We start from the raw sequence: 72,089 nt of genomic DNA, 5'->3' as shown, positions 1-72,089 counted from the left end.
GGGATTTTATATGTTAACTAAGTATAGTTAGTTTAGCTGTGGAAAAGTAAATTTTGCCATGTTCTGTGTCTCTACGTGTCATCCATCATATGTTATGTGTGCATGACCAATATGCATATGTTATTCCCCATGTCCGATTCAAGACGCAATTACAGTTGTGTCCTCCTCTAGTATGCCAGTTTCCAGTCCTCGTGAATACTACGAATATCAGGCCTATGTAAAGCTACGTTGCCACGTTTCTCAGTGTGCACGTTATTTCATTATAAAGTCCCCGTTTCTAGGCCTCAAAAGGGCCTGGACACCAGATTCAGCTCCTGTCTCCTGAAGCCTTGCTGAGGAGCGATCCAGCCCCCACCTGTATCCTCGACCTTCCACTTACTTCCTGCCTCGCAGTGCCCGGTGCAGCTTGGCTCTGCCTCTGAGTCTGCCAAGACTATGTTATGATTCCAGTTATCAGTTTAGTCCTCCTTCTCTGCATTCCTAAGCTACTGAACTACATCAATAGTTTCCGTCATTGTCTAGCCTATGCGGCTCCATGTTAAGAGAAATACTGTATTTAATGGTCATTTAATATTCTTCATCACGCACTATATGTAGAATAAATGCATGCTCCAGTCTTAGAGTCAGTTAGCTTTTCCCCTCATGACTTCTAGTTTATATCAACATGTTCCCTAAACATCAGATACTAGATAGGGTTTAGGTACATGTCGCTCCGACCCTCCAGACTTTAGTCTCTGCTCCTAGCACAGAGTTCATAGCCCCCAGCTTCTCCTCGTAACAAGTCATTGCCAGTTTGCGCGCACCACCAGGTTAGAGGCCCCGGCTCCTTAGGTAGCCCCCTCCTATGTTTCCGCCCATTCATGACATATTCTGTTACGTTTGCATCACATGTCTGAGTTACACCTTCTTTTTACTCTTATCTTTCGCGACTGCTACGCGTCACGCCTTCTGCTCCACCCACTGCTACGCCTACTGCAATGTAATGCTATGTGTTTGCGTTATGTATATATGCTCATGTATTGTTATTAAAAGTCAGCGCGCTCATCCCAGACCCAGCCCCAGCAGCTGCTGGGCCCTGTCATCCTATTCCTATGCAGGTTGTCCTGTTCCTGTCCTTATGCTGTATTAAACCTGCAAAAACTCCTACTACCTCGAATCTTGACTCTTATTTATTGAGCTATCTGTTATGATATATGTCTAGTCAAAAATAGGGTATTATTTATTTATTTACCACATAATGGCGCCCGAATAGGGACTTGCCCTTTCCCCACGCGTCGGTGAAGCCACGCCGACCCCCTGACCCTCTGCAGTCGTGACGGAACTCTTCTGCGCAGTGGCAGATATTTCTGCTCAAGTATCCCTCAAGCCCACGGAGGAGACGGAGGAGGCGGTCCAGCATCCAGACGAGACGGTGGAGGAACGCGGCGAGTCCCGACCAGAGCCCAAGCCAAGAGTCCAAGGTCCGAGGTATCCGGAGGTCCACCCGTAACTGAAGTCCGAAGTCCGAAGTTCGTCGTCGTAGCAGTCCAGTCCAGTCCGAGGCCTTCCGTTCTTGCTGCCCGGTGAGTACCGTTACTGGGGTGGTATCTAGACAGGGTCAATTTAATTGACTCTGGTCTGTGGGTTGGTGGTACACAGTCCCACAAACGAAGTGTCCACTTCGGTGGATGCGGGTCCTGACGTGTCTCTTTAAGAGACCGGTAAGTTTCGTACTGTTTCAGCAGTGCATCTAGTTTCTGTTCTAGTCAGTTCTGTTCTCGAGAAATTTCAAGTATTTTCAGGTGGTATTCTGTTCGAACTGTTATTCATAATGTTCTTCATGTATTTTAATGTTGTGGTATGAGTGCGACGTGATTTCGTGTTTTCATTGTGTATTGTATTATGTCCAGATTATAGTCCAGTCATGCCGCTCTTCTCAAAATTACGTCAGTTAAAAACTAGAAAGGGTCTGCTGGAAGCAGCAGTTCCCGTCCCGCCCAGGGATAGTCCAGGTCACTTTATGTATCAGAAGCATGGCATAAGCGCCATATTGTATCTAGATTTATGGGTAGAGTATACCAAACAGTTAGAAGAAAAGTATAGATGGCCCGTATCGGGTACATGCAGATTCCTCAGCCACAGAATGCACAACAGACAGTTACAGTACCGCAGCCTATTGCTGCAACACAGCATGTTACATCGCAGATGTACCAGTATGCACAGTCTGAGTATCCAGAGTACCAGCCATATTCATGAAACAGCCTAGAGAGGGAGGTAGGCTTGCCTCTCATCGAGATACCTGTAGATCAAGAAGGTCCCTATGTTCACAGTCAAGTATTAGGGAAAGACAGAAAGTTTTTGATTGATACAGGGGCAAGTAGGACCACAATTAGTCATGCCGAAGTTCCAGGGGCTCCGCTCTCAGGCTCAAGAAATGTTTCCCTTGGATTTTCAGGAAAGCCTATCGTTAATGAGATTTCAAAGCCAGTCACTCTAGAAGTAGGTCCATTGTCCCGCACTACTGATCTGTTACTTACTAAGTCATGTCCAGAAAATCTATTAGGCATTAAAACACTGAAAGAGTTAGGTGCAGTTATATGTTGTTCCCCAGAGGGAATACGATTGTTCCTACGTGACTTTAAGGGTCACTATGTATTACGAGATTTTGATTCCAGACTGTCTAAAGTTCCGCAGCATTTATGGGCGCAAGGTCCAACTGATGTAGGTTACATGCAAATCACACCCCATCGTGTGACTCTCAAACCAGGTGTAGTGTTACCACGAATCAGGCAGTATAGATTGCCACCTGAGGCTGTAGCAGCCTTATCCAAAATTATAGACGAGCTCATGGCTCAAGGAGTAGTTGTAGAAACTGACTCCAATGTATGTAACTCTCCGATCATTCCAGTCATGAAACGTACTGATCCAAATGCACCCCCAGTATATCGATTAGTGATTGATTTACGGGAACTTAATAAATGTATTATTCCGCAGTACCCAGTTGTCCCAGATATCTCTTCCCTGTTAACTGCTATTGATTCCGAAGCCATGTTCTTTACAGTAATCGACCTCAAGAACGCATTTTTTAGTGTTCCCATCCATCCAGACAGCCAGTTTCTTTTCGGATTTTGTTTAAATGGAAGGAGCTATATGTTTACACGAGCTCCTCAAGGTTTCACAGAAAGCCCTGGTATTTACAGTCAAGCACTTAAGAGACAACTAGATAATATTCACATGCCAACTGACACTGCCCTGCTCCAGTATGTCGATGATCTACTGATCACAGCCCGTTCTGAACGTGACTGCGAGCGAGCGTCACTGACGGTTCTGTATTTCCTAGCCGAGATGGGGCACAAGGTGTCCCCTTCGAAGCTTCAATTCTGTGTCCAGCAAGTGGTCTACTTAGGACACTTACTGTCCAAGAGGGGTAGGCAGTTGACACCAGACCGTATCCAGTTAATAGTGAGTCTTCCTCAGCCCAGGACCCAGAAGGAGGTACGTGCCTTTATCGGCCTTACTTCTTATTGTAGACAATGGATTCCCCAGTATGCATTTCTAGCCAAGCCACTGATACAGTTAACGACACAGGAGGCAGCCGTATCGACTGTTCTCCCTTGGACATCTGAACATACACTTAGTTTCAATGAGTTAAAGAAAGCCCTATGCCAAGCTCCAGTTCTAGCTACACCGAACTACAGTAAGCCTTTTACACTTTTCGTTACTGAACGTGAAGGTACAGCATTATCTGTTCTTACACAAGATCAAGCAGGACAATACAAGCCCTGTGCTTATTTTTCGAGCACACTAGATCCAGTCGCCCAGGCTCTGCCTGCTTGCCTCAAGTCAGTTGCAGCCACAGCACTAGCTATCAGACAAAGTGATTCCATAGTCTTAGGACACTCCTTGACAGTACAAGTCCCACACTCCGTGGAAGTTCTTTTAAATCGAACACAAACACAGCACTTGACAATTGCACGTTTAACAGGTTATGAATTGACACTGTTCCAGCCACACATAGATATTAGACGCTGCAACATCCTGAATCCTGCTACACTGTTACCATCAGTTAGTTCAAATCCTGCCGCACACGACTGTGTGGAAGTAGTCAACATTACGACAAAGCCAAGACAAGACCTGACAGACATTCCGTTACCAGACCCTGACCTGACACTTTATGTGGATGGTTCATGTATGAGAACTAGTACAGGAGAACTAGTCGCCGCGTATGCAGTGACTACTGACACCGAAGTTATTGAAACACACCGTATTGATACCCTGTACGCTCAAGCAGCAGAGCTAGTTGCTCTGACACAAGCCTGTATACACGCCAAGAACCTGAAAGTTAATGTTTACACAGATTCACGTTACGCATTTGGAGTTGTACACGACTTTGGAGTGCTCTGGCAGGAGAGAGGTTTCATGACTTCTCATGGAACCAAGATTCAGCATGGTTTCCTTATCCAAGCTCTGTTAGATGCAATACATTTACCGACATCTATCGCTATCATGAAATGCAAAGCACATACGAAAGTCACTGACATTATTTCTCAAGGTAATGATCTAGCAGATCGCACAGCCAAGCTTACAGCACAGACTCTAGACAGTCCAGTTAACATGACACACACTCCAGATCTGACTACATGTATGACAGTTAAGGACCCTACTCAAGATGTCATAGATATCCAGTTACATGCTACTCCCGAAGAAATCAAGAAGTGGTCTGAACAAGGAGGGGTCCAGACAGATCAAGGATGGGTGACGAAGGGTAGGACCGCATGGTTTCTCCCCGACTCTATGGTTCAAGTCCTCATTAATACCGCACATAGTCCAGCACATTTAGGAGAAAAAGCTATGTTAGACAGTATCCAGAACATTTGGTTCAACAAGCATTTACGAGCTGCAGCCAAGCAGAAAGTCCGTACCTGTATGATATGTTGTCAGTTTAATCCAGGTAAAAGTGTCCCGGTGGAACAAGGTGGTTTCCAGCCTCCTGACCACCCTTTTGAGGTCCTCCAGATGGATTATATTCAGATGGAGCGATGTCGAGGTTTCAAGTATGTCCTTGTAGTTGTATGCGCTTTGTCCAGATGGACAGAAGCATATCCAGTCCCAGATTACACAGCCGCGACCACTGCCAAGCAGTTGGTTCGTGAGTTTTTCCCTCGATATGGACTCCCTAGAGTCGTATATTCTGATAACGGTCAGCCATTCTCATCTGAGTTGATGAAGCACGTTTCCCTGTTGTTAGGGTACCAGTGGAAGTTTCATTGTGTACGCCATCCTGAAGCAGCCGGTCTAGTCGAGAGACATAATCAGACTCTGAAAATTCGAATTGCCAAAATATGTAAAGATAAGGGTGTGGACTGGCTAGTAGCTCTGCCAGTCGCTTTGTTTTATATGCGCATGGTCGCACATTCCAGATCAGGTCTGTCCCCGTATGAGGTCGTATTCGGCCGCCCCCCTAACATGTGGGGTACTCCTAGACCCCGAAGTATTACTGATGTTTCATGTAATATGCTGACAGATTACCTAGCTTCCTTGATGTCTGCCCTCAACTCATGTCGTTCACAGGTTGCCGCCACATTTCCAGACAATACCGAGGTGGCACTGCATGAAATCGTTCCAGGTTCGATGGTGCTCGTACGTAACTTCGACAGATCAAGTCCGCTGGAGCCACGTTGGAAGGAGCCCCGTCAGGTCCTCCTCACCACCCGTACAGCTGTGAAATTGGAAGGACGCCGCGGCTGGGTGCACCTTTCGCACGTCAAGAAATTCTACGGATTGAAACCGGTCTCCAAGAACATTTCCCAGGATATCAAGACTTGTCAAAACATTGTTTCTAAGGACTGTCCCGCAAATGACATTGACACAACCCCTCCCCTGTTAGAGAAAACTCCGCAACAGGAGTATAAACAGAAATTAAGGTCTAGTAAAATAAGTCAGCCAGTTTGATTGTCTAAGTCCTCCCCTAGGTGAAACGGTTAGACTGTTTCTGACATGTATAAAATAGACCCCCATAGTGAGAGAGTTAGTCAAAACTCAATCCGATGTATCGTTTTTCTAAGTTTCATATTATTTCTCAGCCTTTTGATTTCCTGCACTAGTTACGCATTTTTCCTGTGTTTTCCAGTTCCTCATGTAAATAAGCCTTCTAATGTTACAGTAGAGCACACGTTTAGTGATCTGCCTCCTCACGAATATTCATACCGCCTCGCTATGCGTAACAATACATTTATCCGCATGTTACATTACTCACATCAAACCAGCAATGCCACTAATTGTTGGGTGTGTGGTCGACTGCCCCCTTTCCAGACGTCAAAGGGAGTTCTGCCACTTTTTCCTTATCCTTTTTCACATAATGGTTCGTGTGGAGCATGGTCCACGTTAACGTCATCCTTAACAGATATGTCTTTTCTTAACAGCACATGTTTCCCAGACAAGCAAGGTTTCCCCCACAGAACAGGTTTAGATCTAGAAAATGAAGTGTATAATTTAGGTAACTATTCTTCGAATTTCATGGTCCTGAATCTTCAGTCTGATACTACTCCAGACTCACCTGCTATTTCAGTATTACCAGTCAAAGGCGAATTATGTGTCCGTAATTATGGTTCTGTACACGTAGGACATAGTGATTGTACTACTATTATCCAGTATAGTGACAGTGGGAAATCTATTTTTAAAGCTTCACGTCATTCTTATTTTGTTTGTGGTCAAACTGCATATGTTCGTCTGCCCCTCGATTGGGAGGGAACCTGTTACATTGCCTTCCTACTGCCACCTGTTTTCCTAGCCCCACCTGACTACCATAGGAATTCCTTCCTAGTACATACTAGACACAAGAGAAACCTCCCGATTGTCGATTATACTGAAACTGCTGCAGAGCAATTCATTGATATTGATAAAGGTGTGTTCCCTTATTTAGGTACAGTTGTAAACAGTAAGCTAATCCGTAGGTTAACAAGAACCCTTGAAGCTGTAGTAGATGAGACTGCCTCCGCTCTAGGTAACTTAACCGAAGAGCAATCCTTTATGAGAATTGTTGTGCTCCAGAATCGTCTCGTCCTTGACGTCATACTGGCCGATAGGGGCGGGGCCTGTAGAGTCATCGGATCCAGTTGTTGCATTTTCATTCCAAATAACGCGCCGTCTGTTTATTCAGCTATAACCAGACTTCATAAAATTGCCCATCTATTACACCAGGATCCAGGCACCTGGACATGGTCCGGTTGGTTCTGGAATATAATTTCCGCCTGGGGATGGAAAGTCCTGTCCTTTCTAGGTATCGCAGTAGCGATCATATTCAGCTGCTGCCTCTGTATACAATGTGGCCCTGCGATTTGCGGCATGTGTGCTACCTCTTGTATTCCTAGTCCCAAGCCCCGTTCTAAATCCCGTTCCAAGACAATTCGAGATGAACAAATGGTACTGTATGAAATGATAGATGGTATCATGAATATTGATGTTTCCTGATGGAAACGTAGTGACAAGGAGGGAATGTGGAAAAGTAAATTTTGCCATGTTCTGTGTCTCTACGTGTCATCCATCATATGTTATGTGTGCATGACCAATATGCATATGTTATTCCCCATGTCCGATTCAAGACGCAATTACAGTTGTGTCCTCCTCTAGTATGCCAGTTTCCAGTCCTCGTGAATACTACGAATATCAGGCCTATGTAAAGCTACGTTGCCACGTTTCTCAGTGTGCACGTTATTTCATTATAAAGTCCCCGTTTCTAGGCCTCAAAAGGGCCTGGACACCAGATTCAGCTCCTGTCTCCTGAAGCCTTGCTGAGGAGCGATCCAGCCCCCACCTGTATCCTCGACCTTCCACTTACTTCCTGCCTCGCAGTGCCCGGTGCAGCTTGGCTCTGCCTCTGAGTCTGCCAAGACTATGTTATGATTCCAGTTATCAGTTTAGTCCTCCTTCTCTGCATTCCTAAGCTACTGAACTACATCAATAGTTTCCGTCATTGTCTAGCCTATGCGGCTCCATGTTAAGAGAAATACTGTATTTAATGGTCATTTAATATTCTTCATCACACACTATATGTAGAATAAATGCATGCTCCAGTCTTAGAGTCAGTTAGCTTTTCCCCTCATGACTTCTAGTTTATATCAACATGTTCCCTAAACATCAGATACTAGATAGGGTTTAGGTACATGTCGCTCCGACCCTCCAGACTTTAGTCTCTGCTCCTAGCACAGAGTTCATAGCCCCCAGCTTCTCCTCGTAACACGTCATTGCCAGTTTGCGCGCACCACCAGGTTAGAGGCCCCGGCTCCTTAGGTAGCCCCCTCCTATGTTTCCGCCCATTCATGACATATTCTGTTACGTTTGCATCACATGTCTGAGTTACACCTTCTTTTTACTCTTATCTTTCGCGACTGCTACGCGTCACGCCTTCTGCTCCACCCACTGCTACGCCTACTGCAATGTAATGCTATGTGTTTGCGTTATGTATATATGCTCATGTATTGTTATTAAAAGTCAGCGCGCTCATCCCAGACCCAGCCCCAGCAGCTGCTGGGCCCTGTCATCCTATTCCTATGCAGGTTGTCCTGTTCCTGTCCTTATGCTGTATTAAACCTGCAAAAACTCCTACTACCTCGAATCTTGACTCTTATTTATTGAGCTATCTGTTATGATATATGTCTAGTCAAAAATAGGGTATTATTTATTTATTTACCACATAGCACGGATTAAATCTGGGGTTCAACAACTAATCAAACTCATTTGTATCCGCAGGATAACTAATATATTCAAAAGTTGTTCAAAAAATACATTCAATGAATCACAAAGCGAAGAGACTAGGAAAAGAGCACACAGCAAACTAATTATATCTGGAAAACTTGTATTTTGAAGAAATCAAAGGATCTGAATCATGGGGTTATACAAGAGTCAACCATACAATAAAAAGTCATGAATAGCTGTACATCCGAATTGACTGGACAATTCATAACATGTCATCAACTCCATTAACAATTAAAGAAGACCCAATTCATGAATGTAAAAAAGTTTCTTTCAGTGCATATATGCTGTGGAGATGATGTATTGGTCGACGTTTCGGTCTTCCTTGTTGGCATCTAAAAGACCATCATCAGGACTAGTATTTTTCGCAAAGAAAGCCCCTTGACAAGACTGACCGTGCTAAACTAACTGTACTTAGTTAACATATAAAATCCCTTGTAGCTACCCTCTACCTCAATCATTCAGGGGCTCAATGGCACTCTCAGGGCCTTTGTTCACGGACTACTACACTCCAGCGTCAAGCGCGTCCACCAGGTCCTGCTCCAACAACTCCAAAGGTCATCATAGTAATAGTCGTCCAGCTCATCATCATAATATTGGGCCATCTTGACTGGTTGTCCAGTCGAAATTCAATCGCCTCAGGAGGTAAAATTAGGACCAATTGCAGTGGAGGATAAAGGCCAACCTACTCATAGGAGCAATCAGGGGGACGTAAATAGAACCAGAAGGCAGGTCATGCTTTTCCACAAGCAGTGGACCTAAAAATACGATTAAAGTGTGGAGGGAGGACCTGCAAATCACTCTAGGCAGGGCCTATGCCTTATTTTCCAACACTGGGGGAGAAAACTAATCCACCAGGGTGTAAAAAGGGAGCTTTATCGAAGGGCTGAGCAGAGACCAAAACACATGTCTCCAGCACTCAAAAACTAGAGCCCACAAGTTGCACCTCATGCATGCGCACTGGCTACCCAGTCGAGAAACAAAAAGAGGACTGCCACAAACGGTCGTGTGCCCTCGCTCCCCTTCTCCCTCTCCACAGAAGGAAGTGAGGGTGGCCATTCGCCCTGCAGGGAGGATAAATGCTCCCAAGAGTCCGCACGGATCGTGAACATGGAAAAGGAGAAACAATGTGATTTACGCATGGTGAAGAACCAGTGTGTACGGCGAGAACGCAATATTCAGAGGCAATGTGAATTCACAAATAACAATAATGGACATTAATGAAATTGAGCGCAATACACAATTACTGCAGACAATAATAAAGTAGTGCACTTAACCTACTGCGAAGCAGCAAAGAAAGAGGAATATTTTTGGCTGTGAGAAGCTAATATAAGGGCTGGGGCTCTATGGTTAGTCATGTGACTGTATGTGGTCATGGGTATGGCCATGCTTTAATAAAGTTTTAATCGATTGGCTGCTGGAAATAAAGCGTAAAGAAAGAGAAGCATAATCGGATCCTCCAGGCCTGTATTAGAATTATGCGCAGATGTGGAAGTTGTGAATTCCAGATTCTGGTTCTGGTTTTTGCTGGTGGCGAAGGAAAGAAGGGAAGCGCAACCAGAATTTGGAATTCACTATCTGGAAACTAAAATTGCTTGCTATGAAGGCTCTATAAATAAATGGGGTCCCATTCAGGGTTTTACGGAGACGCTTCCTGAGTTGCACAATGAAACATTTCCTAGCTAACAAAAAGTAAAGTTTCAATTCTATTAAAGAGAAGGAGGTGAGGATTATGCATAACTTTCTTTACTTTATTAAATCAGCAGCCTTTAAAGAACATATTAAAGAAAAAACAACACAGACTATATGTCCCATGAACCATAGGGGGTTGAGTCTACATAGTAACTGTGATTTGTCATTTGGTAGAGCATACCATTATTGCCGTAGCCTTGGGGGGTGTTGTTGGACCTCCTGATCTTTGCTGTGGTATGTAGTCACGATCGTGATGAAGGGGGCTTTACTGTTGGTAAATAAAAAGGATCGATGAATGCCAGACAGGTGAACAGAGTATCCTACGTGTCCTGGTGTTACTTACTCATGTTACACCAACTGAGCTGTGGACGCAACAGTAACCATAGTCCAATCATACTCCAATTCGGTGTAAATAACTGTATGACGTCCCTTCCTGTTCTTCTTCACTGGTGGAAGTTAACCTTGAACGCTTGTCCCATTTGAACTTCTGATCATTTCCTACAACAGAGAGGTAACTCATGTTATCCTATTCTTTGTAATATTGTAATAAGATTCTTTATTCACACCTAGGGTTTTAACACCTCAATTACTTTACATTTTTAGCCAGAGTTTAGCCACGGCCCTAGAGGCGGCCTACAAACCATGGCAGCTGCGAGGCAGCACGGCTGGCGTGCCAAAGGCAAGCCCGTCTGCGCCCGTCCGCGCCTTGCCGGTGCCAGGGGCCATGAACCCCACCCGTTACTCTGGGGGAGCAGTTTTTTACTCCTCCTGTTAGATTCTAACTTTCAGAGAGGCAGTAGATACAGAATGCCTTCATTCCACAGAAGTAGGTCCTGGAGCTAACATCTTCTGGAGATGCCATTTCTCTTTTAATACTGCAGCAAAGGGAGGGAGGTGCGCGAGGGTCCTAGAGCCCGCAAATGATTCCTTATTTTGCCTGCTTTTAAACTGTGGGTCTCTAAGCAAACATAGTCAGGAAATTTGGGAGCTATTAGCGGATCAGGAGCCAGTAGGGCTGTTTTTAGTTGAAACCTGGCTGCATGGACAGTCAGCGTCGGACATTCTTGAGACATTATCGGAGGGATATGCGGACGCGCTTGATTTACTAGGCGCTGAGGTGCTGTCGGAGAAGTGTGCTTATCGGCTCTACTTGTGTTCTTAAACCAGTGTTTTTAAACAATTGTGAATTGTGTATTTTAAATTTCTGTGCCCCTACCTGCTGATCTTCCGGTTGGCACCTCGTTCCACCGCGGCAAGTGCCGTTTGCAGTGGAGGGCGTTCACGACCTTGGGCCCGCCCCCTGAGGGTGTTCACATCGCCAGAGGCGGGGACGGTGCCTATTTAGGTATCTCCACATTTTCCCGCGCAGCTGATGCGCACGGCGGGTAGCCAAAGGCGAGCCTGTCTGCGCCTGTTCACGCTAGTCCGTCGCCAGGCGCCAGGAGTTCTGCCTGATAGCACAATAATGGCCCCATACACGCGAGGGGAGCTATTGGCCCTTCGCAGAAGGAGCGCCTGCATGCCTCATTTATGGCATCCGGGCACTCTTAGCCTATGGTGCAAGCATTGTGGTTATAAGGCCACTGAGGCCCCTACGACCTCTCTGACTCCCAGTTGCACATTACAAAAAACTGAAAAATGTAAGATCCTTAGCTTAAACTGCAGGTCTATGGTTAAACACCACGAAGATATCTCTGAACTCCTCCTGGATCATAATCCTGACATATTATATCTTACTGAGACGTGGTTGACTGACGAGTCTGGCGCTACCTTAGCCCTAGCTCTACCCCCAGGTTACTCTATTCGGGCCCAGAATAGGATGAAGGGGAGGGGTGGTGGACTGGCTATTATTTTCAAATTGAGTCTTGCCTGCACCCTTTCCCCGGCTAACATAGCTGACTGTGAAAGTGTCCTATTTAAGATCAGGGTTTCGGACATCTTCACCATTACAGGTCTCCTAATATATCGCCCCCCTGGTCCAGCTGGCACTTTTCAAGACTCCCTGGCTGCGGCTATTTCCACTCTAACACTGCAATCAGCCAACTTTAGTGGCCTGGGCGATTTAAATCTTCATCTTGAGTGTCTTGACTCTCCTGCCATATTGAATTTTGTCGGCGACCTGGAGGCCTGCCAACTAATTCAGCTGGTTAGGGGACCCTCGCACTCTGCAGGAAATTTGTTGGATCCCATATTTTCTAATATTCCAAGACATCATTGCACACCCTCCCCTCCCGCTTATCTGGACGGATCACCATCTTATTCATATCTCCATAGGGATACCAGCTGGCCCCAGGTCCAAGCCTCCCCCCCCTCTTGAGACGTACCTGGCACAAACTTGATGGTGCCCTATTTGAATCCAGACTCAAACTCTCACGGCCTAAAGGGTCTAGCAATCTGGAGGAGGCTCATAAAGCCTACAGGAAATGGATCACTGATGCACTGGATCATTTTATCCCCAAGAAACTGTCAAGGCCCTATCACGACCAGGCTCACCCGTGGTATTCGGAAGAACTGGCTATTGGGAAAAACCAATGTAAAACTCTCGAGCGCAAATGGAGAAGCTCCTATGACCCCATAGCAAAAGCCAACTATAGATCTGCTACCAAACTGTATCATAAGCAGATAAAAAAGGCTAAAGCCATCTACTATACTAATTTGATCAACTCGAGTACCAATCGTTCAAAAACCATCTTTTCCTTCATAAAGGATTTGTCTAAAGCTCCTGAGGCCACTGAAAGCGCAATAGGCTCCAATACACAATGTGAAGAGCTAGCTTGCTTTTTCGTAGGAAAGGTTAAAGGTATTTACAACACCTTAAATTCTAATGCCCCCACTACGCCCCTCCCTGAAGCCACAGTCGCAACCGCCTTATCTCACTCCCTTCTAACCTTCCCCCCTTTATCCCTGGCCGAGCTGGAGCTTCTTGCCGCTAAAGTGAAGTCTGGCTGTCCGAGATGTTCCGACTTCATCGCGACTCCATTTTGCTGGAGGGTCGCGAGCTGATTAATCAATCTCTCCAATTAGCCACGGTTCCCAGCTCCTGGAAGCATGCTAAGGTGGTCCCTTTGCTCAAAAAAATCTACTCTGGACCCCTTAAGGCCGGATAGCTACAGGCCTATCTCCTTGCTGCCGTATTTGGCCATGGTCACGGAAGCTTACGTGACTGCTGCCCTGACCAGGTACTTGGAAACAAATTATATTTTGGCTGAGTCTCAAAATGGCTTCAGAGCCAATCATAGTACAGAGTCGGCCCTCCTGGCAGTTACCGAACAGCTGAGGGTGGCACAACATCTGGGCAACACTTCCGCCCTTATTCTGCTGGATTTGAGTGCAGCCTTCGACACGGTCTCCCCCAGGATCCTGCTTAAACGTCTTGGGGAGATCGGAGTCGGGGGCGGCTCCCTGGACTGGTTTGTGTCATTTCTATATGACCGATCCTTCCAGGTGCATGCCGCTCCGTACTCGTCCAGCAGACACCCTCTCAGCTGTGGGGTCCCTCAAGGCTCAGCTCTCAGCCCCACTTTGTTCAATGTGTACGTTAGACCCCTGGCCATACTAGCAAGAGAACGGGATATCAAATTAACTTCTTATGCTGACGACACTCTGCTTATTTTTACTTTCTCCAACAACACTGAGTCTGACCAAGCTAAATTTGGTGAAGATCTTATGGCCATCGCCAACTGGCTTTCTGATAACTGCCTACAACTTAATGCTTCCAAATCAGAGGTGCTCATAGTTGGTCGGAACCCACAGAAGTGGGCCGAGCACTGGTGGCCCTCCACACTAGGCCAGTCCCCGACCCCGAAGCAGGAAGTAAAAAATCTAGGAGTCTTGCTGGACAATGACCTGGCCTTGGACTCCCACGCAAAAAAAGTGGCAGGCACTTGCTATGGGCGCCTTCGCGCCCTTAGACCCATCCTGGGATTTTTTGAACCTCCAACCCGGCAGATAATAGTCCAGTCTATGGTCCTCTCACATCTGGACTATTGCAACGTTCTCTTTCTGGGCTCCAATCTGACTGTCATTAAAAGACTTCAGAGGGCTCAGAATGCTGCAGCCCGCACTCTGCTTACCCTGCCAAAACACTGCTCTGCATCACAGGCTCTCGTTCGGTTGCACTGGCTCGCTGTAAAACAGAGAATCCTATTTACGACCCTATGTGTAGCTCACAAAATTTTACACGGACAGGGTCCTCATATCCTGAAGGGACTTTGCACCTTCTATACCCCAACGCGCGACCTTCGCTCTGCAGATCTCCACCTGGCCTGTACTACGAGGGTACGAAGGAGCAGAGCGGGAGGACGCTCATTTAAGCACAAGGCTCCACTACTTTGGAACTCTATCCCTCTACAAGCACGATCCACTACGCATCATCAGTGTTTCCGCAAGTTAATTAAAACTTGGCTATTTTCGTCAATCTAACCTGTAGTGCTGTGGAGGTCGGTATTACACTCCCTCTCCACACGCAGCCTCGCAGCCGCTCTGTCACGCATGTCTGTAAGCGCTGGGATGCCTCGTTGCTGGGGTAGCCATGCGCTATATAAAACAACTTACCATAACATAACATATGCCATTTTGAGAATAGATAGACCTGAGCATAAAGCTATGTGCATGTTATTTTCAGAACTGCGACTGTCCTAGTCGAGCTCGGACAGTTCTACAAATAACATGCACATTCAAAACCTCATTTAGTCAAGTCTGCACGCTCCTTCATTTCAAACTAATTATGTAGCACAATAAAAGTAACTTTTATTTGCAGGATGAGCAGGAGACGTCGGCTAGATGTGCATTTTAGCCGCAGTGGCTTGTCTTGTTTGAACTCGAAGGGCCCATTACTCTGTAATCTGTGGTAGCTGCAGTGGGTAGTGCGGATCAGGCAGGCACTTCAGTTTGGGGGCTGGCAGGACAGAGAGCATGGTAGGCCCGGACAGCAGTGCAAAATGCTTGATTCAAGGGGAGGCGACTTGCTTGCTGTTCTAGGCCATTAGTAAAATCCTGCTGCTGGGTTCTTTTCTTTGATTCCAAGCACACAAGTAAAACCACACTACACACTGCTGCGACATGGTTGCTCCTTCAGTAGGCCCCAGCCGGCAAATCACAATAACCAACAGTAGTTGCAGAGATCATTGACATGCCCAGTCTTTCATTATCTCCATACACCTACCCCACTCCTAGACATTTTTAGGTCGAGCCTGGGCAGCGCATGTGCTGCTCTGCGAGGCATACTGTATTCGGTATATAGGTATATGGGCTATCAGGGACTTTGGACATGCCCACCAGTTTTGGTTGGTTAGTTGGCATGCTCTTTAAAATTCCTCTTCTCTGGTTGTTTAATTTGTTCATCTATCCCGCCTTTTGCTGCTTGGTACCCTCCCAGCAGACATCACCAATTGATTCTTTTGGTTGTCCAGCTCTGGTCATTTCTTCACTTGTGAGCTCTATGCGCAAAAGCAGCATCCATTCATGTTGTTATCTGCAGGGGGAACATTTAGGCCCTTTTCTTGGTCTTGGGATCCCGAAGGTACTACTTAGCATATAGTTTGTCAGTATTTAATGTTGATCACATATTCAGACCGTTATTTTGTTTACCAGTACTGTGTGTTTTCTTTTTCTCACTGCACACATTCATTATCAATTTTGTCCCTTTATTCGTTGTTGACCGAACCATTTGGAATGGTTTACTATTTTGTATGAATGATACCTGGATAACATTGTTGCTATGACAGATAATCATTGTGTGCCTGGAAAAGAAAGTAAGAACAAGCATTTGCAATGCATTAGGTCTCGCATTACTGAAAGTTTGAGCTATTGACGTTGCATTATTATTTGCAACACCAATATGTCAAACTTTCCTTAATGCAAGACCTTTTGCATTGCAAATGCTTGTCTGTATTGGCACTGCTCCAGACATGCCTGTAGAGAGCCATCCGGGTTCTCCCCAACATTGTAGCAGTGCATGCACTCCTCAGGGTGGGCGCGCCCTGAGGTGTTAAATAAAGGATGGAAGACCTCTTGGGATCTTCCGCCACAGATCCAGTACCAGTGTGTGGTGTCCCTTATTGAGCTCAGCGCTAGGCCTCTGCATGACCCAGGCCACGTTGTGCCACATTGCGGGTGCTGCAACGCCAAATGCGATTCAGCACGCACAACAAAATTTGTTTTATTAATGTATTTGTTTACTTACCTCCGCCAAGCCGAATTCCAAAGTTTACTACCCACTACCCTGCGCCTCCCCCGCTCTGCGTCACTGCCAATCAGCACTCCCTCCAAGAGCCGCTACTGGTTGGATTGGGATTCAAAATCGGCCCGAGCACACTAACAAAAAGTGGCCCTCATTTGCATATTGCCTTTTCACAAAACACTGCTTCAGCGCAGTTTTATAAAAGGAAGGGGGGTCGGTCTCTGACAGAGCAATGTTTTCTTTACTTTACTTAGAAAAAATGCACGGATTAGTTAACGCTTGTGAAACACACCTGAAAACTAGTGAAGCCACTGCTGCTCAGGCACCCTGCCTTCGCTCAATATGCTTCTCCTTTGTCTGTCCACACAGCAATGTTCTATTTGGTCAATGTGCGACATCATGCCAATTGTTTGGTAGATGATTCCGTAAGGTTGATGTGAGTTGTCTTTGTCAGTGGGGGTGACCGGGGTAGGGTACGGGAGAGGGGGTGGTGTCGGGCTGCGGGGGGGGGGGTGTTGTGGACCTCTTGGGTGTCCGAGCTGCATGATCAGTGGCTCCATGGTATCTGTTGTTCTTCTGGTGTGGCTGTGGGCTAGGCTCTAATTTCTGGTGCAGGTTGTCGTCCGACTTAACACCAGGTCAGAGCAATTGTAAATTCCCTGCTGGAAACGCACCTTATCGCCTGTTTTGGCATCTTATCGCTGATCTGGCTGGTCGTGGTGGTCGTGGTTAATGTTGCAAAGTGGTGTAGTTGCGGCTTTTTACACGGGAACGCCTACTCTGCATATCATTGGTGTTTGTCGCTGTTTTATGTCGCAGGAGAACTGGTGATATCGGTTGGTAGCACTGTGCATGGATGGTGTGGGATCTTAGCAGCTAGCTCCCTGGGCTGGAGGTTCGGCCTCCCCTAGAGTGGGCGGGGCTCCAGAGGAGACGTCACAGCTGTCTAATAAGGCAAAGTTCGAAGTTAGCCTGGGAGCAGGGATGACAATGTAAACCCGAGCGTGGCCCTCTGTCGGCAGTCAGTAGAATTGCAGTCTTTAGTCTGAAGGAAATCTCGAAAGAGGCCATAAAGGAGAGATGGCAAATCAGGCATACCCATAATGCATCTGTGTAAGCATAGAACTGTCGCCGCAGCAAAAAACCATTATCGATAATTATTGGACATTGACTTTCAAACCGTTTGGTAATATAAGAGCTGGTTCTTTTGGTTATACTGAAGGTTTCAGGGTGATGCCGCCCTAAATGTATGATGTTAAAAATATATAATATACGTGTAGAATACCCTAAGCAAACTTGTCTCGACATGTTAGTCGTAGCCAGTCTTAGAACAGATGTACTTTGTGTGGCGCTGATAAATCATTAATGAATAAAGATCTGGTGATTTAGTCGAAAAGAGATATTCTTATCAAGAATACAAGGTGTGAATTCATCAGTAGTCGCAGTGCCCCGTGAGTGTGATTGACCTCGCCCCGGCCGCGCAGTGTCTAACTCGTCGGCGGGGGATTGACCGCGCACCAAGTCAGGCTGGCTGCGGCCACTGCCAGCGCCTGACAGAGGCTCTCTGGGCCGCAGGATCACCGCTGAGCTGCCGGCCACACTACAGCACAAGTCGGTCCAGGTCCGCGCCTGACGCTTCTTCACTCACTGAGACGACTCGAGCTCAATCCCTGCTTCTGAGTGCAACACAGGACGGAAGGTCATGAGCGCCGGGCGCGGCCCGCACAGAGCCAGTGAAGGCACGACTTGAGCAGGACCCACCGGGGCATATTACCAACAAGTAGCGATATTTATTTTTATCGCCGCGCATCACCGGTTTTTATCGCTGAGATAACTTGCTATTAGCAAGGTTTATCTCAAAAGCGATAACAATCAGGCGAAATGCGTGAATATCGCTGAGAATACAGCGATATTCACACATTAGCGACAAAATGCCCTTAGCCATGTTATCCAGCTCCCATTGGTTAACACGGCTAAGAACTGGTCTGAGCAGACGTTGGGGCATATTACCAAGCATTAGCGAAAAATATCACTATGCTTGGCTAGCGGCTATATTAATATCGCCGTGCTTCGCCCATTTTTATCGCTTAGGAGCCTTGCTATTATCAAGTTTTATCTCCTAAGCGATAAAAATCGGCCGAAATGAATGAATATCGCTAAAAAGTCAGCGATATTCATGCATTACCGGGGAAATGCTCTTAGCCATGTTATCCACCTACCATTGGATAACATGGCTAAGAACTGCTCTGGCAGGCGTTAGCTTTTGGAGATCATCGCGCTTAGCGTGATTATTTCCAAAAGTTGGTAATAGGAGATAGCGATGTTAGCGACTGTTTCCAGTCGCTAACATCTTGGCACGCCCACTTTGCAGTGGCGTAACGAAACTTGAGGGGGCCCCCCTGCAAAGCACATGGAGGGGGCCCCCCTCCCCCGCGGCGCGGCCCACCATGCCTCCCCGGCGGCGCGGCCCACCATGTTCCACTTTGCCCTGAATATGCAGTGACAGAGATCTGCTGTCCCTTTCAGGCATTCATCCCTGCATTTGCCGCCAGTCACAAGGGTCACTACTGTAACCTGCTTAATTAATCTTCATGACATGATGCAGGTCATTTTGAGACCCCCTATGACTGTACAACCTGCCTGGATGCGACTTATTAGTACATAGGTCACATTGCAAATTGCACGCTTGTTTGCAAACTAATCGGTGTGAAAATTGCACTTCTTCGTTTGAAAATAGTTGCTACCACATCAAGTCCTAGAAAAGGGTTTCTCAAGCTGTGGGTTATGACCCACTAGTGGGTTGCAGACCGATTTTTTGTGGGTCATAAAAGTCCAAGCAATAAATAAAGAACCCTTTAAATTCTGAATTCACCTGGTCACATTTGCTGCGCTTCAAAGATAGAGGTCAAATGTCAGGCCTGGTCTTCTAACAAACTGTTGTTTATATTTTTTTAACATTTCAATCTGAATTTATAAAGCGCATAAAACCAATAAGCATCAACACACTGTCACAGAAAAAGGCACCAGAGGGAAAGGGGATCAGCAGTATAGTTGCAGGAATAACATGGGGATTGGTGTTTACAAACTCCTCTCACTTTGTAGTAAGAGAAAGAAAAGTTAAGTGATTTTTGTGACAGTTTTCAGGAGTACGAGTGTGAAACGAAAGGCTATAGGCAGGATGTAATTTTGTGCAACACGCAGCAAAATGTAAATTGCCTGTAACAGGGCTTTAAGTGGGATGAAAAAACTGGGGGGGGGGGTGCCTCGAAGGTGCGTGGCTAATGTATTTAATGGCGTGGCTTAAAAACACCCAAGCTAAAAACCTGTGCTTAGCATAGTGTGCCGCCCGACTGGTATTTTGCTGTTTCTATCATTGCATCCGGATATATAATACAATACAAGAAGTAACATTTCACATTAAAGGCAGCTTAAGCAGAAATGATCTTTCCTCGCCTCATCTCCTTGGAGTGTTAGTACGCGCTGCGCTGCGCAGCTCTGCTGCCATGCATGATGTGCTTGCTATGTACTGTGAATGAGCAGCGGCCTCTGCCTTGCATCTAGGACAGGGGCACTGGATTTAAGCGGCAGTGGAGCTCCCAATTATTCGGCATGGATGACTAAATTGTGTTGCGAGAAAAGCCAAATTATGCGGCATGATACGGCAGATATTTTGGTAGTATTGCATCATTGTTTTGTAATTTGTAAACATAGTTATACTGTCTGCACCAAGATTTCACTCAATTTGTAACATTTTAACAACCAAATGCAGAAATAAATGAAAGAAGACCAGTTAAGCTTTGTGAATGGCCTTCCTCTGCGCACGAATACGTCGCCAAAGTGCTGTTCATGTAATTAATACAGATAGATTAGAAGACTGAAGATTCTTTCTTTTAACGTCTATATCATGGAATTCAATTCATCCTCAGTTCCAGACCACGTAGGCCGTGGTATGTACCGTAGCCTGCCCAGTGCCCACAACATTCAGTAAACACCAATTGCATTTTGCCTGGGGTTTCTTTCCTATGGACTCTCCCATACTGCATACACGCACGCACCCTAGTTTTCGGAGCCTCGGGGAAAACGGTTCCGTCCAGTCCCTGCCTACAATACATTTGGCTAAAACATGTTTTCCAGTCAAGTTACAGTACAAACATCTTATATTGCCTGCCCTCATCATATCAAAAGTATTAATCATGTTCTTGACTTGTACAGTCAGTGCAATTCGGAGGTGATGGCAAGAGGACCCCTGGAGCCTGGAGGCTGCCTGGCTGCGGCAGCAGCAGCCCCGGTGACGGACTTACTTCGGAGTTCGCCGGTTCGGAGACTGGAGGGTAGTCAGTCACATCACACACACACACTCGAGTGAGTCCTGAGGCTGAGCGTGGGCGGGAGGGCGGGCGGGCCTGGCTTTCCGCTTTTTGTCTTCGAAGTTCGACTTCGTTGTTCAGTTCTCTCTGTCTTCACTTTCACTTATTCACATCACACTATGGCTATGCGACGTGCATGCGCGCCCCCTGCCCCCTGGCCCTGGCCACACCTCAGTCACACCTGACCTTAGTGCTTATTGGGCCGCCCGACAGTGTTGTACCCCTGGGCCTGGGGCCGGATGCCTGGCATTGGGTCACCACACACCAGCAGCCCGCCCCCCACACGGCACGCGCATACGCGGCGGCCGAACCAGGAATGGAAAGTGAAACTGAAGGAAAGTCTACTCTGTCCCTGTCCGCCAGCCGCCATTTCATAGATTCGAGACCAGGCAGTGGAGTGGCGGGTCAACGGTCAAGACTGTGGACAAGTAATAAATGCATTGCATTGGTGCATTGCCACACTCACTCACTCAGACACACTCACACCCCGGCCCCCCCCCACCCCCCGGACTTCAGTTGTTGCTCTCGGGGCCCCACACAGCACCATTTCAGACTCGGGACGGCTCGCCCGCCGGCCGGGGCCCCGCATTTGAAGACTCTGCTGCTCCAGTACCCTGTCCCACACTGTCCCGGCCGGGGCCCCCGCCCCGGCCGCCGCACCATTTCAAACACTCGCAGGGGCGCCCCGGCTGGGGGCCCCGGCCCCCCCCATTTCAAAAGTCACACTTCTGTGTCGCAGGGGCCCCCCGGCCGTCCCGGGGCCCGCGCTGCGCAACATTTTAGCATTGTAGAGCCACACACACTTAGTGTATATTCTATGACCTGAGTGAGGAGGGGGGCCCGGCCGGGGCCCCCAGGAGCGCGGGGCCCCCCCGCACTGCGGGGGTTGCGGGGGCCTGTGTTACGCCACTGCCACTTTGCATGTCATTAGCGATATATATCGCTGACATGCAAAGTGGGCCCCCAGAAGCTCGCTATCTCCTACTAGCTGTCGCTAACTGGTGTTAGCGACAGCTAGGTAATAGGGCGATTAAATTATCGCCGCTTTAGCGGGAAAAATTCCCGCTAAAGCGGCGATAAGGCCCTTGGTAATATGCCCCGTTGGTTTTTGGCGATAGCAGGAATATTTCCATCGCTTTGCCTGCCTTGCTAATAGGCGATAGCGACGTTAGCGACTGCTTTCAGTCGCTAACAGGTTGGGTACGCCCACTTTGCATGTCATTAGCGATAAATATCGCTGACATGCAAAGCGGGCTCCAAACCGCTCGCTATCGCCTAAAAGCTGTCGCTAACATCAGTTAGCGACAGCTTGCTAATAGAGCGATAGAATTATCGCCACTTAGCGGCCAAAAACGGCCGCTAAACAGGCGATAATTGCCTATCGCCACCCTTGGTAATATGCCCCTATGAGAGCAGCATGATGTCAATTACTCTATCTGTCTCCTGGAGTGCTGGCAAGTCTGCGGAGAGCCTAGCTGAGTGCTCTGCAGAGAAGCCTGCGCACCCACAGGTCAGAGGCACCAGGCAGCGTGTGCCGCACGCTAGCACCCTGAGTTATGGTTTAGCCAGTTTCAGCGCAAAATGCGTGACAATGCATTTCAGTGCGGTGATGCGGAACACAACACTGAAATGCGTTAGAGTCACGCCTGATGAGTGATACTTGGCAGGACTGCATAAATCATCTGTGTAAGCATAGAACTGTCGCCGCAGCGAAAGACCGCTATCGATATTATTGGACATTGATTTTGAAACTGCTCTGTAACATAAAAGCTGGTTCTTTTGGTTGTACTCAAGGGCTTAGGGGCAGATTTACAATAACTGGCGCATCCCTGCATATCAACAGCAGAGATGCGCCAGTTATTGTGCGTCACGGCTCCGCCACCAATGCGACGCACCATGGGGCAAAAATGGACAGATGCGTGACGCATCTGTGCCGTAAAGGCAGCGCATTGGTGGAGTTGCGTCGTAAGCGCAAGGCAGCTCCAGCAATGCTCGGGGTGCCCTATCTTTTAAATGCTGCGTCAATCCTTACGCCTGCTTCAAGCAGGCGCAGGGTTTTGACGCAGCATGGGCTTAAAAGTGACTGAGTGAAATCTTGTAGATTTCACTCAGCCACTTTTAGGAGGCGTTCCTGCGCTGGAATGCCCGCCCCTGCGCCTGAACGCCTACTTCTGGTGCAGGGTTTACAACGTGACGCATCTCCCAGATGCATCACGTTGTAAATACCCTGCAGCATGGCGCTTCTTCTGCGCCACCGCTGTGTCACAAAAATGCAGCAACGGCGACGTAAAAGAGGCGCAAGGTGCTTGTAAATCTGCCCCCTTGAGTGATTCCACCCTAACTATATCATGTAAACAAATATATGATCCGTGTAAATGCTCTTAAAGATAAAACATTTTCAATTTCTAATCCTTTTTAAAAAAAAATATTTTTATTGTTTTTTTTTTTACACATACACATAGGGCCCGATTCACAGAATGAACTTAAGACTCAATCCTAAACTTACTACTATGTTGGTATTCACAGAATGCACTTACTACTTTTGGCGTTCACAGAATGAACTTACTACTTTTGGTATTCACAGAAGTTAGGATTTTGTCTTAAGTTTGTCTTAAGACAAACTTAAGACAGACTTAAGACAGGCTTAAGACAACATCCTAACTTAAGTCTATCTTAAGTCTGTCTTAAGACAAACTCAAGACAAAATCCTAACTTCTATGAATACCAAAAGTAGTAAGTTCATTCTGTGAATGCCAAAAGTAGTAAGTGCATTCTGTGAATACCAAAATAGTAGTAAGTTTAGGAATGAGTCTTAAGTTCATTCTGTGAATCGGGCCCTCCTACACAAAGCATATAGATTTCGCAGGTTATTTTTTTTTTTATACAAGGCCCCCAGCCTCCATTAGGTGGCTGCTGGAGGGTCAGTACACAGTTATACATTACATTACAGTTGCTTCCTTGCTCCTATCTGTTGTAACATATAACACTAAACAAATGGAGTGTGGTGGTCATCATAGGAATAGGTAATGCGTCAGGTACCCTCTAATGTGTTTTTTTCCCCCCCTTGATTCGTGGGGGTTCGTAGTGGTCTAGGGATCTATCTAGGTTTGTCCACATCTCTCTGATGGGGTTCTTCCAAGGCGTGTTTCTTAGCGCTTGCATGTCAGCCCCGCTAAGGTAGATCACCCAGTTCATCCAACCCTTGAATGTGGCTTTGGCTGTGTCCTTCCAATTTGAGAGTACCATTTTTGTTGCTACTGTTAGTAGGAAATCAATGAGGTATCTGTCATGTTCTGATTTTACATTTGCTGTTATAATTGCCGTGGTGATTGTGGCAAACTCCTCTTTGAGTGCGCATCCTAGAGCCTTATTAATGAAAGCTAGTACTCTTTTCCAATTTTTTTTAACTTTAGTACACTGGAAGATACGGTGTGCCATGTCCTCTTTCTCTATACCACAGTTCCAACAGCGGTCATTCTCTCTAAGCCCCATCTTTGCTAATCGTGCTGGAGTCCAATATTTCTTGTGCAATAGCCAGAATTTTGTCTGTGCTAGGGTCGGGGATATCATATTTTCTGATGGTGATGTCCATAGGGTGTGCCTTTTCTGTTCAGTGAGTGTGGAGGGAAGTTGTGATTCCCAGTACAAGGTAGCTTTGTGGTTCAGTTTTGAGGATTTGGGTCGTAGAAGTCTGTAGAGGTGGGAGACCATGTGGCCCACTTTGTTTAAGTTCTCCATGTATTGGATAATCAAGGGTTTGTGTCTTGTTATCTTAGATTTTGTTAGGGCTGTTTTAATTTTGAGAAAGTTATAAAGTTCTATGTCCGGAAGGTTGTGTTTTGCTTTTAGAGTATTGAAGGTGTGGGGGTTACCCCCGTCTTCCAGTTAGGCTGGGACCGAAAGTCCTAGTCTTTTCCAGTGGTCTATGTCCAGGGGTTTTCCTCTATATTTTATCTTGGGGTTGCACCATAATGATTCCCAGTTTGAGTTTTTAATACTGTGCTTGAGTTTCCGGTCTACCTTGAGTAGCGCTATTCTAGTGTTTTTGAGTATGGGGCTGTTTGGTTGTGCTCGAATGCTTACAGTGAGGAGAGTTATTGGGTCCGTATAATTTAGCATGGCCCTCTCAAGGTTGAGCCATGTCGGCATGTACGATTGGTTGTTAAGTATCCAGGGCCTCATTTATGCTGTTTTTACGCAGCGATGCGTCACTTTTCACTGCGCACTCCTCGCGACACCTGTGATGCATCATATTTAATGTATGACGCATCATGTCGCAAGGAGTTACAGATACGTCAGTATTTCTGACGTATCTGTAAGCGCAAAAGGGACGCATTGCTGGAGTGTGTTACAAAAGTGACGCAACTCCAGCAATGCTCCCTTTCACATGGGGCAAGCCCCATGTGAAAGGACCTGCGTCAGTCTTACGCCTGCTGTGAGGCAGGCGCAAGATTTTGACGCAACGGGGTCCTAAAAGTGACGCAGTGAAATCTCATAGATTTCACTGCGTCACTTCTATGACCGTTTCCTTGCGTCAATACGCCCCCCTTGCATATATTATACCTGGCGCAGGTATAATGTGGCGCAGGGGTTTACAAAGTGACGCATCTACCTAGATGCGTCACTTTGTAATATGGTGCAACAAGCGTTGGACCAACAATATGGTCCAACGCTGCTGGTGTGTCACAAAAAGTGACGCACCGGCAGCGTAAAAGTGACGCAAGGGCTCATAAATGAGGCCCCCAGTACATACCGTGTCTGGCTATAAAGGCTGTCTGGAATGTCCTAAAGTCTGCCATGTTCAGCCCCCCTAGTTTCTTCTCTAGTTTTAGTTTTTATAGGCTTCTTCTTGGTTTTTTGCCCCGCCACAGGAAGATGTTCATCATTTGTTCTATCTTGCGGTGGAACGCGTCCGATAGGATAAGTGATAACATGCTGGCCAGGTAGTTGACCACCGGGGTGACCATCATTTTTACGGTGTCTATTCTCCCCCACCATGTGATATATTTGGGAGACCAGTTTTCTAGTAGTACTTTGATCTTCGTTAGGGTTAGTTTCTCGTTGTGTTCGAGAGTGGCCTTTAGGCTCTTCCCAAAATGGATCCACAGGTATTTGATGAATCCGGGTTGCCAGGCTAGTCCTGAATCTCCTATTACCTCCTTATGTGTGTTGTGTACATTGAGTGGCATACACTCCGACTTGTCCCTATTCATTTTGTATCCTGAGAGCGCCGAGTATCGCGCTATGGTGTCCATTAGGGCCCTTATAGAGCTTTCTGGGTCTTCTGTGATTATGAGTATGTTGTCTGCATACGCTGCAATTTTTGCTGTCACATTATTGATTGTGATTCCTGCTATCTTCCTGTCTGTTATTACATCTTTAATCAGGGGCTCAAGTGCCAGGAGGAACAGTCCCGGGGATAGAGGGCATCCCTGCCTTGTCCCATGTTGGAGATTGAATTGCTCTGAGGTCGTACCATTGATAGCTAACTGTGCTTTGGGTGCCTTATACATTGTAATTACCTTCCTAATGTAACTTTCTCCTAGGTTATAAGCTCGCATGACCTGTTCTAGGAACTTCCAAGACACCTTATTAAAGCCTTTCTCTGTGTCAAGCGTGATTGCTACTGTTGGGTTGTTAGATTTGGAGGAATGCTCTTGTACATGGCAGAGTAGTCTAGTGTTGATATGGGACATACGTGCTTTCAGGAAGCCTATTTGTGTATTGTTGATCAGCTGAGGTAGAACGGTGTTCAGTCTTGTGGCTAGGATTTTGGCATAGATCTTGCAATCAGTGTTTATAAGTGAGATTGGTCTGTAGTTTTGGGGGCGCTGTGTGTCCTTGCCTTCTTTTGGAATGACTAATATATTTGCTTCCATCATAGATTTTGAGATTGTGTCTTCTTTCTCGCAGTGGATAAAGACCTTTCTCATTGTTGGGAGTAGGTGGGGTCTGAAGGTTTTATAGAAAGTGGCTGTGTAACCGTCTGGTCCTGGGGCTTTGTTGTCCTTAAGGGACTTAACCGCCATTTGTTAGAACCTGGGGTAGCCTGGCCTAGGGCAAGACATACATTTCAGAGGCACAGTGTTAAGGTTGCAGCCCACCCAAGAGTAAAACCACGCAATAGCACACAAAAACAACACCACACCAAAGTATAGGAAAATAAGCACTGCTTTATAAAAATAATATATATATATATATCTTGGCTCTTTTCACTTTTAGAATTCACAGTTAAATTACCATTCAGGTTGTGTGGAATATAGCAGGAATACTTTTCAATTCTAGGACATAAAAACAACCAACATTTGTAAAATAGATAATTCACTTAGACATTTGGCAAATAACTCTTACTCTTTTATAATTCAATTAGGTAATGAGTGTACTCAGCTTACTTTATATCATTTCCAAACACAGCATTACTTTAAGTTTTGGCAAGAACAGCTCCTAAATCCAAGCAGAGCAACACTCTCATTTACATAGGAGACATTTAGATTTTCTACTACTTATTTGAATGCAATTGGGTTAGGCCCACTTAAATCAGCATTTAATTAGGCCCCAAAAGTAGTTGAATGGGATTATTATGGAGTACACTATGCTTGATTTACACAGTACCAGTAACCTCCTTCTTATAGTACATAGTCACTGAGGGTTTCCTCAAGTTCCTCCCCACCGTAGGCTGTACAACTGTGGAATAATGATCATTGACTGAGTTATTTCCTGGTTAAGTTATAGCGTTACTCTCCCCTTCCAAAGCACCTCCTTACTTGTTTATCAGGCGGTGATATTCTTGTTGTACCAGAGGATGAGGGAGGGACAGTGGTTAGGACAAGAGAGAGCCACGTGCTGGCGAGTTATACTAGCCTCTGGGGCCCCTCAGCTCTCCTCCGTGTAACACCAGCACTACAGAGGCAGAATGCCTCAGAACTCTTCAGCCGCTTTTGGGCTTCTAAGCTCTCCCTTCCCGCTCGCGCTCGCCTCACTGTAGGGCGCTTGAGCAGGGGGGAGAGAAGCTCTTATGCGCAGCTACCGCCGAGGGACTCCCGGCGCTCCTCCTCACACTGCCAGGGGACGCGCTGATCACGGGGGCATGCGCGAAGCGCTCCTTGCTCCCGCCTTCACTGATCCGGCTCCGCCTCACGGAGCCCGGCGGCTCAACGGGGCATGCGCGGAGAGCTAGTGTCTCTCTCACAGAGACCGCGCTGGTCGCGCTGCGCTGCCCTTCTTCTCCGCTCCTCACCTCAGGGCTGGCAGTGGCAGATCTACAGCGACGCCGCTCTCCACGCTGGATTGGGGGGGGGGTAGAAGGGCGGAACAGCCCGTTTTCTCCTGGCTTCTGTTCTCCTCAGTGGCGCTCCACCACAGCAGGTGAGAGGTGACGCTCCAGGGAATTATGAACAAGGGGACAGTCTAGCACAATTACCAGTCTCTGGACAGAGGCTGAGGATAAAGGCACACTTTTCACAAGTCCCTCCAACTGGGCAGAGGACTGCGCTCCGCAGCGCTGCAGTCTCCTTCTCCTATAGACTTCCCCTATATTATTTAGAAAAGGGGCAAGCTAGGCGCCCAGGGTCTCCAGTAACTTCCCACAGCGGGGCCAAGACAAGTAACCAACAGGGGAGTAGTGGGTTGGACCAATAAGGCAGCTTCCCAGTCCAGGAGGTCAACCCTAAGTCTAACCTCTTCCCACCCTCAGCTACCACCTGTCCTCCAGCTGACTTCCACAGGTAGACAAAATGGCTGCCCCGCATTCCGCCTTTTATAGGCTGCCCTTCAATGGTCCAGCATGGACCAGAAGGTTCTGGAATGCCTTATGTTAAGCTATGGCCAAGTTCTGGGTGCGACAGTTGGGGCAGTTGGAAGCCACCATTTTGTGTGGTTCCAACTTTCCTGTCAGAACAGGCCTCTGGGCCTGAGGTAAAAGACTATGGGGGGAAGAAAGAACCCCTATCCCCTTGACCAACACCTAAAAAAAAGTAGTAGACACAAAAATAGTAAGGGGATGAGGGGCAAAAAGGGGACAAAATAAAGAATAATGAGGAGGGACTGCGCAAAAAATCCAGACAGGTCTAACACGCGTCCCCCCCAGCTGAAAGTGGGGAGAACTACCCAACCCCTTGGGAGTCCTCTTCACTAAGGCGGAAATACCTGGAAAGACCGTCTGCATTGGCGTGGTCCACTCCAGGCCGATGTTCCACCCGGAAGTCCATTCCCTGTAGGGAGATGGACCACCTCAACAGCTTGGGATTTTCCCCCTTCATTTGCATCAGCCAACGAAGGGGACGGTGGTCAGTCTGAACCAGGAAGTGCGAGCCAAAGAGGTATGGCCGCAGCTTCTTCAGAGCCCACACCACCGCAAAAGCTTCCCTCTCAATTGCACTCCACTTCTGTTCCCGGGGAAGCAGTCTCCTGGATAAGAAGACTACAGGCTGATCCAGGCCCTCTTCATTTAGTTGCGATAACACTGCCCCAATGCCATGTTCGGATGCATCTGTTTGAACAATGAACTCCTTGGAGAAATCGGGAGCCTTCAGGACCGGTGCTTCACACATTGCCTGCTTCAACTTTTCAAAGGCTTGCTGACAAGCCTTTGTCCAAACTACCCGTCGAGGTTGTTTCCTAGAGGTGAGCTCTGTGAGGGGCGCTACAATAGTGCCATACCCCTTCACAAAGCGACGGTAGTAACCTGTGAGGCCCAGGAAAGCTCGGACCTCAGTCTGTGTCTTGGGGGGTTCCCAGGCTATGATTGCCTCAATCTTCGCCTGCAGGGGCTGCACTGACCCCCTACCCACCAAGTGTCCAAGGTACACAACCGACCCCTGCCCAATCTGGCATTTGCTGGCTTTGATGGTCAATCCAGCTTGTTTCAGCGCCTGGAGAACTGCTTGCAAATGTTGCAAGTGGTCCTCCCAACTGCTACTGAAGACAGCAATGTCATCCAGGTAAGCAGCCGAGAAACCCTCCATTCCAGAGAGGACCTGGTTCACCAGTCGCTGAAATGTGGCAGGGGCGTCCTTGAGCCCAAAGGGCATCACACAGAACTGGAAGTGTCCCTCAGGCGTGGAGAAGGCTGACCTTTCCTTTGCTCCATCTGTCAAGGAGATCTGCCAGTACCCTGAAGTGAGGTCAAAGGTACTTAGGTATTGGGCAGCTCCTAGCCGGTCAATTAACTCATCCGCCCTGGGGATTGGATGAGCATCAGTCTTGGTAACTGAGTTCAGTCCTCGGTAATCCACACAGAACCTCAGTTCTGGTGTGGTGCCCGGTGGGGCGGCTTTTGGGACTAGCACCACCGGACTGGACCAAGGGCTGCTGGACGGTTCTATCACTCCTAGCTCCAACATCTTGCCAACTTCGCCATGGATGCTAGCCTTCACCTTGTCCGACAGCCTGTAGGTCTTGGATTTCACTGGGGGGCTGTCTCCTGTGTCCACATCATGGGTACACAGGTGGGTTCTTCCCGGGACAAGGGAGAACAGCGAAGAGTACTGTCCCAATACCTGGCGGCAATCCTCTCGTTGCTCAGGAGTGAGAGACGGGGAGAGAATCACTCCCTCCACCGACCCATCCTTCTCTTGACATGAAAAGAGGTCTGGGAGAGGCTCGCTTTCTGCTTCCTCAGCACCATCAGTCACCAACATCAGGATGACCTCTGGCCTCTCATGGTGGGGTTTGAGGCGATTGGCATGCAGCACCCGTAGGGGCTGCCGCGGGGTCTTAAGATCCACCAAGTAAGTGGCCTTACCCTTCTTCTCCAACACCTCAAATGGGCCTGTCCAACGATCCTGAAGGGCACTTAGCTCTCCAGGTTCCATCACCCAAACTTTCTGGCCAGGCTCCAACTCCACCGGGTGAGCATTTTGGTCATACCATTCCTTCATGGCTGCCTGACTGGCCTCTAAGTTGTCAGCAGCCTGCTTCCACAACTTGGCCATCTGGCTTCTGAAGGCCAACATGTAGCTCACCACATCCTGGGGAGGCTTTCTGGGGGACTTCTCCCATCCATCCTTCACCAGGCTGAGAGGCCCACGCACAGGGTGCCCATACAACAATTCAAAAGGGCTGAAGCCCACTCCCTTCTGCGGCACCTCTCTGTAAGAGAACAGCAAGCAAGGTAGGAGGACGTCCCACTTCCTCCGTAAGCTCTCCGGCAGACTTCTTATCATGCCCTTCAGGGTCTTATTAAACCTCTCAACCAGTCCATTGGACTGGGGGTGATAAGGAGTGGTGAACCGGTAGGTCACCCCACACTCCTTCCACATGGTCCGCATGTAAGCGGACAGGAAGTTAGTCCCCCTGTCAGACACAACCTCCTTCGGAAATCCTACCCTAGTAAAGATTCCCATCAGGGCCCTAGCTACCACAGGTGCAGTAACAGTCCTCAGAGGGATGGCCTCTGGGTACCGTGTGGCATGATCCACCAGAACCAGGATGAACCTGTGACCAGCTGTTGTTGGTGGATCCAATGGCCCTACAATGTCGATGCCCACCCTTTCAAAGGGGGTGCTAACGACAGGAAGTGGTTCCAGGGGAGCCTTTAGCTTCACCCCTGTTTTCCCACTAGCCTGGCAGGATACACATGTCCTACAATATGTGTTGGACGCCACTTTCATCTGAGGCCAGTAAAAGTGGAGGACAAGCCGTGCAAAGGTCTTGTCCTGGCCTAATTGTCCTGCCAGTGGTATCGCATGAGCCAATTCCAGCAGAAAGGCTCGGTATTGCTGCGGGACCACCAAGGCCCTTGATGAGCCAGGTAGAGGTACCTTAGGTTCACTGTAGAGGAGGCCATCCTCCCAGTAAATATGGTGGTGTCCCGTAGCATCACCTGCTGCCTGGGCTTCAGCCTGACGCCTCAGTCCCTCAAGGGTAGGGCACTCCCTCTGCCCCTTACAGAATTCCTCTCTGGTAGGACCTCCCTCCACATGCCATTCAGCAGGGATGGGTAAATCCTCCAGAGAGTCTACTCCCCCCTCCACGGACTCCTGGCCTACCACCGCAGGTGGCCGATCTGTCCCATGGGGCGTGGAAGTCGAAGCAGGCTGTCCCTGTCTCCGTTTCTGTCCCTTTTTGGCAGCGGGTTGGGCCATTGTTCCAGGCTCCAACCCAGGCGAACTCCCTCTCCGGGCAGTCGCAGACCGTGTGCTTACACAGGCCCAGTCAGGTGTACCCAGCATCGCAGAATGCGTCCGGTATTCCACCTCTCTCCAAGTGTTGTGCTCCATGTCATTCCCCAACAGACAATCAACTGGCACGGCAGGGCTTACGGCAACTCGAAGTGAACCTGCAACCCCTTCCCACTCAAAGGGAACCTCAGCCACTGGATAGTGGCCCATTCTGCCGTCAGCCATCGCGGCGGGGTGGAGTACATTAGGAACAACCTGCTCTGGAGACACCAGTTGACTTCTCACCATAGTCATACTGGCTCCTGTATCTCTCAGAGCCTCCCCTCTTTGGCCATTGATGGTAACCCATTGCCCACACTTTGTAGTATTTGGGGGCACCTGGATCTTTGGTACCATCTCCCGCTCTCCCAGGGACACTAAGGTGACACCCGCCCACTCACCCCCCTTATCTAAGGGCAACTCCTCCCCGAGCGCTACACTAGCTACTCCCGGTGACTTTCCTCCGGTGGGAGGGGGTGGTCTCTTTGGGCATCTGACATCTCCCTTATAATGTCCAACACCACCGCATTCAAAACAGTGGAGAACCCTTGGCTGCTGGCTTTGGCCAGGATTAGGATTTCTGGGCGGGTTTGCCCTAGGGGTGAAACCTGCTCCCTTACCTTGGAAATTATTTTGGGGACCTTTGGAGAACTCCTTCTTTTTATCTCCTCCCTCTTTCTTCTGGGGGCGCCCTGTCCGGCTTTTTGAGAATCCCCTCCAGTCCCCTTGGAGGACACCCGGGTACTTGCCCAAGTGTCCGCCTCCTCTGCAAGCTTCCGGGGATCGGTCAGCTTGCTGTCCACCAGGTGTTGGCGCAACTCGGGAAAACATTTCTCGAGGAGGTGTTCTTTCAAAAATAGATTGTACAGCCCCTCATAGTCTTTTACCTCGCTGCCCTTGACCCAACCCTCCAAAGCTTTCTTGGCGTAGTCTAAAAAGTCTACCCAATTCTGGGTACTCAGTTTGTGACTTCCCCTGAATTTCTGTCTGTACCTTTCAGGGGTAAGTCCAAACTTTTTCACCAGCGCCACCTTCATTGCAGGGTAGTGGGTTTGCTCATCCTGCTCCAGAGCCAACAAAGTGTCTCTGCCAGCAGGTGGCATGTATTTATACAGCCCACTTCCCCAGTGAGTTTCTAGGATCCCGTGAGCCCTTAAAGAAACTTCGTAGGCGGCCAACCATTTGGCAATGTCATCACCTGGGGTGTAGCTAGCGATGACATCTTTGGGTAAATAGGGTCTAGATTCCCTGGTGTCCACTTTCTTTTCGCTGCCACCATTATCAGGATTGGGAGACCTTCTTAACAAGGCTTGTAGGTCCATCTCTTTGATGGTTCGCTCATGAGCTAACCTCCTTTCCTCCCTTTCCATATCCATCCTAGCTAATTCCAACCTTGTTCTCCTCTCCTCCCTCCTATCTTCTAGCTCGGCTTCAGTTAAACCCCTGTCTGAGACGCTGCTGCTTGCCCTTGAAGGTATCCTGGGACCTGTCAGAAGATTCCCACTTCCCACTTGGTTCAACAAAGCAGCCTCAGTAACAGTGTCCCCGTCACCCTCTTCAGTTTCTGGTTCCTCCCTTAAATGAGCTTCCACCCATGCCCTTATGCTTGTCAGCAACTCTCCTTTCTTGGCACCTTTATTAAAAAATACCCCTTGATGCTGACACCAATCTCTAAGTTGGGCCACAGTATTGGCTTCCAGCTCTTTAAAATTCAACTCCATCTTTGCCATGGAATAAAATCACTCACAGGAGAAAACCACGAAGTGACCTGAGGTTAACCTCCACCCACCACCAGAAATAAATTTAGAAAAAACAAAATTTAAATTAGGAGGGCCGCAAGGAGAAAACTCCTGGTGTAGGTTAGTGTATTGCGTTGAATTACTAGTGAGTAGCTGCAACCAAGTCAGTATCCCACCGCTAGGCACCAAATGTTAGAACCTGGGGTAGCCTGGCCTAGGGCAAGACATACATTTCAGAGGCACAGTGTTAAGGTTGCAGCCCACCCAAGAGTAAAACCACGCAATAGCACACAAAAACAACACCACACCAAAGTATAGGAAAATAAGCACTGCTTTATAAAAATAATATATATATATATCTTGGCTCTTTTCACTTTTAGAATTCACAGTTAAATTACCATTCAGGTTGTGTGGAATATAGCAGGAATACTTTTCAATTCTAGGACATAAAAACAACCAACATTTGTAAAATAGATAATTCACTTAGACATTTGGCAAATAACTCTTACTCTTTTATAATTCAATTAGGTAATGAATGTACTCAGCTTACTTTATATCATTTCCAAACACAGCATTACTTTAAGTTTTGGCAAGAACAGCTCCTAAATCCAAGCAGAGCAACACTCTCATTTACATAGGAGACATTTAGATTTTCTACTACTTAATTGAATGCAATTGGGTTAGGCCCACTTAAATCAGCATTTGATTAGGCCCCAAAAGTAGTTGAATGGGATTATTATGGAGTACACTATGCTTGATTTACACAGTACCAGTAACCTCCTTCTTATAGTACATAGTCACTGAGGGTTTCCTCAAGTTCCTCCCCACCGTAGGCTGTACAACTGTGGAATAATGATCATTGACTGAGTTATTTCCTGGTTAAGTTATAGCGTTACTCTCCCCTTCCAAAGCACCTCCTTACTTGTTTATCAGGCGGTGATATTCTTGTTGTACCAGAGGATGAGGGAGGGACAGTGGTTAGGACAAGAGAGAGCCACGTGCTGGCGAGTTATACTAGCCTCTGGGGCCCCTCAGCTCTCCTCCGTGTAACACCAGCACTACAGAGGCAGAATGCCTCAGAACTCTTCAGCCGCTTTTGGGCTTCTAAGCTCTCCCTTCCCGCTCGCGCTCGCCTCACTGTAGGGCGCTTGAGCAGGGGGGAGAGAAGCTCTTATGCGCAGCTACCGCCGAGGGACTCCCGGCGCTCCTCCTCACACTGCCAGGGGACGCGCTGATCACGGGGGCATGCGCGAAGCGCTCCTTGCTCCCGCCTTCACTGATCCGGCTCCGCCTCACGGAGCCCGGCGGCTCAACGGGGCATGCGCGGAGAGCTCTTGTCTCTCTCACAGAGACCGCGCTGGTCGCGCTGCGCTGCCCTTCTTCTCCGCTCCTCACCTCAGGGCTGGCAGTGGCAGATCTACAGCGACGCCGCTCTCCACGCTGGATTGGGGGGGGGGTAGAAGGGCGGAACAGCCCGTTTTCTCCTGGCTTCTGTTCTCCTCAGTGGCGCTCCACCACAGCAGGTGAGAGGTGACGCTCCAGGGAATTATGAACAAGGGGACAGTCTAGCACAATTACCAGTCTCTGGACAGAGGCTGAGGATAAAGGCACACTTTTCACAAGTCCCTCCAACTGGGCAGAGGACTGCGCTCCGCAGCGCTGCAGTCTCCTTCTCCTATAGACTTCCCCTATATTATTTAGAAAAGGGGCAAGCTAGGCGCCCAGGGTCTCCAGTAACTTCCCACAGCGGGGCCAAGACAAGTAACCAACAGGGGAGTAGTGGGTTGGACCAATAAGGCAGCTTCCCAGTCCAGGAGGTCAACCCTAAGTCTAACCTCTTCCCACCCTCAGCTACCACCTGTCCTCCAGCTGACTTCCACAGGTAGACAAAATGGCTGCCCCGCATTCCGCCTTTTATAGGCTGCCCTTCAATGGTCCAGCATGGACCAGAAGGTTCTGGAATGCCCTATGTTAAGCTATGGCCAAGTTCTGGGTGCGACAGTTGGGGCAGTTGGAAGCCACCATTTTGTGTGGTTCCAACTTTCCTGTCAGAACAGGCCTCTGGGCCTGAGGTAAAAGACTATGGGGGGAAGAAAGAACCCCTATCCCCTTGACCAACACCTAAAAAAAAGTAGTAGACACAAAAATAGTAAGGGGATGAGGGGCAAAAAGGGGACAAAATAAAGAATAATGAGGAGGGACTGCGCAAAAAATCCAGACAGGTCTAACACCATTTCTATCTCGTTCATTCTTATTTCTTGACCAAGTCTATGCTCCTCCTCGCTTGCGATCCTGGGTAGGTTTAGCTCTCTTAGATAGGCTTCGCAACCTTCCTGGTCTAAGGTCCCATCCCTTTTATAGAGGTCTTGATAGAATTCCTTGAATGTGTGTAGAATGTCCGTGTGTTTTGTTGTTTGAGTCTGTAATGGAGGATATGGAGTGTTGCCTCTGTTTGTGTTTAAGATATGAAGCTAGAATTTTCCCCGCCTTGTTTGCCTCGCAATGGTTGATCTGCTTGTATTTTTATATCCACAGACCTTCCCGTTCGCTCAGGATTTTGTTGTACTTATACTTTTTGCTTGTGAGCTCATTTAGTGTGCTGGTGCTCTTGGTGTCATTAATGTGTGTCGCTTCTAAGCGTTTGATGTCTACTTCTAGTTGCTCTATCATACCTCTTGCTTCTCTGTCTCGCCTACCCTTGATCTCTATAAGTTTCCCTCTAACTGTCGCATTGAGTGCGTCCCATAGGATATCTGTGTCTGTGTCTGGTGTGTCATTATCTGTAATGTAGTCCTTGATGGCTTGCTCTGTGTTGTGCTTGTCTTCTTGTCGTGCCGTGACTACATTGTTGTATCGTCATCTGCGGATTGGATTCTCATTGTGACGCCCCTCTAGCTGTAGGCTGATGCATGAGTGGTCTGATACCGTTCTAGCCGCTATATCCGTGTGCTTAATTAGGTGTGTGTCCGAGCCTGAGATGAGGATGTAGTCTATTCTACTGCATGAGTTATGTGGTGCTAAGTAGAAAGTATAATCTCTGGTGGTGGGATGTTGGAGTCTCCATGGGTCTTTCAGGTTGAATCTGTTGCAGATGTTCTTTAGGACAGTGTGTGATGGTGGCGGCAAGGGGTGTGCCCGTGATTGCCTGTAATCTAATGCGAGGTTGAAGTCACCCGCCATAATTATCAGTTCGTTGGGAGCGCTTGCTTCCAGTCTATGCGTGATCCCCTCCCAGTATGCTGTGTCGTCATTGTTTGGGGGTATATGTTAACTACCATTATCCTCTCATCTCCCCTCTTCAGATGTGTTATTAGTAGTCTCCCTTCCTCGTCATGTTGCTGGCTTATAATAGTTAGCTTCGAGTTTCTATTTACCAGTGTGATAACTCCTCGTTTCTTGCCTTTTGCTGGAGAGCATGCTACCTCTCCTATCCATCTTGCTCTAAGTTTGGACGAGTCATCAGTGGAGAGTTTAATTTCCTGTAGTAATATGAGATCCCCTTTTGTTTTCGCTAGTGATGCAGCGCCTCTCCGGAAATACTTTCTGACACCCTCATCGTCTTTCTCTGAAGTCACAATCTACACAATTATTCACTAGTGGGGCCCATAACACTGAAATCATTCATACACTTTCTCTTTACTTCATAGATGGATGAGGTTCACTGGAGAGCAGCTGGATCATAGCGGAGTGTCTAAATAAAACTAACTATTTATTTTATTTACAGCTGCAGTTTAATTTCGTTTGCCATGGGTTATTCTTTTAAACAATTTATTCAGACACACCATCATTTAACATAATGGATCATTTACTAGTAAAAATTAGTCTAAGGACGAATAAGACCAGCTTAATTCCTCATGTTATTCTGATTTTTATTTAGCAGAAAATCTTTGTCATGACTTTATTTTATTTGCCCATTTAATAAGCAAAATTTTATTCATTTTAATAATTCAAAAATATGTATTTCTTTTAGTAAAAAGTTCAGAACATTATGACATTATTTTAAGTTCAAAGGACAGAATTATTAGAAAAGGCATAATAAGTTCCCAAAACACATTCTCCTAATTCCCTAACTAATCTCCTGACCTAAAGACTCCACACTCGATCAGACTAAGTCCTGACCCACAGAGAAAATTCAAAGTCTCTTACGTGTCCAAAGTTCAATCAGCAGTCCGACAGCATTTCAGGATACTAGGATGAAATCGGAAAAGAGGATTTTTGCTGTCATCGGACCCTACTCTTTTATACCCTTTTTCACTAAATAAACATATACATTTGATATCATTCTAAGGTGCCTTCGCAATTTGATTGGCTCCTGCAAGGGGTGGAAGCAAAAACAAATTTCATTCGGAACTTCATTTCTGCAGCATCATCGGAGTTATAGTCTCTCATGTCTTTAAAACATTTAGCTCATCCATGTCCTTTAATTTGTAATTCTGAGGAATGTTCGCACGATCCCAATCGGATCCACATTCCCTTTGGCAGTCACTCAACATCTTGTGCTACTTTTCGTCCTTGAACTAGGCAGTGCACCCATAGGCCATTCATTTCTGCTGCGGCCGCTTTGGAAACTGGCACATGCGCATTTCATCTCAGCTACCAGGCCTTAGGCTGCAGCCATCTTTTACTAGGCCTCAGAGGCCCACTCGTGAACTAATATAGAAACAATCACAAAGAACTGTTATTTTTAGAATTAAAGCCCATTCTGTTTACCTCCCCTTTACTAATGTGTCCCCATTAGTTGTTACCTAGCAATTTAAGCACATTTATGCGTTTATACTTACATAAATCCACAAATACATAGACAAAAGCACTTAAAAGTCGCACTCAATTAGTTTAATAGCTGCTTGATTATTCAGAGACGTGAAAGTTTTACAAAAATTAGTTAATTATGATTGCAACATATGCAGATTAATTCCCACGTGTACTTGTGTTGGTGCAATTTTATTCTAGGTTGATTAGCTTCATGCATTCACTCAGTTAGTTCACGTGATTGTTATTGGGTTATAACTTCACGATGGGTATACAAAATGTTTTGTTTTCACCCTCGCTCCATCACTAGGTAATCTAGTATTTTCCTTCTCTTGATGGGGTGATTCGGGCCTTTAATGTTTAGGGAAATTACCTTCAAGTCTGCCTCTAGGGAAGGGCTGTTATTCAGCTCCTTGGTCATGTTATTGCGCTGTGTCATGGGTTACGGTATGTTAGTCTCGCATTCCTCTCTTATGTTACATTGGCTTCGGTCTGTGGGTTAGCGTGATAGTGGACCCTCGTTGCCACCTGAACTATGGTGGGGTGTGAGAGAGTAGTTGACTTATCTAATCCTATTGCAATGACTGAACTAAACAAAGACAAGACTAATACATTAATGTGATCTGGACATACAAAATTGACAGTACACTCACCTCCCCCCCGATCCCCCCTCCCTTCCCATCCCCTGCATTAAACTCTCGTGCTGTAGGTGTGCGACGGCAAGATCCCCCCCGCCCGCCCTCTTCCCTGGGACGTAGGGCTCGTCTTAGCGTTTAGCGTTACATATATGGATGACTAGTTTGTTATGCCCCTTACGCATTCTGGCATACTTTAGAAAGGATATATGGTCAGAGTAATTTGGTCCTGTATCATATCGCACTAAGCCGTGTTGGATCATCTCACCATCCTTTTGTTCACGATATCCTTCTCGTTAAAGACTCTGGTCTTTCTGACATCTGGGTTCGGTGCTTTGTCCGTGCATGCCTGAATCGCTCTTGGGGCCCTCCTGTGCTCCCTTCCTTAGTATATGGAGTGTTCTCCCCTGTGCTGGGCCCGCGGTGTCTCCTGAGGTAGATTCAGTCTTTTTTATTAGGTTCGTCCTTTTATTCTTCTGTATGCATCTTCCGTTAGGTTGAGGTAGTTTGGTCTGCTTGAGGTAGAGACTAGTTTCGGTCTGGCGTCCTATGTTGCCTCGGAGATGGTGTTGATTTTTACTCCACTTGAAGCTCCGGTGAGGCCCTTCTTTTGCTTGACTGTGAGTTCGCTGTTTCCATTTCCTGTTGTGTTGGTCCGTTTAAGTATCTGGCTAGATCTCCGGGGCTCTCGAAGAAGTGTGACCTCCCATTGTCTGTGATTTTGAACCTTGTTGGTCGCACAAAGGAGAAAAGGATGCCCTCCTTCCTAAGTTTATCTCGCTGGTTCAGGCAGCCTTTCCTTGTGTCCACTGTAGGTTTTGAGTAGTCCCGTATGATCACTATTTTGTGGCCATTCCACTGCAGGTTTTGTGTTTTTCTTGCTACTCCAAAGATGGCTTCAGTTTGATACGATCTTAGTGGTTTGCATATTATTGGTCTTGGCCCTGTTCTGTTAGTCGTTCTGATTGCCGGTACTCTGTAGGCCTTGTCCAATTCGAACGGGGTGTCAAACTTGAGGTTAGTGAGCTTCGGTATTAGAACCTGTATCATCGCCATGCATGAGCCCGCTTTGTCCTCCTCTCCCTCTGGTATGCCTAAGATCCTTAGGTTGCCTTTTCTGTTGCCATCTTCTAGCTCAGCAGTCTGTTTTAGGAGTTTTTCAGTGGTCCTAGTTAGTGACATGACTGCTTGTTTTGTGTGGAGGTCTCCATCTTCAATATCGCTGACCCTTTGCTCCACTGTGCTTATTCTGCTGTTAGCTGCATGTATGTCAGCTCTGAAGGCTGCCAGTTCGTGTTGAATTGCATCAGTGGTTTGCTTTGTCGACCTTGCCAGCTCGTGGACTTCTGCTAGATTATTCAGTATCATGTCTAGGGTGGCACTGATGTCAGGTTTACGCTTGATTGGTGAATCAGCAGGTATATCCGGCTTGGTTTTCTTATGGTGTTGCCCAATCTTCCCCTCGGTGCCAGCCATTGTCTCCAACCCACGTTCTGTTGGAGGAGCTCGAATCTCCTGCTAGCGTTCTGGGCTCCGGGAAGAACGTCGATTAGTTGGGGTCGCTGTGACCTTAAGGTTATCCTTCTCCTTCTCTCTTCTGCTTTATGTCGCTATTGGGCATCGGTCAGCGTCTCTCTGTTCTCACTTATGGTGTGTTACATTCACTATGCACCACTACAGTTCGATGGGTAGTCACACCCCTGCCCCCAGGCAGTATCTCTCTTTCTGCCGGTTTGATATGACCTGTCCTTTGTTTCTGGGCCGTCACTTACTCCTCGTGCACTCCGTGCTTTTTTGTTTGTTTTTTCTTTCAGCTGCACAAACTCCCTTCTCGCTCTCTTTTGCAGGGCCAGACGTGTGCTCGTCACCTAAGGTGGTCCGTCATCACTGCCACTGACAGTTCTCCTCCCTTTTGTGCCGCTTGCAGTTAAATTTGGGATTGGTATTGGTTCGCGTTCTGTTGTTCGCGACCCTGCTCGCTTCTGTGGCTTTATAGTAGCTGGGGGTGGCTGGTTGCGATGCGCATCCACCTCGAAGTCCTCCGTTGCAAGCCCCCTCACATTCCGCTCATTATACGCCTGTCGCTCGCAGTAGCTATGTTCTCGCCAGTCTTATCACCGCTGTGCCCTTTGCCTCGGTGCTCTAGTTTCCGGAGCCGTGCCCTTAGTCTTGTTGTTGTAGCTCGATTCTCTCTGTGTAGAGCTCAAGATGGCCGCCCCCGCTTGTGCTTTCAGTTTCGTTACTTTTGTCGTGCTCGCTTTCCCTCCGCGTGTGCCTCGTCTGGATGGCCTCAGTGTTCGCAGCGGCAGTGCATGCCCCGTCTCCCCTGCAGCGCCTGTCACCACGTTATCTCTGCTGTTCTCTGGTCGTGCGCTGTTCTGCGTTGCCGTTACTCACACTGCTCCGTTCATTCAAGATGGCGGCCCCCACTTGTGGTTGCGGTTTTGCTTTCTATGTTAGGTCTATGGTTGCCGATATTCCTCCGCTTACATCTCGGGAGGGGGACAGTGTGCACCACAGCATTCGTTCCGTTTGCACAGACCTGCTACCAAGAATCCCGGTCCCTCCGCGCTGAGTTTACCCCGTCGCTGCGTGGCCGCTCTCCGATACTGGCTCTCTCAGGTTCCGTACGCCATCTTTAGATCCCCTTGCGTTCGTGCACTTCTTACACTTCTTCGGGGTCTTACTTTAGTGTTCTGACACCTCAGTTCTCCGATTACAGCCCCTCTCTTAGCCGGCGCTTTCCCACGTCTTCGGGAATGTTTCTTTTTCGCTGTAGTTTGGCATTAGGAGCATTTTTTTGTTGGTTTGCCCTCAGGGAATGGCGGAGCTCTGGACCTAGGCAGCCTTCTCCATTGCCGTCCAAGCCACGCCCCCCAATTTCTTTTCCTATACATTTCAGCTGCGTGTGGCACTGAAGAAGCTATTTGAGAACATTTTTGAAAGATCTCATTTAAGTAATCAAGGTCTAAAGATTCAGTACACAAATAATAAATAATTATAATAGTAGATATTTCTGCTGTCTCATGTCTTAAACTCTTGGGAGGTAGGCTATGAATGTTTATTCATGGTATCAATTATCGTACGTTCTTTTGAAATTGATATGTGCTTACATTTCCCATGATCCCCTGGGCTCTACTCGCAGTGGCTTCTGGTACTAACAGAAGGACCAATAGTTCAACAAAGTCTTATTCTCATTGGTTCAGGCGGACCCGCAGCACTAACGTGACAATGTAACCCCTCTGAGGACCTCTGTTGGCCGTCAGTGGCATTGCAGTCTTAAGTCTCGATTGAACTCGAGTAGGGACTCTAAAAACAAGCATTGGTAAATCCAACCTACACATAATATATAGATATATATATATATGATTCCAAAGCTCCCCGGTCTCCCAGGAAAAATGGGCCGCACTCGTTATCAAGTTGGTAATCCAAGTTTTATTCTTTTTCTTTCTCTGTGAGCATTTGTAATCTTTATGTCAAGACAGACACCGGATATTGACCATATTTAGTCTAATGCTGCCTACACGCAGACTAAACAAGTGTAATCAGTCCACGGTTTGATGTAAAACTGATGGATCTGGTAAACCTGGCAGAACAATCTGTTGGCATATTGTCAGTTTCCTGCTTAGATTAGAAGGCATCCATGGTCGTGTTTTTTATTTAATCTCTGGTTGCATTTTGTTCCACTTCATTGTTTTGTCACTTCGATTTCCCATTTTGTATTTTTTCAATTTTCAGCACCTTTTGCACATTTCTTTACTTTCATAACTTTGCCTTTTCCGTTTCATTTCATGATAATTTATTTACTGTAGTTTTCACGCCTCAGACCAACAGTTTTGGTGGTACCACGCATTCTTATACTCAAAGTAACTTTGGTAAAGGATGAAAAACATTAGCTCCATTAAGAATTTTTGCATCGCTAGTTCAACATCAATGTTAAGTATGGCCATTTCCATCGCTTCAATCCCACCGGCATGAGGGATGGAGGTGTATAATGACCTCACATCCGCCGTGCACATGATGAGATGGTCGTTTTCATTGATGGTGACAGATGACAATTTAAGCAAAAAATCCGTGGTATCTTTGATGTAACTCGTCATCCTCTTAACCGTGTGCTGTAAGTACTTGTCCAAAAGCTTTGCTACAGGTTCATGCAAGGATCCCTTGGTAGACACAATGGGTCTAAACGGAGGGTCTTTAACATTGATGTTGAACCAGCGATGCAAAAATTCTTAATGGAGCTAGTTTTTTTCACACTTTACCAAAGTTACTTTGAGTATAAGAATGCGTGGTACCTCCAATTGTCAGGCACCTCAATGGGGAATTGCGCAGCGCCTACATATGCTAACATATACATGAAACAATACGAGGATACTAACATCTACTCAGACCCAAACTGGACCAACAACGTTAAACTCCTAGTACGGTACATCGACGATGTATTCATACTATGGAGCAACACCAAAGAAAAGTTGTAAATGACTCTAATAGCTCTCAATGTAATTGATGAAAGAATTCAGTTTACTTGGGAGATTAATGATAAATCGATTACCTTCCTCGATGTACAAATCACTTTGACACCCACCGGTATTGAAACTGACCTATACCGCAAAAAAACTTACAGAAACAACACTTTGCATTTTCAAGTTTTCATCAAGCATCCCTTAAGCGACATTTACCATTCTCACAAATGCTGCGTGCTAAAAGGATCATTTCTAATGAAACCCAAGCTACAGTTTGGATTAAGGAAATGGGTGATATATTTAAAACCAGAGGTTATCCAGCAACCATAATTAAACAAGCGGAAACTCGAGTATCTTCGATTCCAAGACATGAGCTATTGAAGAGGTCTATTAAACCTGAAAACACTAAGATGGTTTTAGTCTCAAAGTTCTCAACGTTGAGCTCAGTATATAAAAAGATCATATTGAAATACTGGCCAATTCTTAGCATGGAGCCGGATTTTAATGCTTTGTTTAAAGACCCTCCCATTTTCGCATACACAAGAAACCACAACATCAGAGAAATATTGGCTAAAGAAACTCCTGGACCTTGTGAATATAAAGGCACCAGGCCTTGTATGAACTGCAGCAACTGCAATAACGTCATTAAAGGAAACACAGTAACGCACCCTAGGAAGGGTTTCAATATCAAACTCCAAACCAATGCAACGTGTGACACATTATTTATTTGGTCAAATGCCCTTGTGGCAATGTATACATCGGGAAGACGGAAAGGAAAATAAAAGTTTGGATAAATGAACACAAATCCAACATTAGGACAAAGAATGAAAAATCGGCCATTTCTGTCCATTTCAACGAAATGAAACATCACATTTCACAATTGAAATTTTTGGTCCTTAAAACCGTAATTAAACGTGAGAGTAGAGACAATAATAAATACCTCCTGCAGAGGGAAAACGCTTGGATTTTTAAATTTCACTCTATGAAGCCTTTTGGGCTTAATGATCGCATTGAATTTTCATGCTACATTTAATGATGCCTGTATAGGTTTCTTTGATGCTAGCCCCCGCTTGTGCTGTTTGTCTATTACATTGAATTGTACTATCACTTGTTTAGACATGCTACCCATTACAACCCCGCGATCACTTTGCGTCACTTTTCGTACACTGTTTCTTCACTTTTACGTTACTCTCCACGTCTTTAACGTTATTTTGTCTCGTTCAATATGGCCGCCACCTTTCACTTAGATAGTTAGCTTTCCATGCTTTCTGCGAGCGCGGTTCTCACGTTAGTCCGTTTTTAATTATGACGGTGCGTGCTCTTTATTGACACGCTAACCGCTCCATTAACGGGACGTCCCTATGTTGGACTTGACCGTTGTAAGCGTTTCGATTAGCTTCGCAGGACCACTTGCAACAGCACTAGTAAGTCGGCAATGTGCCGCGTACCCCTTCGTTATTGTCTTGGATTTATATTCCTACAGCATGGTATGTCTAATCCGGATGCTGTACGTTTTTTTCAGATAGACCCCGAAGCTCGCTACAAATATGTAAGTTCACGAGTTGTTTTAGTATTAAACAATCGTTTTTTAAATTGTTTTGCACTCACTCGCCGTTTCTATGCACGACTGATCACACGGGATATCACTCAACTTCACAGCATGCTCTGTGTAAATACATGTGGTTAAAGTGATCATTGAACAGTGGGTACATTTTCAATATTTTTATGCTATATCCTTTTGTTGTAGAGCTCCCAGATGAAGGGCCATGCTGCCCGAAATGCATTGGAGCATTTTGACACATATGTGATTTGTTTGTAAACCAAATTAACCATGGAATGAATAAGAATTCTAACAAGAAATGTTCTTAAAAACAGCTTGAAGAATTAAAGTAAAAATTACGTAATAAATTTTGAAACAACGGTTTGAACAGAAAACCGAACTAGGAGTCTGTTTATTTACGGAACCCAAGGTGTGCCCTAACCAGGGATGCATCCAGATTTTATTTTTGGGTTGCACATTTTGAATTATATTACGCAGACGTGTATTTGGACGGACACGCCACCTGAAGGAGCACCCGACCCGCGCATAGAGTTGTGTTTAAAATTGAAGTATTTTCTACTATTTGTGATTAACTGGAAGCTGTGCACCCGCCGAATTTACTTTTTGATTTAAAAATACATCACATTGGCAACAAAACATCAAAACTCCAATAAATTCAGTACAATGAGGGATTTTTGGTTTCAGAAGGGAGTTGATGGTGTTTTGATCTCATTTGTTAGAGATCATCATCAGAACAATAAGTGTGTGAGTAGAAGAATCAGGGTCCGCAACTTGGACGAGTGCTCTGGGCCCTGCAGGCAGGAATCAAGCATTGCGGAGTGGGAGGTATTACGCCAACCAGTAGTTAGGTGCATGAAGAGGCCAGTAAAAACATCTAACGGGTGTGGCCAAGAGATCGCTTTTTGGAGAGAGGACAAAGACGCATAGAGTTAATCATAACACGTCCTCGCGGTGGGAGCGTCGGGTTTGGTGCGTTACTTGCTCTGAATTAGGGAACAATAAGAAGATTGGCACAGGCCGAGAGGGGCATACAGGTTGGTTTATACTATAACCCAACCCGTATCCTCGGTGTGGAGAAATTAGAGGGCGAGAGGAGACGGGATGATAGAGGACAGCAAGGGAGCAAAACAATTCCATTTAAGAGGTCAGGTATGAGTAGAAATGTGAAGTGCCGAAGGATGTGCAGAAACGCAAGAGTAGAGGTGAGTGTGAGCGAAAGGTGAGGGCACAGAGGAGGGTTACTGTGAAACTGTGAGAGTAGATGGCTGGGAAATGATCTGTGACATAAAAAGAGAATTTGATGCAACATGGGTGGGGGACAGCAGCATTAAGGGAAGAGAGGGAGTGCTGGGATGGGTGCTGAGGTAACAGGGAAGATGGACATTGTTTCAAGAAGGTGTGAAGGATATGCGATGGTACATTGCATGCGATTACAACGTGGTCGTTACAACGACAGCATTGTTACAACTCATACCATTACATTGCAAGTTATTTCTATGACTTGCTTTGAGGGCGGGCGGGCTGGACTTAGGAATAGTATAATTTACAATTCCAACTCCAGCCTGCGCAACAGTAAGGAAGTTGTTGGAATAGTAAATTATACTATTCCTTAGTTTAGAGTGCCCCCCTACAGCAAGTTGTAGAAATGACTGTTGTTGTAACGACCACGTTGTAATGGCATGCCTTGTACCGCATGCAATGTAAACGCTGCTTCCTGGTGTGAAAGAACAAAGGGAACATTTGAAAGATAAATGGGGGGACTAGAGCGGTGTAAGATACAAATAGATAGAAATTTGAAGGGAGAGACTTTAGGTGAACGAGAAGTGCTTAGGGGCCAGAGAGGCCATGAGATAAATGCAAGAGACTGTTGGAGTTGAGGGCAGTGAAAAGACAGAATGGCAAGAGGTGATTAAACGTGAAGTGAGAGGTTGAGTAGGGAGAGTTCAGAAGTTGTAAACAGGGGTGGAAGAAAATGGCCTGCAAAGTGAGAGAGGGATCTGGGGTTGGGAGAGGAAAGAGGGATGGAAGGGAGGTGGTGGGAGGAAAGAGGTGTGGGTAAATTGCTTAGCTCTGCACAAGCCAGGTTTTTAAAGGACGCTTGCTGCTCCTGGCTACGGCCAGGTGAGCTTTTAATGTGACAACATGTATTCCTCCAGAGTGAAGGCCCTTCACAAAGGTTGACTAGACATCTTTCTGTTGTTTATTGCTGTATTTTGGTTATAAACTGGTACTGATGAAGCGAAATCTTTCCTCAGTGTTACTGTGTGTAAAAAATGTCAAAATAATGAAGCAATACTATACCAAAATATGCAGCATCACAAAGCATTATTTACATTTTCTTACCACACAATTTAGTTGAACCTTCTGCATAATTGCGTCCTCATTATGTCAGTAGCCTTGTCTATAGGTTTAGACATTTTTGCCAGGAGAGGGTCCGTACACCTGAAAATTTTGATAGGGGGGTCTCGGCATCCAAATTTAAAGACCTCTGTCCTAGATGCATCACGTTGTAAAAGTGTTGCAACGTGGCGCATTGTTTATGCCGCCGCTGCGTCATAAAAGTGATGCAACGGCGGTGTGAAAGTGTTGCATGGGGCTTGTATATCTGCCCCGGAGACTTGATGAGGAAATGGTCCCTTCCTTCGTCTCATTTTTGTAGTAAAATGTTATAAGCTGCTTAACATAGGGAATGCTCTCCTGTAGTATCAAGTTCGGTATGCATGTGTTTTGGAGCAAGATAGTTGCTGTTTTGGGGTCCGGAGTATAGTGCTACTCACTGAAAGATGATCTGATGCCTCATCAGCGGTAACAAGCGCTTTAAAATTGCAAACCATTCCCGCTTCTATCCCTTAATTATCCTTTTTCAATCCAAATAATACTCGCATGTCCACCGCTCAAATAAATAAATTTTATATTTCCCTATACTAATTCCCTACGTATCCTTTTTGGGTTCTGGATAGCGTGCTACTCACCGTAAAGCACATCAATGCGTCTAGGGTAGTAAGCACTATATAATGCAATTGCAGTGTTCTGTATTTTTCTAAAAGCTTCATAAGAGGTAGTGAGGACTATATAAATTCAACGTATCAAGACAGCGTATTGAAAAGCAGTGTGGTGTCTTCATGAGACAGTTATGGACAGATGTATTAACGAGCTGCGCAATGAAGTGCAGCAACTTTATTCCATGGGGAAACAGCACAGAGCCCTGTCTACAAAGAAATGGGGCTGCTGCTGCTCTCCTTGCGCTGGTTGTCAAACAGGCCGCCTAGAGCCACGCCTAGTGTGTGTGCATGATGTCTAGCATAGGTTTTTTCCCGGAAGTGTATCCCTTCAAAAACTATGCTATGACATACTTTTGAACTTGTCAACATTACATGCGTGCTGTACTGTGCAGCGCACATGAAACATTTGAGAATTTTGGGGAAATAAAAACATTTCTCCAAGTTAAAACCTGCTGCAACAAGGTTTTATTTTTGACTCAGAGCCTTGTCTACAAATGCTGGTTGAAAGGACTTTACTTCAAAATTAATAGGCATTGCACTATTTGAGTTAGTTTGAGCAACTTTTAAGTATAAAGACCCTTATTTAAAAGAAAGTGCTGCAGCGCAGCAACGCAAGCCCTTTGGCTGCGCCACACTGCAGCAATTTCAAAGCACAGGACTGCATCACATTTGCAACAATATGACGCATCCATCTCCATTCCTCTATGCTGGGGCACAATTGCCTGCCGTTGGCCACACAGTCACCCTTGCCCCATGGTGCAAGCATGCCTGTGTCGCAGGGAGATTGCTTCTGTGCAGGAAGGAGAACTCTTCCTGCACAAAAACAATAAAAAAATGAAAAGAGGCGATTTCCTCTACCTGTGTGCTGCAGTATGCAGCGCCCCGAGAAAGAGGAAAAAAAAGTAAAAATGTTACAATTTCTCCTTATTGCGCCTCGCTTTGTCGTTGGCGTAGTATTCTGACGCATTTCCAGGTGTACAGATTTTTGTAAATCTGGAAACGCAGCAGAATACATACATGTTGCGTGGGAAGATTTATTAAACACAAGTGGGGCTGCTCCTAGTGAGGTGATCTACAGGTGCTATATGGTGTGTGATGGGTGGGGGCATCTTATAAAGAGTGAAGAACTGGCCTCACACACCACCTGGTATCATGCTTCATCATAGGCCATCCTCACCCGCTTAAAACTCGGGGGCAGATTTACAAGCACCTTGCAACACTTTTACACCACCGTTGCTTTAATTTTGTGACACAGCGGCGTCGTAAACCATGCGCCACATTGCGACTTATTTACAACGTGACGCATATAGGCGTCATTGTAAAGCCCGGTATATACCAAGGTTTGGGCCCTGTTTCTGAACTGGCTTGGACCACTGGAATATGCAAAGCGAAAAAAGGAGCCAGACAGATTTATTTAGCTACTTATAGTTCCAAACAGCACATTAATTCTGGATGGTTCTCTATTTTATTTTAGCTTTTCATATTTTTTAGAAAACATTTGAATACTTAAAGTATGTCATCAAGTAAACAGTCGTCAGACAGTGAAAATATACATGCAAAAAATGACAGTTGTGCAAAAATATGTACAAGTGCTATACACAATCAACAATTAGATACTATACAGTGGCACAAATAACACCAAACAATATTAACTTAAAACATTAGAAACCAGTCCTTTCTATTGGATACAAAAAGACAAGCGGACCTCTGATCAAAGAGAACTGCCTGCCTGTCTGGCTGAGCCAAGGGTGTGGAAAAACCAAATTAAATTGACAGGGTTACAACGCAAGGAATAGCGCTATATAAATGTCAATCGTCCTTGCGGCACCCGAATTCTTTCTCCGAGGCTCAGTGTCAACGCGTTTCGAACCTCAACGCTAGTAAGGGTTCTCCTCAGGACACGGACTGGGTGAAGCCGGAACTGTAAATAATGATGAGACAAACTAAGTGTGAGTGTTGTGGACAATTGTGAGCTGGACTCAAACTCATAGCTAATCTCTCCAAGCAAAGTAAAATGGTACCTGTAAGTGACCGTTACGTGTCACTTGTGATTCAAAATGGTGTGGACGGGCCGGGTTAGCAGTCAGAAAGATGCTGCAGACTAGTTGAAACACCCTTCAACTGTCATGGTTCTGAAACCAGACGGAGGGGAAAATCAATATCAGGATTTAACACGCACATTAGTACATTAGCACAAAGTATGTAGAGCGCCTACCTGTTTGACAGAATAGAAAAAGCACTGCTTATCAGGACTGCGGTCAAGCTTGGCAGCACTGGTATTTAATGGAGGGGGCGAGTCACCACTGGCGCTGCTCTGAAACAATCAAAAATTGAGTTTTTCAGCGTTTATAGACTTGTGTGGCCCAGCTGTAGTTTCGAAACATTTAGCGAAGATTAGTGATTTGCCGAGGTACTAGGGGGCTCGGGGTTTGTAAGACTCACTGTTTAACGAGCCGCCCTTCGGCATGGCGACGTCTCGCTTGGGTGTGTTTTTCGGCAAAGTCGATGAATCTGAAATAGATACGAGAGCCGGGCGTCAAGTACCGCGTCCGTTCTCACTTTAACCAAGCCGCACAGCAGCGCACGAAGTTAAAGTCCAGCTTACTTGTAATTAGAGCTGCCGAATAGGTCCGTTTCCTACACACTGGTGGCGTTCTGCATTCGGCGTGTGAGCGCCGCGCGATCATGTAATTTGTTTAAAGGGGCCAGTACCGATCACGTGTGCCCGCTAGATTTATGGTATATGTAGTACCTGTACGTATATCATCAGAGATTGACTGCAAGCCGCCCGGTTTAGCCATGTAGGAGACATATTAAAACTCATTGGAACAGGTCTGAACCGAACTCGTGACGGACATAGATACCGCCAGGGGGGAATTTCAAAATAGAAATCTCGTGCAGATCAAGCTTCACTGGAATGTGGCTGAATTCCCACAAAGGAGGGGTTTGTCCCAGATGTCACATGAGAGTCAAAGGTTGCTTGATTCAGATAGGTCATTCAGACCTGAATTTGCAGTGTCAAATTTCAATATAAGATAGGCTTCCCTCTGTGAGAGGCGTAAGTCAGGATCACCACCTCCCCCAGCTTTGATGACAGACAAAACAGTCCATTTCAATTCATCTGCCTTGTGGTTATTTTGCGAGTAGTGAGCTACTAGCGGAGCAGAAAGTATGTTATTATTGATTCGGGACCTGTGTTGGATTATTCTTTGCCTGACTTCTTGGGTAGTTTTCCCGATGTATACCTTTTGGCACGGGCATAAGATGGCATAGACCACATACTTAGTTTTGCAGTTCGTGTGTTCATCGTGCCGCCAGGATTTGTTGCCATCCGTGAATAGCGAGCCTTCCACTGTAAGGTTGCACACCGAGCATGTGCCACACTTTCTGTGTCCCTTTACTGGAGTTGCGCCAAAGATTGTACTCTGAAAGTCGCGCTTCTTTTGCGGTCTTGTGGTGATGATCAACTGTGCTATGCTGCGATTCTTTTTTAGTGCGAACAAAAGTAAACCAACATCCGGGAGCACTTCTTCCACGAGATGCCACGCATTCCGAATGATCTTTTGTAGGGGATGTGTGTGGGGTCCAAATGTGGATACGCATACCATGCGTTGGGTTGGTAATCTGGCTCTTTTTTCAAGCAGGTGCTCCCTAGGTGTCCATCTTGCCCTCTTCATCGAGTGCTTGAGGAGCTTTCTAGGGTAGCCTCTCTCCTGTCGTTTTTTGACCTAAGCTTGGCTGTGGATATCGTAGTCTTGAATTCTTGAACAATTCCTCCTCACCCTAAGAAATTGTCCGTAGGGCAAGTTATTCCTAAGGCTCCTGGGGTGGTAGCTTTTGAAGTGCAGGGCGTTGTTTTTGTCAGTCTGTTTTTGATACAGGGAGCAAGCAAGCCCATCCGGGGTAGCCTTAACTTCCACATTCAGGAACGGTAGTGATTTCGAGTTATGGGTGAGGCTGAACTTGATATCCGGACTGCGGTTGTTGAGCCAGATGTGAAATGCCTCCAATGTCTCTATTGGTCCATTCCAGACGCACCAGACGTCATCGATATATCGCAGCCATTGCTGGATATGTGATTTGAAAGGGTTGTTATTGTAAACAAACTTCTCCTCGTATTGCCCCATGTATATAATCGCCATCTCAGGAGCAAACGGGCAGCCCATCGCTGAACCTTTCACTTGTAAGAAGAAATCGCCCTCAAATGTAAAATAGTTTCTCTTCAGAGCAAGTCCTGCAAATGCCAGAATGAGCTCAGTTGGAACTCTGTGTGGTCGTGGCCTTTTTTCCAGATATATCTCAAGTACGTCGAGTCCATCTTGCTGGGGGATTTGCGTATAAAGTGACGCAACGTCCATCGTTTGGTAGGATCGAAATCTACTAGTTCGACTTTGGTGATAAAGTCCATCGTGTCACGGAGATAAGATGGCACTTGTACTACTAGGGGCTTGAGAAAGACATCGACGAATTGGGAAATGGGCTCCAAGACCGAATCGCAGCCAGATACTATCGGCCGCCCAGGGGGTGTCGTGGCGTCCTTGTGGACTTTGGGTAGGAAGTACAGGTGTGGTATTCGTGGATATTTCTTAATTAGGTACTCTGACTCCTTTGGGCCAAGTATCCCCTTTTCCCTGGCTTCGTTGACCAGTATCTTCACTTCTTGTGATATTTGATTTGTAGGGTCCTGTGGTATAGGACGGTACCATTCGCGATTATCAACGTGGCTCCTTCCTTCAGCTCTATACAGATCTTTTGACCAAAGGACGACTGCACCCCCCTTGTCCGCAGGTCTGATAATGGCGTCCTGTTGATTCTTCAGCTGCGTGATTGCCTCTTTTTGTTCTTTGGTTATATTAGATGGAACGTAGGGGCGTTTCTTTGCCAAGACATTCAGTGATGACATTACCACCCGTTCAAAAGTGATGATATTTTTGGAAGTGTTGTAATTTGAAGGACAGAATGATGACTTATTCCTCAAGCCAGAAGCTTCGGTTTGTACTTGGTCCGGGGATTCCCGGAAAAACCATCTGAGACGCAATTTCCTAAAGAATTCAGTCATTTCAAGCTTGACTCTAGTGAAGTCCATAAATGTACCCGGTACAAACGAAAGGCCCAACTCCAGGACTTGTCTCTCAGCGTCAGTTAGCACTTTATTTGAGATGTTAATTATCGAGGATTTGTTTATGACTTGTAGTGCTGTTTGCGTGTTGTCATCTCCCATTGGGGCTTGAATCTGGTTCTCTTCTGTTGCTGGCCTTGTCCTAAAAAAGGTCATTTGGAAGGGTTTCTGTTAGAAGGGCCTTCGCCAGCGTCCGAATCTCCAGTGGATTCTGAGGAGGAAGTTTCCGAAAATGTAGTAAACTTCTTTCTCGATCTTCCTTGATACGAATTCAGAAACCTGGTGGAGTCTTGACGAGTATAAAACTCATCTTTGAGGTATGGGTAGACCACCTCAAAACTGAAGCTTTTAAGATCTTTTTCAAACTTGGTTGTTTTAAAGTTGATGGTATGGTCTTTGAACGTTGCCAGTTCCTTTTCGATCTTTTCGAGTAAAGATTTGGCTTCTGTCTCGGTGTGATTATCTTTGATAGATTGAAGCTGTCCTTCGATTTCCTCCTCCTCCTTTTTGCAGATTCTCTGGGCCGTTTCAATGGTATGCATCATCAAGTCTCTGCTGCACTTTGTACTGATGCAGCTTAACCCTTTTCTATCGACTGGATTGTCAGTAAAAATGACAGGGACGTTTTTGATCTGTAAACCCCAGGGTATAACCCCAGCTTTCAAACTAGCAAGTAAAAAATGTCCGTGCAGTTCGGTTCTGACATGCTTCTTCTGCAGTCTCAACAATTTGTCTGATACATTCAGCTGTTTTGCTGTATTACTCAATTTGATAGATGAGAATAGTGTAGAGTCCGAGAGCAATTTTTGAATGTGGTCCTCACTGAAGGACAATGTGTCTCAAAAAGATCGAAAAGGAACTGGCAACGTTCAAAGACCATACCATCAACTTTAAAACGACCAAGTTTGAAAAAGATCTTAAAAGCTTCAGTCTTGAGGTGGTCTACCCGTACCTCAAAGACGAGTTTTATACTCGTCAAGACTCCACCAGGTTTCTGAATTCGTATCAAGGAAGATCGAGAAAGAAGTTTACTACATTTTCGGAAACTTCCTCCTCAGAATCCACTGGAGATTCGGATGCTGGCGAAGGCCCTTCTAACAGAAACCCTTCCAAACGACCTTTTTTAGGACAAGGCCAGCAACAGAAGAGAACCAGATTCAAGCCCCAATGGGAGATACTTGGTCCAAAGGAGTCAGAGTACCTAATTAAGAAATATCCACGAATACCACACCTGTACTTCCTACCCAAAGTCCACAAGGACGCCACGACACCCCCTGGGCGGCCGATGGTATCTGGCTGCGATTCGGTCTTGGAGCCCATTTCCCAATTCGTCGATGTCTTTCTCAAGCCCCTAGTAGTACAAGTGCCATCTTATCTCCGTGACACGATGGACTTTATCAACAAAGTCGAACTAGTTGATTTCGATCCTACCAAACAACTGATGGTGACGATGGACGTTGCGTCACTTTATACGCAAATCCCCCAGCAAGATGGACTCGACGTACTTGAGATATATCTGGAAAAAAGGCCACGACCACACAGAGTTCCAACCGAGCTCATTCTGGCATTTGCAGGACTTGCTCTGAAGAGAAACTATCTTACATTTGAGGACGATTTCTTCTTACAAGTGAAAGGTTCAGCGATGGGCTGCCCGTTTGCTCCTGAGATGGTGATTTTATACATGGGGCAATACGAGGAGAAGTTTGTTTACAATAACAACCCTTTCAAATCACATATCCAGCAATGGCTGCGATATATTGATGACGTCTGGTGCGTCTGGAATGGACCAATAGAGACATTGGAGGCATTTCACATCTGGCTCAACAACCGCAGTCCGGATATCAAGTTCAGCCTCACAAATAACTCGAAATCACTACCGTTCCTGGATGTGGAAGTTAAGGCTATCCCGGATGGGCTTGCTTGCTCCCTGTATCAAAAACAGACTGACAAAAACAACGCCCTGCACTTCAAAAGCTACCACCCAAGGAGCCTTAGGAATAACTTGCCCTACGGACAATTTCTTAGGGTGAGGAGGAATTGTTCAAGAATTCAAGACTACGATATCCACAGCCATGCTTTGGTCAAAAAAGTACAGGTGAGAGGCTACCCTAGAAAGCTCCTCAAGCACTCGATGAAGAGGGCAAGATGGACACCTAGGGAGCACCTGCTTGAAAAAAGAGCCAGATTACCAACCCAACGCATGGTATGCGTATCCACATTTGGACCCCACACACATCCCCTACAAAAGATCATTCGGAATGCGTGGCATCTCGTGGAAGAAGTGCTCCCGGATGTTGGTTTACCTTTGTTCGCACTAAAAAAGAATCGCAGCATAGGACAGTTGATCACCACCACGAGACCGCAAAAGAAGCGCGGCTTTCAGAGTACAATCTTTGGCGCAACTCCAGTAAAGGGACACAGAAAGTGTGGCACATGCTCGGTGTGCAACCTTACAGTGGAAGGCTCGCTATTCACGGATGGCAACAAATCCTGGCGGCACGATGAACACACGAACTGCAAAACTAAGTATGTGGTCTATGCCATCTTATGCCCGTGCCAAAAGGTATACATCGGGAAAACTACCCAAGAAGTCAGGCAAAGAATAATCCAACACAGGTCCCGAATCAATAATAACATACTTTCTGCTCCGCTAGTAGCTCACTACTCGCAAAATAACCACAAGGCAGATGAATTGAAATGGACTGTTTTGTCTGTCATCAAAGCTGGGGGAGGTGGTGATCCTGACTTACACCTCTCACAGAGGGAAGCCTATCTTATATTGAAATTTGACACTGCAAATTCAGGTCTGAATGACCTATCTGAATCAAGCAACCTTTGACTCTCATGTGACATCTGGGACAAACCCCTCCTTTGTGGGAATTCAGCCACATTCCAGTGAAGCTTGATCTGCACGAGATTTCTATTTTGAAATTCCCCCCTGGCGGTATCTATGTCCGTCACGAGTTCGGTTCTGACCTGTTCCAATGAGTTTTAATATGTCTCCTACATGGCTAAACCGGGCGGCTTGCAGTCAGTCTCTGATGATATACGTTCAGGTACTACATGTACCATAAATCTAGCGGGCACACGTGATCGGTACTGGCCCCTTTAAACAAATTACATGATCGCGCGGCGCTCACGCGCCTAATGCAGAACGCCACCAGTGTGTAGGAAACGGACCTATTCGGCAGCTCTAATTACAAGTAAGCTGGACTTTAACTTCGTGCGCTGCTGCGCGGCTTGGTTAAAGTGAGAACGGACGCGGTACTTGACGCCCGGCTCTCGTATCTATTTCAGATTCATCGACTTTGCCGAAAAACACACCCAAGCGGAGGCGTCGCCATGCCGAAGGGCGGCTCGTTAAACAGTGAGTCTTACAAACCCCGAGCCCCCTAGTACCTCGGCAAATCACTAATCTTCGCTAAATGTTTCGAAACTACAGCTGGGCCACACAGGTCTATAAACGCTGAAAAACTCCATTTTTGATTGTTTCAGAGAAGCGCCAGTGGTGACTCGCCCCCTCCATTAAATACCAGTGCTGCCAAGCTTGACCGCAGTCCTGATAAGCAGTGCTTTTTCTATTCTGTCAAACAGGTAGGCGCTCTACATACTTTGTGCTAACGTACTAATGTGCGTGTTAAATCCTGATATTGATTTTCCCCTCCGTCTGGTTTCAGAACCATGACAGTTGAAGGGTGTTTCAACTAGTCTGCAGCATCTTTCTGACTGCTAACCCGGCCCGTCCACACCATTTTGAATCACAAGTGACACGTAACGGTCACTTACAGGTACCATTTTACTTTGCTTGGAGAGATTAGCTATGAGTTCGAGTCCAGCTCACAATTGTCCACAACACTCACACTTAGTTTGTCTCATCATTATTTACAGTTCCGGCTTCACCCAGTCCGTGTCCTGAGGAGAACCCTTACTAGCGTTGAGGTTCAAAACGCGTTGACACTGAGCCTCGGAGAAAGAATTCGGGTGCCGCAAGGACGATTGACATTTATATAGCGCTATTCCTTGCGTTGTAACCCTGTCAATTTAATTTGGTTTTTCCACACCCTTGGCTCAGCCAGACAGGCAGGCAGTTCTCTTTGATCAGAGGTCCGCTTGTCTTTTTGTATCCAATAGAAAGGACTGGTTTCTAATGTTTTAAGTTAATATTGTTTGGTGTTATTTGTGCCACTGTATAGTATCTAATTGTTGATTGTGTATAGCACTTGTACATATTTTTGCACAACTGTCATTTTTTGCATGTATATTTTCACTGTCTGACGACTGTTTACTTGATGACATACTTTAAGTATTCAAATGTTTTCTAAAAAATATGAAAAGCTAAAATAAAATAGAGAACCATCCAGAATTAATGTGCTGTTTGGAACTATAAGTAGCTAAATAAATCTGTCTGGCTCCTTTTTTCGCTTTGCACATGGTAAAGCCCTGTGCCACATGAAACCTGCGTCAGGTTTCATGTGGGCGTTCTGTTGCAGGGTGGGTGTTCCCCTTGCAGGAAAGCCCAGTAAAACTGACACAGTGAAATCTACAAGATTTCACTGAGTCAGTTATACGACGCTGCTGCGTCAAATCCTTACGCCAGCTTGAAGCAGGCTTAAGGAGTGACGCACCACATTAAGTATGGGCGGCCCCTGTGCATTGCAGGAGTTGCATCGCACTTGCGATGGGACTCCAGCAATGCGCCACCCGTACGCCACAAGATGTGTCACACATATGCCCCTCCTTGCACCATGGTGTGCCGCTTTGTAAATGCGACGCATCCGTGGTGGCGCAAGGGGGGATTGCATGACGCATCTGTTCTGGCGCATCCCTGCTGAATTGCAGAGATGCGCCAGAAGTTGTAAATCACCCCCTTGGTTTGAAAGAAGGCGGGCATACACCTGACGACAGGGATGCACTTCTAAACTGAGTGTGGGCCCGTGGGTAGTGAAAGTGATCTAAAAACCATTACAGTTGTCTTAAAGACTAATTTTAATAAACTGGCCAACTGTATGGTGTTAAAAGAAGTGGGCGGTGACTAGGGAAATGATTAAGTATGGGCGAATTTTACGAATTCGCGGTTCGCGAATTCACGCGATTTTGCAAACAAATCTGCGAATTCACGGATTTCCCCACGAAATCACGGATTTTTTGCAATTGCACTATACTCAACTGGAGTATTTTCTACTGGCTAATCAGTAAGTGCTACCTCGTTGGGTAAATGTATCGTGTTTTTCCTACACTACAGCTGCGTAAAGGCCCAGAAGAGTTGCCCAGTCACCACGTGTGGATGTAACTTTGCCACCGCGCCCATAGGCGCCGAGGTCCCTCGAGTGAGCTGTCCATCACAGTGGGGGAAAGGTCGGGAAGAGGTTGCATAGCCTAGTGTGTGTGAGGCCGGGCTTCTGTGCGAGTTCACATGCCTCTTGTTTATAAAGGGTCAGACACTGATCAGAGCAGCAGAGGAGGAGAAAGCAGTAAGTGCTACCTCGTTGGGTAAATGTATCGTGCTTTTCCTACACTACAGCTGCGTAAAGCCCCAGAAGTGTTGTCCAGTCACCACGTGTGTCTGTAACTTTGCCACCGTGCCCATAGGCGCCGAGGTCCCTCGAGTGAGCTGTCCATCACAGTGGGGGAAAGGGCGGGAAGAGGTTGCATGGCCTAGTGTGTGTGGGGCCAGGCTTCTGTGCGAGTTCACATGCCTCTTGTTTATAAAGGGTCAGAGACCGATCAGAGCAGGAGACGAGGAGAAAGCAGCCTCCTGGTCACTGGAAGTACAGGGGGATTGCGCTAGAGAAACTCGTGGATGCCTAGACATCCATCACGGATTACAGCTATTTGTAGACGGTAGATTTGGGGAGAAAGCACACCTGCCTAGCAGCGACCGTGCTCACTAGATTCTTGGGCTGATTATAATAAGTTACTGAATTTGAGCTTCAGCTCGGGCAAATGCTTTATTTATATCTGTAAGTGCTTCCTGCTGAGGTTTAATTTTTGTGACAGGAGCCTTGTTGCCTAATTGTAACTATTCTCTGACCCTGCTTCGAGGGTCAGAGCAGGGTCAGAAAATAGTTGCAAGTAGGCAACGAGGCGCCGCTCAGGAAGCACTTACAGGGTTACAGCAGGTGCCCAAGTTGAAGCTAATTTCCTTGTAACCCTTTTGTAAATGGTTAAAAAGAAATTAGCTTCAACTTGGGCACCTGTTGCTGTAACCCTATAAGTGCTTAATGGAAAATTCATCCCGCTCGCGGATTCGCGGATTTTTCTGCGATTTCGCAAATCGCCAAATTGCAGAAAATCCGCAAATTCTGTGTGCGGAACAAATTTTCGGCCCACACTTAGAAATGATTATCCCATCACTATGCATCCCTGTCGTCTTGGGTATGCTCGCCCTCTATCAAACCGAGTTTTTAGAGGGCGAGGACGGCCTATGATGAAGCATGACACCAGGTGGTGTGTGAGACCAGTCCTAAACTTTTTGTAAGATGCCCCCACCAATCACGCACCTCTAAGCACCTGTAGCTCACCTCACTAGGATCAGCCCCACTTGACTAGGGGTGAATGCTTTGATTGGTTCCGCATTCCGGCCATCAATTGTGTGTATTTTGCTTTCTCACCCTAAATGCGCCGGGTATGTTCAGACGTGGGTCCCAGGCTCACTGTGTCACTGTGCCACTGGATTCAAGCTATCCTGGCTGAAGAGGGGTGAAACCCCAAAACCAGGCCTAGGATGCTTGTTTCTGGTCCAGGGAGGACCTGGCTTGGCAGTTCCGGCTGGATTGTTCCCATGAGGCACAGGGTCAAGACTGATTTGCATATGGCCAGGTCTAAACTGGAGTGTCATGATGAGCAAGAGAATGATGGATTTAACCGAGATCTCTTGACTGGGGGTGAATGTTTTGATTGGTTCTGAATTCCGTCCATCAAATGTGTGTCTTTTGTGTTTAATATTTCGTGTTGGAGGCTGGCTAGCTCCTAGTGCCCTATGCCTCTAGTTCCCATCCCCGGTAACATACCAGGGCTAGTGTGTTCTACGTTGAGTGATAACACCCACAGCAATACCCATGTGTACTGAATGCGCCACTCATGTGGTCAAGTGTCCTGTGATGACCATCGACCACCACCATTTTAGGCTTATTTAGCGTATTTTTATAGAATATAGAACTGTGTTACACATGCCTGCCTAGTAAGAAGTAGGGCAGTAGGATTTATTATCGACTTTGACTTACTTTTATATTATTCTTGCTTTTCCACTTTATCTTGCTTTAAGGCAGTTCTTGCTATTGGCTTGAATATGATCTCATATTATCTTGCGTACTAATTCTGCTTCTTTACGCAAAGAACAGCGTTTGCATGATCGACTCAATTTTCTTGGCTGTCGCCTTTTTCTTCTCCTGTTTTTCACACTTTACAGACTAGAGAAAAACGGTTCTTATCAGAGGAATGTACAAGGTTCGTCTCGGAGCCATAGCAAAGGCCTGACCAACCGATGCTGTGACCTTGGTGCAGACTGGTACAACACTCATGAGAATAAGGTGCGAGGCTTGCTAGAAGCTTCACTATGTTAGAATTAGTATTAAAGAGGGCGTTTCTACTGGTCTGGCGGAAGTTCACCATAGAGCAGACGTGCTGCTGCGGGCTGGTGGGAACTTTGTGTCTCGATCGAGGTCTTGGCCTGGCTAATTACCGGACTCCCCTTAGCGAAGTGAGACAAGATGATGTGCACTTGATTGGTGATGTAATCCTACTAACTCTTTTTGATCTCAAATTTCCCTCACTCCAACAAGTAAGGATTCACGAAGCTGTGTGCTGGCCAAAAACTTTATTGGGACAGCTGGAAAGGACGCGTTTCGCCGGCACAGCCGACTTGTTCACCACTTGTGAACAAGCCGGTTGTGCTATGTTACGTTGCTTATGGAATTATGCATGAAAAATATGTTACTTTGCAGTGTGAGTGTGTGAAATTAGAAAAACTGTGTGTTGAGAATAAGAATACTTCTACAATATTAACTTGTCAGAATAAACTATTGATGGATAAGCTAGAAACGTATCAGACTGTAACCGAAAAAGCCGCAGTACGGATTGCTAAGTATAAACATAGGAAGAGGAGAGGAAGAGTTAACACGAGGAAAGTGTGTTTAGCTATTTCAAAGGCTGGAATTGATTGGGATCCTGAAACGTGGGATGGAAATATCTGGGATTCTTCAGAGCTCTCCAACTATAGCGGAGATGAGAATAAGGTTGAGGAGCCCGTTCAGATTGAGATACCAAAGGGGATGATGGACGGAGCGTTTGAGCAAATCAAACACTCACCCCCAGTCAACTGATCTGGGTTTAATACATCATCATTCTTTAGCTCACTCCACCACCCCAGTTCAGACATGGCCATATGGAAATCAGTCTGACCCTGTGCCTCATGGGAACAGTCCAGCCCGAACTGCTATGATAGATTAAACCCAGATCAGTTGACTGGGCTAAGTGTTTGATTTGATCAAACATTCCGTCCATCATCCCCTTTGGTATCACTTCGTTCAGATTGAGAAACAGAATGAATCAGTGGGCGTAAAGTGGTTCAAGCGCAACCTATTATTCGTCGAAACAGTCAGGGAGTTTCAATGGATAGCATGGAAGATTTTATTCAGCAGGAGAATAATGATATTTCAGATCGGTTTCGGTAGAAACTTGGGGAATCTCTACTTACTTGGATGGTTCAATTGTTTGATCTAGGCGGTTTTGGTGTGATGCTAGATCATGGAGATGCAGTAAAAGTCTGTACACTTAGTTCAGATTCTACAGTGCAGGAGCAGTTTAGGAATTATACTAGTGGTGATCAAGTTAGTTTGTTACAGTTGGCTGCAGTTGGATGTAGCCACAAATATCCGAGTCAGATTGGCAGATGAATGAGAAACCTTGGTATACTTTGAGAGATTGTATACAGAGATTGAACGAAGAAGTGATGAAGACTTCTATTTTTCTAGACCATGCACACAAACTGATGGACGGAGTATTAAACGCATCAGTGCAGAATAGAATAATTTGTACCGCTTTTCCCGCATACAAGCAAGTGATGATGACTTTGTTGATAAATCAAACTGGTAATACTTTAGCAGAAGTGGTTGAGGCTGTTCATGAGTTGGGAGAGTTAGGTGAGTGGATTAAAACTGAGAGACCTTCAAGGTCTGAGACACATACTGACAATAACAAGCTGTCTAAGAGAGATCTGTTCATGGCTCTATTGCAGGTTGGAGTGGAGAGAAATGCGACAGATGGGATAACTACATCAAGTTTGTTGCAGATATATTGAAAAAGAGGTTTGGATAGAAAGGAAGGAAGCAAGAGAGTCCATAAGCAAGATAAAGCGCAACAATTGTCAGATGGCAGTGAGGGTGAGATACCAGAAAAGGAGGAGGAGAAAGCTGCCCGCTCGACCAGGAATATTGAGAGAGACTTAGAAAGCGATGGGCAGGTTGAGAGAAGAAATGAAGAGGATTTTATTCTAAAAAGATACGAATCAATGTATCCTGATTTGACCTGGGCGAAAGACAGATATAAGGCAGACTAGGAAATAGGTCAAGCTCCGTGCAAAGGTGGGTTCACAAAGACAACAGACCTTATGTTGATATTGAAATTTATTGGAGACATCGTAATATTCAGAGGGCCCGAGCTTTAGTAGATAACGGAGCGGAGGCCACTCTGATACCTGGAAATCCCCAAAAATGTACTGGACAGTATTTCACTATTACAGGTTTAGGCGGCAAAGAGACCCCAGCAGTGCAGACTAAAGTCCGCATGAAAATAGGGAGAATACCAAAAAGAGAATATACTGCATTGATTGTGCCTCTCTTTGAATATATTATTGGAATTGATATTTTGAAGGGAACGACTTTGCATTAAATTGAAGGACATTAGCAGTTTGGATCGAAGCAGTACATTTCATTTGCTGCTATGAGGGTCGGTCATTTGAAAATTCCCCCAGTGAAATTGCCTCAGGCTACTAAAGTGATTCATGTGAAACAGTATAGCATTCCAGGTGGACAAAACAAAATGAGTGCGACTATTCAGGATTTGTTAGAAGCAGGTGTGATAACCAAGATTACATCCGCTTGGAATAATCCTTGTTGGCCCGTGTGCAAAAGTGATAATTCTTGGCGTATGACAATTGATTATCGTGAACTGAATAAGCATACACCTCCTTTGACTGTTGCTGTCCCAGACACAGTTACTTTGATTGAGAAAATACAAAAACATCTTGCTACTTGGTATCCGACTGTTGATATTGCTAATGCTTTCTTTTCGATACCAATAGCCCCCGAATGTCAAGAGCAATTCAGTTTTTCATGGGGCGGTAGACAAATGACATTCAGAAATTTACCTCAAGGGTACTTGCATAGTCCCACGATCTGTCACCGGCTGGTGGCAGAGCATTTAGATGAAGTGTCAGTTATTCCTGGAGTACAGATTTGTCATTACATTGATGATGTGATGATACAGGGAGAGACGCAGGAACAAGTGCAGGTTCGATTAGACAGAATTGTGGAGCACTTTCAAAGCAAAGGATGGGAGATTAATCCTGTCAAACTACCAGGACCCTCACAGAGTGTACATTTTTAGGTATCCAATGGCATCAGGGACATTGAGAAGTGGTGCCCCAAGTGAGACAGACAATTAAACAGTTTGCGGTACCGGGAAATAGAAAAGTTACTCAGAGGTTCATTGGTTTATTCGGTTTTTGGAGACATCATATTCCCCATTTGAGTCAGATTTTGGCCCTTTTAACAGTTACACGAAAGAAGAATGCGTTTGAATGGGGTGAGCAGCAGCACACGGCATTTGAATTAGCAAAAGAGGCTATTCAGCATGCTTTAGATTTGTTGCCAGTGAGGGATGGAGATGTTGATTTGAATGTAACAGTGAAGGGACCATATGCTAATTAGAGTTTGTGGCAAAAGCAGGGAAGAACAAAACTACCTTCAGGGTTTTGGACGAAGTAATTGCCAGACGCTGGAGAACATTATGTTCCATATTATCAAGAAAGGGAGATAAAATGTTCGCCGCTTTAGCGGCAGGAAACTGCCACTAAGGCGGCTATAATGGGCTAGCCAATATGCCCTGGAGAATTCCCATAGAAGCCCATGTTCTGAACCTGGGCTTCTATGGGATTTCTCTAGGTCATATTATAGCAAGCCCATTATTGCCGCTTTAGCGGCAGTTTCCTGACGCTAAAGCGGGATAATTTTATTTTCCTTTCTTGTTAATATGCCCCAATATTCCTTTTGAGAAACAAAAGCTTGGATGGTACTGGGCTCTCATGGATACGGAGCAACTAACCTTAGGAAATTATGTGATTTTGAGACCTGAGGTCCCGATACTGCCGTGGGTGATGAGTTCCCCTAAAACCCATAGGATTGGACATGCACAGGAAGCCAGTGTGATTAAGTGAAAGTGGTACATACAGGATAGGGCCTGTATAGGTCCCAAAGGCACCGCAGTTTTGCATGAGAAGATGGCGCAGGCGCCAATGGAGGAGACAGAGATGTTCCATGGGTTGTGCGGTGTCCTGTGCATATTTTGAGGCGTTCAGTTGCTTCCTGCAGTCGGCTCTCCAGGATACCTATGGGGTGACCCATTATCTAGACGATTTCCTGTTCATAGGGAGTGATGGCACGCAGGACTGTAATCAGGCCCTTGCAGACTTCGAGAAGTTGGCCAGCCACCTGGGGGTCGCCCTGACGCCAGGTAAAACAGTTGACCCGGCGCAGGTCTTAACTTTTCTGGGGATCGAGCTTGATACCATCGCAGGGGAGTCCAGACTGCCTTCAGATAAAGTTCGGGACCTAGAGCAACTTAGCCAGTCAGTGTTGGGGCAGGACAGAGCCATCTTGGAACCCATCCAATGTCTCCTTGGGAAGCTGAACTTTGCGGCCAGGGTCATCCAGGCGGGTAGGGTGTTTGCCAGAAGTCTAGCCAGGGTCACTGCCAAGGTCAAAAAGAAGCACCACATGGTGAAACTAAGTAACGGAGTGAGACAGGACCTGGTCATGAGGGCGGAGTTCCTGGACAATTTTACCGGCTCTGTAATTTGGAGGGCTCCTTGGGCAGGCAGCCCTGACCTAGCACTATTTACAGACACATCAGGAAGAGAAGGTATCAGGTCCATCCTGGATAGGGAGTGGTGTGCTGAGAAATGGCCCAACTCTAGATAAGTAGAGGATCACAACATCAAAGTGTTAGAGTTGTTCCCAATTGTGGTAGCTTTTTACCTGTGGCCTGCAGTACTGGTGGCTAAGAGGGTCCTCTTTTGGTCTGACAACCTGGCAGTAGTGCAGACCATCAACTCCAAGCCAGCGAGTTGCCCTCTGGTTTTGTGCCTCCTGAGGGAGTTGGTGCGGGCGTGTCTGTACAATAATGTTGAATGAAGAGCGCAACACATTTAGGGTGTACAAAACACAGCGGCTGATGCTCTCTCTCGTTTTCAGTGGCACCGGTTCCAGAAGGCATGGCCGAGAGCAAGAGAGGAGATGACCCTTTTTCCACAACACCTCTGGTTCCTGCTGAAGTGGAAGACAGACTGAGGGGGTAGGGTAAGCTGTCCCTAGCACCCAGGACCAGTAAGAGATACAGGTCCTGCGTTGCCAAATTCTGTTCCGTGGTGGGATCCTGGGAGGAAGGCAGGCCATCTTTAGATAACAGAGTACAGTCTTTCATAGTGTGGGCCAAGGACAACGAGAAGAGTAATTCTTGGATTTCAGGCCATCTTGTGGCAATTAATCACCACGCTAGACTGAGGGGCCAGTCCGACCCCACCAAATCCTTCTTGATCAGAGCAGCATTGAAAGGTTGGGCCAGGAATGAACCGAGGGCACCGGACAATAGGACCGCCATAGACTTTGAGACCTTACAGGGGATGCTGGACTGGGTGCACAAGGCTACCCACTCTGCGTTTGAAGCAGCATTATTTGCAGCCACCTTAAGCCTGGCTTTCTTTGGGCCCTCAGAATTAGTAATCTAGTGGCTAGATCTAAGCACGTCAGGTCTGGGGTGGCTTTGAAAATACAGGATGCGTGCTCTTTGGGGCTTCCCTTAAAATAACTCTAAGAAGATCTAAGACGGACCAGTCCGAGGAAGGGAAGGTGTTCTGACTGCACAGTTTGGGCGATGGCAGGTATTGCCCTGTGGACCTGCTCGCCGCCTATCTGGCCCTGCGCCCGGTAGTGGATGGGTATCTGCTTTTGCACACAGATGGCACGCCCCTGACAAAGTTCCAGGTGGAACACATTATGCACGCATGCTTGCCGCTGTCCAGCAACGTAGATCTGGGCAAGCGTTTATGCAGTCACCCTTTCGGCATAGGGGCGGCAACAACAGCATTCAAGGAAGGCTTGCCAGCAGAAGGGATCAAACAAGTTGGGCGGTGGGAATCCCAGTGTTTCAAACGATACATACAGCCATGAGCCCACGGACGTTAATTTTGTTTCTGTCACGGAGTGCCGGGGACTGGCAGCAGTGTGTTTTGGAATGTAATTTACTGTTTTCATGTTGATGTGCTGTGGTGTCAATAAACGCTTTGCAACATCACATTTCTTTATTTGCCATGAACAAAGGTCTGGGTGATTGGCTATTCTGGCGTCTTGAGACTGGCACAGTGGGCTGAATACAGGAAGTGGAGGCATGGTTTTTCCAACACCGAGATAATTTGGCTGGGACACCCAGGCATGCTTTGGAATGGGTTGTTGGGCAAACTGCAACAGAGACTGGGGGGAAGCACCCATCCTCCCAACATGTTATGTTATGTTATGTTATGTTATTGGTTTTTATTGTGCGCACAGCTACTCCAGCTAAGGAGCGTCCTGGCGCATTTGACAGGAAATGCATAAAAGACATAACACAGCTAAAAAAAGAACCAGGGAGGACCACTCTAAGTACATAACACAGGCTGGGGGTAAGAGACTAAAACAGGAATGTTTTCAAGGCTTTTCTAAAAGCCATAAGATCCTCTAACAGGCGCAATTCCACCGGGAGAGAGTTCCAAGCTGATGCCGCCTTTACACCAAAGGAACGGCCGCCCATGCGGCAAAGCCTGTATCTGGGGACTACAACCAGGGCCTGGCCCTGGGAGCGAAGAGTGCGAGTAGGGACATAAAAGGAAAGAGAGCCAGACAAGATTTCAGGGCCTATGCCTCTCAAGATCTTAAAAGCCAGGCAGAGTACCTTGAAAAGAATACGCTTCCTTATTGGGAGCCAGTGTAGGGAGCGAAGAACATTCGCCACCGAACAGAATTTAGGGAGGCCGACAATCGCCCTGGCTGCGGCATTTTGTACCCGTTGTAATCGAGTAAGCTCAGCCTGATTGGCCCCGGCGAGAAGAGAACTCGCGTAATCCAGGCGAGAGATGACAGTGGCCTGGATTACTAACTGTCTAGTTGGGGCATCAAAGTACTTAAGAACAGGTCTTAGGCCTCTCAACAGACCAAAGCAGCAAGCCGCTGTTCTTTTAGTATGTCCTACGAAAGTCAGACCCGAGTCTATCCAAACTCCCAGATTTTTCAGCTCCAAAACCGGCGCCGGGGATGGTCCCAACTCAGATGGCCACCATTGGTCACCCCAGAGTTCCGCTCACCTACCGACAACCATAACCTCTGTTTTAGTGGCATTAAGCTGGAGACAGTTCCCTGTCAACCAGCTAGCCACCGCCTTCAATCCATCCTGAAACCTGGGGGCATCTACTTCCGCATCCCCGCTGAGAGTAACCGCCAGCTGTGTGTCGTCGGCATATGAGACCAAGGTTAGGCCCCACTGCCTAGCGACATCAGCTAGCGGTCTCACGTAGAGATTAAACAACGTGGGACTCAGCGAGGATCCCTGCGGAACCCCCATGGCCAGTGGTTGGAAGTTGGACTTGAAGGGAGAGATGGAAACACAGAAGGAACGATTGCCAAGGTAGGAGCGGAACCACTGCAGAGCCTGTCCGCCGACACCTATCTCCTCGAGCCGATGCAGGAGGATGCTGTGAGAGACTGTGTCGAAGGCGGCGCTGAGATCTAACAGTATCAGCGCCGCCGTCTGTCCAGCATCCAACACCGCACGGAGATGTTCCACCATCACAAGAAGGGCGGTCTCCGTGCTGTGCCCAGCACGGAAGCCGTTTTGTGTGGGATCGAGGACATTGGTTCGAGCGAGATACTCAGACAGGGCCAAGTTGACATGGGCCTCTGTTATCTTCGCCGGCCAAGGCAGCAGCGAGATGGGACGATAGTTTTCGGGCTTAGATGGGTCCAAGGAAGGCTTTTTGAGGCTGGGAGACACCACCGCCTGCTTCCACTTAGTTGGAACCACCGCTGCCTCCAAGGATAGGTTGACAAGGGAACACACAACAGTGCGCCCCATAAAGGCCTGCTCTCTAAACAGAGCAGGTCTAACTGGATCAGAAGGAGAGCCAGATTTAACTCGCAGAGCGAGTTTGTCAAACCCATCTAAGGGAAGAGGGGGAAAGGAAAGCAGGGTGGTAGAGTGTGGCGTCGCATTAGAACTTCCCAAGTCGATCCCTGTGTTAGGGAATGCCTGATAGATTGTTTGGACTTTCCCCAGAAAATACGCAGCCAGGGATTCACAGTGGGAGGTGGAGCTCGCCACTACCGAGGAAGTTCGCTTCGCTACCAGATCCTTCACGGCCTTAAAGATGGTCTTCGACGGGTTTGGGCTACAGCGAAATTCTGCAGCATAATAAGCTGCCCGAGCTCGACAAATGGCCCGATGGTAAATCTTGATAGATACAGCATATGCAGCTTTTAAATCAGCTCCATATGTCTTTCGCCAAGCTCTTTCTGCCCGTCTACAGGCTCCCTTCAAGGCACGCAGGGCACTGTCGTACCAGGGGCTCGACTCTCTAGTACTGATTTTACTCGATATGATGGGAATCAGAGTGTCGAGAGCCCTGGTAGTCCAGGAGCAGAAGCGGTCATACCCCTCCTCCACATCTTCCAGTGGACCCAACGGATCTTCCGCTAGAAGGTGGTGAAAATCCTCTAGCATAAGTTTATTCCACAATCTCCTTGGAGCACATCTCACCGACGGGATGGAAGGGGCCGTCGGAATGGGACACAGAATGGTCACCAGAAAATGGTCGGTCCATGCTAACGGAGAGATAGATGTAATTTTAGTCTCCGGCAAGTTGGTAAAAAAGGGGTCAAGCGTATGACCCCCTATGTGGGTAGGCTGCGAAACCAGCTGAACAAGCTGAAAGGCCTCTAAGTCAGCGACGATGCTGCGAACCGCCAAGTTGGAGGGTGTGTCGAAATGTAAGTTCAGGTCGCCCAAGATAGAATAATTGGCACACCCTGTGACCAGTGTGCCAAGGGCATCCGGAAACGAACTTCGAAACACCACATCACTACCCGGCGGACGGTACACCACCATCCCAGAGAATGTAAATTCAGGGCTGACAGTGATTTTAAAAGAGGCGCTTTCGCAACCGGCGATGTTAAAGCCACTCCACACGCATGGAAAGCAGGACCTGACTATAAGCGCTATACCGCCACCTCTGGAAGGTCTGTTCAAAGTGAACATAGAATAGCCAGGAGGACAAACTAGATTTGGAATAGCTACATCCGTGTCCTGAAGCCAGGTTTCCGTGATGGCTAGGACATCTGGGGCACCATCCTCAACTAAATCATAGATGTTCTGGTAGTGGCTCAGAGCAGATCTAACATTTAGGTTGGAAACCCGCAGAGAGGGTAAAGAGCCCCTAAGCCGATGAGCCGGCACTGAAGCCTTCCGAAGGATTGTCCCCGGTAGATCCAGCGCCCAGCCATTACAGCGGCACCGATACGGGCCACAAAGCGGGTGGACAGGCAGCAGAGAACACCTCTGACCAGCCTGGCCAATAATGTATAGGCTCTCTCTCGAATAAGTTAGCATGATGACACACCAAGGGAGCCTGCCAGAGCCCAGCTAACCGCAGCGCCCCGCACGTCCTTAGCGCGGACGGGCGCAGACGGGCAGGACTCTGGCACGACTCCGGCTAAGCGAGGGCGACCCACCTGCGCGGGAGAGGAGAGCATTAAATAGGCAATCCAAGCCCAGCGCGAGGACGCTCTAAGATGGCGCCTGTCGATGTGGTGATGAGCCCAAACCAAGATGGCTCCTAGGCAGGACAACCCCCGGGACCCGGACTCGCCAAAACGGCGATGCAAGCTCCTTTAAATGCGGTAAGAGGGAGGGAGGGAAGTGAAACCCAGCCTAATCCCGCTTAAAAGCAGGGGAAAAAGTAAATAAAATGAAGAAATCAAATCCAAAACAGGGCGAGTTAAAAATGCATGAGCGCCAGCAGCAGCGCATGCGCAGTAAAGGCAGTACCTGTCATCCTAGTTATACATCTGGGTGGGAACGACCTAACTGCCCTGGGGAAAAGGACAATGCTTCAAAACATGAAAAAAAACAATGTGCAAATTGAGCAACTAGTTGCAATGGAGCCCACCCAGAGTCTGCCCACTTCTCCTTGGCTCTTCAGCCAGCGCAGACATGGCCAGATCCCCACATACTGCTGTTCTGAAGCAAAAAGCTTCACCATCACCACTGACCCCCCACGGCATCCATGTCACCTGTCCATAAGGGGCGGATTTAGTGTCAGCCGTTTCACCCCACACCCTGGCCGAGCCCACGGTACACCCTGCTCTTGAGAAGCGTCATTAACTGTGACGGACTCACCAGTTTAAACATTGTGCCCCTCTACCCTAAGTGGTCCTTCTTTAGTCTTTGAATAAATGTTGCGCGTGCTCCGTTGCTCTGGCTGCATCGACGAAGTCGTTGTCACGAGTACTCCTCCTTTCACTTATTAAATGTGTGAAATGTACTTAAGACCCAAATGAGTTTACTTTTGACGTGGGACAGGATGTACTGCCCTGCAATATTTCAGTTTTGAAAGTTACCATAGCAAAGTGGTTCTTTTCTGAGAAACGTTCTCGACTGTGTGCGTGTCACAGGCACAGCAGTACACACTGCACTCTCCCACACGGAGACAAATAGCTGCACAGACTGGAGCCTTCTGGTAGCAGTCGAATGATAAGGTGATCAAGGGAGACTAAGAAGCCAAAGAACAGACAGGGAGTTGAGGCCGAGAGCATAAGATACACTATGGGGCATATTAGCAACAATATGCAATAATTATTGCAATCCTCGTTTAGCAAGGTTTTTATTATCGCTGGATTACATCGCCCTGTTAGCGCCGTATTATCAACACGATGTAAAATCCAGCAATAGGGGGATAACCTGCGATAGCGGGGGAAATCCTGCGATAAAAATATAGCGATATGAAAAAGCTTGCTACTACGCAAGTGTACACTTAACCCATCAATCCACCTCCCATTGGAAAGATGGTTAAGTCAGGTTTTCAACAGGAGTAAAATTTCTGCGATAACCGCGGTTAGCGTGAGTTTTATTACTGCTTTGCGGATCAGGGCCCGCATTGATAATAGGGCGTTGTTGAGTTTGCAACTATTTTAATGGAATTTAAGTAAGGAACGCCTACCTTGCATGTCATTAGCGATAAATATCACTGACATGCAAGGCAATGGGAAAAGTGCCTGTAAGCTTGCGCTAATGCATGTTAGCGCAGGCTTGCTAATAGGGCAATAAAAATATAGCTGCTTTTTCGGCAAAAAGTGCTGCAAAAGCGAAGATATTGCCCTTGAGAATATGCTCCT

Source organism: Lissotriton helveticus, chromosome 8 (genome assembly GCF_964261635.1).
Source record: "Lissotriton helveticus chromosome 8, aLisHel1.1, whole genome shotgun sequence".
Taxonomy (NCBI): domain Eukaryota; kingdom Metazoa; phylum Chordata; class Amphibia; order Caudata; family Salamandridae; genus Lissotriton; species Lissotriton helveticus.
This window is presented reverse-complemented; position numbering follows the sequence as displayed.